Source organism: Scyliorhinus canicula, chromosome 9, assembly GCF_902713615.1.
Source record: "Scyliorhinus canicula chromosome 9, sScyCan1.1, whole genome shotgun sequence".
In the NCBI taxonomy this organism is placed as follows: Eukaryota; Metazoa; Chordata; class Chondrichthyes; order Carcharhiniformes; family Scyliorhinidae; genus Scyliorhinus; species Scyliorhinus canicula.
The window spans coordinates 61,933,179-62,005,267 of record NC_052154.1 but is presented as its reverse complement, the minus strand read 5'-3'; the positions used below and the strand labels follow the sequence as shown (position 1 = coordinate 62,005,267).

Below are 72,089 nucleotides of genomic sequence, written 5' to 3'. Positions count from 1 at the left end.
TAATAGTCTCTTCTCCATGCCTGCCAAGGGGCCGTCCCTGTGATAATGGCCAGCCCACAGGAGCCCTCCCCCTCCCCCATGATTGTCACAGTCTGGCTGCCTGACCCCAACGTGCTGAAAGAAACTTAACCCACCCTGGAGGCAATTTCTGTCTTGTCCTGTAGTCTCAGCAGTGGCCATCGCTCATGATGACCATCTGGTTGGACTGGCTGCTCTGGGATGATGACTGTTATCTTCAATTGGGCGGCCTTCTCGGTGGCAACCTCATACTTGGCCACCACCAGAAAAACATTGCCCTAGGGTCCCACTAGCAGGGAGCTGGGTTCCATATACATCCTGGCAGTGGGACCACTTAGGATTTGGCAAAATTCAGCCCATGGTCTTTAGACCTCCCAACTATCCAAAGCAGTTTCCCTTATTCAATTCTTCTCTATTAAAGGTCTGAAAGAGATTTGGTATAATCTGAGGGAGTCCAGGGAGTAAATGAGGATGGAATGTTTGACACTTCCTCTATCCATTACTATTTTCACTTTCGACCAGGAGGGATCCAAGTCAATTCCTACCCACGATGATTCTAGTCTTCCCATTCAGATTATAGGAAGGATATCCCAGGAATCACAAGACGGAAGCAGGAACACACCAAAGCTATGTTCATATTACATTTCAGTACTGAACAAATCTGGACCATAGTCAGTGGTGTTAGTGAAAAGGGAGAAGTGAGTATAAAATGGTGATCTGTGCTTTATAATTAGTCAACTTTTTCTTTCAAAACAGTGAAAGGGGATAATGATAGCATTAGTTATTGACTTACTGCTTAATAGTGACCTCATGTAATGTAACATATTATGTAACCATATCACAAACGTACCATTTAGTTTTTTCCAAATACAGTCAGGAATAGGCAGGGGCAAGAGGATATTTGCAAATACTTTAGTATATCTGATTCATCATTTCCTTACATTGCTGAGTGCAGTAATCTCTGGTGTTCATGTCTGTTGTGATACAAGTGAATGTATTCTAAACAGGGCCATGTTTCACAACAGTACAAGCTTCAGCTCTGGTCCTAAATTGCTTCGCGTTGTTATTTGTGTCCGAGTCTGATCAATGAATCAGTGAATCCCAGACATGGTGCAATAGATATCCGTCAACATTCCTTGGGCTGAAGTGCCAAGCAATTGACTCCAGAAACCATTACCTTTACTTTTTGATGAATAACAGATCGCTGAGGTCATACCCCGTGGGAGAGGTGCACTATTTCAGGTGATCTGCCAAATATGTACCTGTGCTCACAGCAACGAAATGGGTGGGAAGAACCGGGCAGTCTAGTTTAATTAATATAGAGTTATTCACTAAAGCCAGTCACTGAGAAATCCTGTTGAGGTAACCGGTCAGGTTAAACAAGCTCTGTGTAGCCTGAGGTTCTTTACACGCCCAACATGCTGAATAAGCAACAATGAGAGTGGCTATTTCCCCAAGCTCCACAAAGTCAAAATATATCACATATTAAATGATACAGAAGAGCAAGCAATATATACTTTAAAGTATGTCAGGAAGAATGTAAATGTATGTTGATGGCAAAAATGATATTAGGCCTCACGGTAGCATGGTGGTTAGCATCAATGCTTCACAGCTCCAGGGTCCCAGGTTCGATTCCCGGCTGGGTCACTGTCTGTGTGGAGTCTGCACGTCCTCCCCGTGTGTGCGTGGGTTTCCTCCGGGTGCTCCGGTTTCCTCCCACAGTCCAAAGATGTGCAGGTTAGGTGGATTGGCCATGCTAAATTGCCCGTAGTGTAAGGTTAATGGGGGGATTGTTGGGTTACGGGTATACGGGTTACGTGGGTTTAAGTAGGGTGATCATTGCTCGGCACAACATCGAGGGCCGAAGGGCCTGTTCTGTGCTGTTCTATGTTCTATAAAACACTATTTTAAAATAGATAAATATTTGGTTATCTGTTGTTTGGACTAGGGTAATGCTTAATTAAAAATAATTATCTGGATGGTGAAATAGATGGTGTAGTGTATTGAAAATTTCACTGTGTATGTTGTCCTCTTGGGGATTCTGTATGCACATGTACCAGCAGAGGGAATCTGGAAATAAAAATGAAATCAGGTTTGAACAGCATATGTAGCTCTGTGTCTGAAAGCTTTGCACTGAATATCTTACAGTTTCTTCCCAAGAACTTCACAATGGCAACAGACAGGAAATGCAAACAGAATTTTAAAACAAACAGGAAACGTTGCTTTCAGATTATGAAACCTTTGGAGTTATTTTTCTACTTTCTGCAGCTAGCATTATCAGTTGGAGATTTAGGGACATATCAAAGTTGTGATCGACACAAACAAGAGGCAACACAGTGCAGGATTAGCACCAGGAAAGCCCGTACAGCGTATATACACACACACTGACCTCACCAAAACAACCATCCAGTCACTACAAATTAATCTCAGACCATTATAGGATAGTTCTCCTTTTGAAAGGAAGGTAATCTTTGATCCTTGGCCATGCACTATTACTTTGTTGCTGATCCATATGGCATTGTCTATGTCCAATACTACCTTTGATACACATTCGGAGAGGACATCTATCTTCCCACATTGACAAAAGTGGCCAGGATGTTGCAAAGGTGCGATGGGTAGTTTGGGAATTAGAGATGGCAAATGGATATACTTCTCCACTATGGAGGTGAGGAACTGGAAACTATTCTCGAGACACCTATGCCTGAGAAAAATGACTGTGATTCAGAAACCAAAAGTGGGCCAACAACCTAATTCATGACCTAGAAAAATAAAATGGGCCATAACTTCCGAGTTCCCCAGTGTCATAGTGGGCAGGTATGGAAGATGTATCCCAAAGTTGCATCGGAGAAGCCTCTTTGGAGGCCCTCAGGGAAGGTTTGCACAGCAACTGCCCTAAGTGCAAGCTTCCCCTGAGCAATTGCTCTGCACGTAAAGGCGATTTCAATCACAAACTTCAGATGGTTCCAACTGGGTTACAGCAATAGTTACCCAGACTCTCATTATCACACCCATGGGACACCCCCACTCCCCCCACTCTCCCACCCCCTTCCTATCATGGACACACCCCATTCCCCCAATACCCACTCCATGGCAACTCCCTCCACCTCCCTGACTCCCCCCCCCCCCAGGGCGCTCACCCAACCCCCAACTACCCACGCCATGGGATAGTGGGATAGCCCCATCTGCACATGACTCCACCCCCTCCCCCCCCACCCAAGGCCCAGAAGCCCATCTCTCAATCCCTCCCCCACTCAGGCTTGACTGGTTTCATCCCTGCCCAAAATCCAACACCCAGCCCACCCACCCCGCCACACCCCTGCAAGTTCCATCCAACGTGACCGAAGACCCAAACCCCTCTCCTCCGAGGCCATACAGCCCCCATCCATCCCCAGGTAGTTGAGGCTTGCAAAGGCTTTCTCCTGAGGCGTTCTTCATGCCCATTGTTGGTGCTTCTTCAGCAATGTGCGCAGCAGGACGACGATGGTTGCTAGGCCAGGAAGAAATTTCCTGTGGTAGCTTATGAGACTTAAGAACGACTGCAACTCTGTCACATTTCCCTGAGTGGGGGCTTGCTTTATCGCCCGCACCTTCTCCTCAACTGGGTCTCAATCAACTCGATACCCCAAGTACGTTACTTTCTTGGAAATTGCATTTCCCCTCTTGAGGCGGATGCCCATCTCGGAAAATCAGCCGAAGATTTCCTCCAGCTTGCTTGGGTGCTCCCTTTCCGTGGCTCTGGTGACCAGGATGTCACCCAAATAGACCACCATTCGTGGTAGCCCTCTCAGAATGTTCTCCATAACACTCTGAAAAATTGCACAAGCCGATGATACTCCAATATTCATACAGGCCCCAGTGGGTATTAATGGTTATGTAACATCCAGCTTCAACTGGAGATAGGCGTGACTCATTTCAACTGGAGATAGGCGTGACTCATATCCAGCTTGGAAAAGGAATCCCAGCTAACCGCGTATAGATTTTTTATCTGCAGCATTGGGTACCTGTCCAGGTGGGAGGCCATGCTTACGGTCAATTTCTAATCACCGCACGGATGAAAGGGGGAATTCAATGGCCGTCTTTAGGTCCAGCAGCCGCTCGGCCAGCAATTTCCACTGAGTTGCCATATTATTTACTCTGCATACAAGACGTCCCCAAAGCAATTTGGATGGGGAGGGCCCATAGTCGAAAACCTCTGCCAGTTTGCACAATTGTGCCAAAACCTTGGTAAAGGACTCCCCATCCTTCTCTTGGCCATATTAAATCGGTACATCTGTACAAATGACCAACGGCTTGGGGTCACAGTGGTTGTCACGAGCACCACCAGCTCTTCAACCTTCTGGGAGTCTGGGGCGGTGGGGTATGTTAGGCTCTTTATGACGCTGAAGGTGGGGGCCTCACATGCAGTCAAAAGAATTACCGTCTGGAGATCATCCCCAAAGATGGCTCAGCATACTGAGTCCAAGTCCTTTACAGCATCGGGTCTGCCAAAGAATGGCATTTTCAAAATGGTGCAAGCCCGATTCCTTCATGAAATGAGGTGGACGTGCAGCAAATGGCTAGCAGCACTGACTCTTATCCCATCCTCGTCGCCAAATTAATAATCAAGGAGGACTCCGGAAAGGAGAGTCAGACAATGTTTTTTGCCAAAAGGGAAGTATTTACATGCAACAGTCCGAGTCCCAGGCAGGACTTTTCTGAAGCTTGGCTTCTACATGGATTGGCTTTTATGGCAATGCAGTAGCAAGCCCGCTGATGGGCCTCCAAGGGGAGATTAATCGGGTTGCACCCATGGTTCTCGTGGGAGTTATAACAGTGTATAGGACATCCATGTCTCTTTGTACATCACCATTTCCCAATCTATCACCATCCAAATAACACTCTACCATTCGATCTTTCCTACCGAAATGGATAACTTCACACTTATTCACATTATGGGTGGGATCTACCAGTCGTGTTGCACCCGAAAAACAGCGCGGCACAGTGCAACATGACCAGTATATTCTGGGAGAACCTACTTCCAGGATCTCCTGGCTCGCCACACCTCGTCAGATTTAACGCAATCTTACATTATGTCGTGATGTTAATCCCGCCCTTTGTGGGTGGGATCACTTTCTGGAAAATCAGTATATGAGATGAGACAGCTAGTCTGACTCTAATATGCATTCCCGAAATCTACCCAAGGCATGGGATCTAACCCCTTTGTCTTGGAGACCTCGGGCAAGCAGCATTCAGTACTGGTCTCCGTAAATGGGGGCCTGACAGAATGGTTGAGGGTCTCCCAGGGGATTGGAGGCCCCCAGCTGTTTCCTATACTGATGCTTTCTACCACTCTGAGGGCATTCAGGTGCCATATATGAAACAATTGTCTTCTCACTTGCTAAGAAAGAAAAAAACGAGGTAATTGACATATATTGCACATGATTGAGGTCACTAGCAACCTAATGTGACTTTGGTGATGTTGAACATATCTAACCAGAAATCAAAATACAAATAATCAAAAATTGGCTCTCTAGCCAACTGAGCCAGAAAGCACTCAAGAAAGACAGAAAGCAGACAGAACTGTTGGAGTGAGCAAACATTGTATCACTTTCCTCTCAATTACAGAGCAAATGCAGGGCAAAATATGAAATTTAAAGCTAAACCACCGAAAACCAGGAGATAAAATGCTTGTGAATCATGACGGTCATGTTGGAAAGCAAACAACCCCTCTAAGAAATCCAGCTATTCATTCTGACCAGCAGAAAAGGATCAATGATCACTGCTAACCTCAGTTCACAAGTTATCACACAAAACATGCCATTCTACCAATTATTGAAACCACTTTCCAGAAACATTGAATCCGATTCTGAAATTGACGCTGCAGATGAAGAACATGTGATAAATGAAACTGTACCTGATGAAACTACCCCTGAGAGAGACTACTCACCATATTTAAGTGATTATGTTGTGAAGTGAACAATTTTCAACTGGTGAAAAAATCTTTCCCCTCGTTGTATAGGGCTGAATGGATTTTAAATGTAACTGTCCTTCCTGTGTGTTCCTGCTTGTTCCTGTTCATTCCCTTATTGCCCGTTTCTTTTATTTTTCCTGTTAGATTTTTGATCCATGGATGATTTATGGACATGTGTCTTTCAGGCAGCCTGCCACTTTAATTCAAACAGAAGGATCCAGAAGGCTGTTCTGATTTAAATTGGTCATTGAAGATGGACCGGCACCAGGGACAGAGATTGGGGGCCTCACGGTAGCATGGTGGTTAGCATCAATGCTTCACAGCTCCAGGGTCCCAGGTTCGATTCCCGGCTGGGTCACTGAATGTGTGGAGTCTGCACGTCCTCCCCGTGTGCGCGTGGGTTTCCTCCGGGTGCTCCGGTTTCCTCCCACAGTCCAAAGATGTGCGGGTTAGGTGGATTGGCCATGCTAAATTGCCCGTAGTGTAAGGTTAATGGGGGGATTGTTGGGTTACGGGTATACGGGTTACGTGGGTTTAAGTGGGGTGATCATTGTTCGGCACAACATCGAGGGCCGAAGGGCCTGTTCTGTGCTGTACTGTTCTATGTTCTATGGTCAGCATCAGTGATGACTCAGTTTGATGGATTTGACTGGTATCCAATGAATTGGCCCAAAAGGCTGTGCTCGTCCTGGTAACAGATGGTGATTGGATATGATCCCACTAGAATGCTTCAGAGCTTCAAGGGTTGAGTTTTTAGTTCACATTTGATTCTGCAGCCTAGCTGGGGGATCTAATTACCTTTCTCCAAAGATGATCTAACTAATCCTCCTCAGAAGGCTACTGTCGGGGCTGACCCTCTCTCCAGCAAGTCTAGAGGTTGTTATCTTGAGATTGAAAAGGCCTGAAGTCAACCCACAAGCTGAAGGCAAGGTTTGATGTGAAATAAAGTGACAGAGATCGGCCTGAATGTGAACATCGAGTTGAAGGCCAAGTTTGATGAGAAATAACCCTCTCTCTGGAAAGCCTGCTGCCGTGTTTTCTAAACAAGGACCCCGAATGAATGATTCAGCAAGGAAGACCAGCTGAAAACTAGAGACTTTGATCAACCAGTATACTGTGAGGAAAATGTGCTAAAGAACCACCATTTGAAGCAAAGGCTCTTACCTTTTGACCTTCATCTTTATTATTTTCACCCCTTTCCCCCTCTGTGTTTGTCTATCTTTTGTGTATGGTTAGAGGAAAGGGCAGTTCAGGGGAGTAGTAGGTTGTTGTTACCCAGTTGCATGTTTCATGATAGTTCTTGGTATAAATAAACAGTAATTGTGTTTCAACTTACGTAGGCTCACCAGAGTACAATCTGAGCTACTCACCAGAGTAGATTCTGAGCTACATTTTCTAAGGTAAGAGTTTTGTTTTGTCTTTTTTTTTCTGTTCAAACTTACTCGTGGGTAGCAAGCCAGACAGTCTCCTTGACCAGCAGGTCAGTGATTGGCTGGTGACTGGTAAGTAGTTTTCCTTTCATTTTTCTTTTTTTCTCTTGGCATTGTAGTTGTTGTTGAAAGTTAACTTAAGGGTTTAGACATGGCAGGAGATCCCATACCCATATCATGCTCCTCGTGTGTGATGTGGAAGGTCAGGGACACGTCCACTGTCGCTGGCTCCTTCACGTGCAAGAGCAGTGTCCAGCTGCAGCTCCTGTTAGACCGCTTGATGGCGCTGGAGCTGCGGATGGGCTCACTTTGGAGCATCCACGATGCTGAGGGATAGCACATTTAGCGAGTTGGTCACACCACAGATAAAGAGTACTGAGGTAGATAGGGAATGGGTGACCACCTGAGAGAGGAAGAGTAGGAAGGCAGTGCAGGGGTCCCCTGCGGTCATCTCTATCTAAAACAGGTATACCGTTTTGGATACTGTTGAGGGTTCATGGCACGTGGCTGACTCTGCTGAGGAGGGCAGGAAAAAGAGTGGGAAAGCTACAGTGATAGGGGATTTGATTGTGAAGGGAGTAGACAGGCGTTTCTGCAGGCGCCTCTCGGGTGTAAGGGTCTTCGATGTCTCCGAGCAGCTGCAGGGCATTCTAAAGGGGGAGGGTGAACAGCCAGCTGTTGTGGTGCATATAGGCACCAATTAAATAGGTAAGAAAACGGATGAGGTCCTACATGCTGAATTTAGGGAGTTAGGAGATAAACTAAAAAGTAGGACCGCAAAGGTAGTAATTTCAGGATTGCTACCAGTGCCACCTGCTAGTCAGAGTAGGAATGACCGGATAGATGGGATGAATGCGTGGCTTGAGAGATGGTGCACGAGGGAGGGATTCAGATTTTTGGGACATTGGAACCGGTTCTTGGAGAGGTGGGACCATTACAAACCAGATGGTCTACACCTGGGTAGGACTGGAACCAATGTCCTGAGGGGGGTGGGGGAGGGGTTGTTTGCTAGGCTGTTGGGGGGGGGGGTTTAAACTAATGTGGCAGGGGGTGGGAACCAATACAGAAAGTCAGAGGGGACCGAAACAAAAGCTAGTACGGAGAAAAGTGGAAGGCAGAGAAACAGATTGAACTGCCTAGTATGGCAGGGGGGTGGGAACCACAGCAGTGGGTCAGCGGGAGAAATAACTGAGGGAGAGCTACAGACAAAGGCAAGTAAGATTAAGAGGAAGAGCAGGCAGGGAGTGGTTGGTCAATGCAGAGGGCTGGTGGGCTGAAGTGCATTAGTTTCAATGCGAGGAGTATTTCAGGTAAGACAGATGAACTTAGAACTTGGATTAGTATGTGGAATAATGATGTTGCTATTACAGAAACTTGGTTGAAAGAGGGACAGGATTGCCATTCAGGGATTTAGATGCTTCAGGCAGGATAGAGGGGGATGCAAAAGGGGTGGGGGAGTTGCATTTTTGGTTAAGGAGAAAATCACAGCTGAGGGAGGACACCTTGGCGGGTTCAGTCAGCGAGGCAATATGGGTCGAGCTCAGGAATAGGAAAGGTGCTGGCACAATGTTAGGGGTTTACTACGGATCTCCTAACAGTCAGTGGGAGATTGAGGAGCAGATATGCAAGACAGATCTTGGAAAGATGCATAAGCAATAGGGCTGTTGTGGTGGATGATTTAAACTTTCCCTATATTGACTGGGACACACTTACTGCTAGAGGCATGGATGGAGCAGAATTTGTAAGGAGCATCCAGGAGGGTTTCTTAAAACAATATGTAAATAGCTCAACTCGGGAAGGGGCCATATTAGACCTGGTGCTGGGAAATGAGCCCGGCCAGGCGATCGAAGTTTCAGCAGGAGATCATTTTGGGAACAGTGATTATAATTCTGTAAGTTTTAAGCTGCTTATGGAAAAGGACAAGAGTGTTACACGGGGTGAAGGTGTTAGACTGGGGGAAGGCTAATTACAACAGCATTAGGCAGGATCTGGAGAGTGTTGACTGGGCGAGCCTGTTTGAGGGAAAATTAACTTCCGGCATGTGGGAGGCTTTCAAATGTCAGTTGATTAGAATTCAGGACCGACATGTACTCGTGAGGACAAAAGGTAAGGGTGGCAAGTATAGGGAGCCCTGGATAACGAGGGATATTATGGACCTTGTCAAAAAGAAAAAGGAAACATTTGTCAGGTATAAAAGGCTTAGGACAGATGAAGCCCATGAAGAATATAAAGCAAGTAGGAAGGAACTTAAGGTAGGAGTTAGGAAGGATATAATAATAATAATAATGATGCTAATAATAATCGCTTATTGTCACAAGTAGGCTTCAATGAAGTTACTGTGAAAAGCCCCTAAAAGGGGTCATGAAATGTCATTGGCAAACAGGATTAAGGAAAATCCTAAGGCATTTTATAAATATGTAAAGAGCAAGAGGGTAGCCAGAGAAAGGGTTGGTCCATTGAAAGATATTGGAGGGAACCTATGTATGGAACCAGAGGAAATGGGAGAGATACTAAATGAATTATTTGCCTCAGTATTCACCAAAGAGAAGGACTCGTGAGGAGTTTAGGGTAGAGTTTGTAGATAGTCTGAGTCATGTTGATATTAAGAAAGAGGAGGTGTTGGACATCTTAAAAAGCATTAAAGTAGATAAGTCCCCAGGGCATGATGGGATCTACCCCAGAATACTGCGGGAGGCAAGGGAGGAAATTGCTGGCGTCTTGACACTAATCTTTGCATCCTCATTGGCTACAGGTGAAGTTCCAGAGGACTGGAGAGTAGCCAATGTTGTTCCATTGTTTAAGAAGGGCAGCAGGGATAATCCAGGAAATTATAGGCCGATGAGGTTTACGTCAGTGGTGGGAAATTATTGGAAAAGATTCTTAGAGATAGGATTAACTCACATTTGGAAACAAATGTGAGTTATTAGTGATTGACAGAATGGTTTTGTGAAGTGGAGGTCGTGCCTTACTAATTTGATCGAGTTTTTCAAGGAAGTGACAAAGATAATAGATGAGGGAAAGGTAGTAGATGTTGTATACATGGACTTCAGTAAAGCCTTTGACAAGGTACCTCATGGTAGACTGGTACAAAGGTGAAGTCACATGGGATCAGAGGAGAGCTGGCAAGTTGAATACAGAACAGGGTTGGGCACAGAAGACAGAGGGTGGCAGTAAAAGGGTGCTTTTCTGAATAGAAAGCTGTGACTAGCAGCATTCCACAGGGATCAGTTCTGGGGCCTTTCTTGTTTGTGGTATATATAAATGATTTGGAAGAAAATGTAGCTGGTCTAATTAGTAAGTTCGCAGACAACACAAAAATTGGCAGAGTTGCGGACAGTGAAGAGGATTGTCAGAGGATACGCAGCATATAAACTGGTTGGAGTCTTGGGCAGAGAAATAGCAGATGGAGTTTAATCCGGACATGTGTGAGGCAATGCACTTTGGAAGATCCAATGCATGTAGGAATTACACAATAAACAGTAGAACTCTTGCTAGTACTGCCAGGCAGAGAGATCTGGGCACGCATGACCACCGATCACTGAAAGTGGAAACGCATGTGGATAAGGTGGTCAAGAAGGCATACGGCATGCTGGACTTCATCGGTCAGGTCATTGAATACAAAAATTGGCAAGACATGTTGCAGCTTACAGGACCTTAGTTAGGCCTCATTTGGAATATTGTGTATGATTCTGGTCGCCACAGTACCAGAAGGATGTGGATGCTTTGGAGAGGGTTTACTAGACGTGTTTACTAGGATGTTGCCTGTTATGAGGGGCATTAGCTATGAGGAGAGGTTAGATAAACTCAGTCTGTTCTCACTGGAACAATAGAGGTTGAGAGGCGACCTGATGGAGGTCTACAAGATTATGAGTGACATGGACAGAGTGGATAATCAGATCCTCTTTCCTAGGGTAGGAGAGTCAAGTACTAGGGGACATAGGTTTAAAGTGAGTGGGGAAAAGTTTAGAACTGATGTGCGACGCAATCTTTTTACAGAGCACGGGAAATATATGGAACGAGCTGCCTGGGGAGATGGTGGGAGCAGGTACGATAGCGGCATTTAAGGGGCATCTAGACAAATATATGAATAGGGTGCGTATGGAAGGATACATACTCCATAAGTGCAGACAGTTTAAGTTTCGGCTGTGCTGTATTGTTCTTTGTAAACCTGGTGACTGTAGCTATTGGGCAGCCAAGGGCCAAAGAATTATTATAAGAATAATTGGCCAATTCACTTGTGTTGTGACTCCGAGGAAATGAAATTGACCGCTCACTTGCCCAGGGTAGCATAACATTAAATTTGTGTATGTAACCATGTTATGGTGAAGTTCAATGTTCAAATTACGCTTAAGTTTATTAATTAGACTTTTGGAAACAAACCATTAAAACATGTTATGCCTCTAATTTACTAAGTAGGAGGAAGATGTAGTGTATTGAAAATTGTATTGTGCATGCTGTCCATTTAAAGCTACACACACAGACATGTACAAGGCAAGGAAATACATGATAAATGTAGCCCCCTGGAAGAGTCAAGAATCAAGAGGGACCTTGATGTGCATGTACACCAGTCCCTTAAGGTAGCTGTGCAGATGGATACAGTGGTTAAGAAGGCATATGGTATACTTGCCTTTATTAGCTGAGGTATAGAGTTTAAGAGCAGGGAGGTTACAACATATTGGTTAGGCCACAGCTACAGTTTTGTGTGCAGTTCTTGATTCCCCATGATAGGAGGGATGTGATAGCACTGAAAAGGGTGCAAAGGAGGTTTACCAGGATGTTGCCTGAGCTGGAGAGCGTTTGTTATAAAAAGAGACTGGATAGGCTTGGATTGTTTTCTTGGTGTCATGATATGTTTGCACTGGAGTGCTGAACTTGGTGCATTTGAGTGCTATAGTGAGAGTTTGGTGACTGAGGGAGTTAGGTGAGGAGGGAGCAAGGTGCTCCTTTCATTTCATTTCCGCAAAGAGCGAGAAGGGAGCCAGGAGTTTACAGAGAGTGCAGCTGACTGGGAGCAGAGTCGGAGGGCGGAGGTCCAGTTGGTCCACAGGGCAGCTATATTCTGTAAAGTCAGAGGAGATGGAAGCTAGGGCAGTTGCATGCTCCTCCTGTAGGATGTAGGTGGTGAGGGATACCACCCGTGTCCCCGCTGACTATACCTGCGGGAATTGCACCCAGCTCCAGCTCCTCAGAGACCGTGTTAGGGAACTGGAGCTGGAGCTGGATGAACTTCGGATCATCCGGGAGGCAGAGGGGGTTATCAAGAAGAGTTACAGGGAGGTAGCCACACCCAAGGTACTGGACAAGAGTAGCTGAGTTACAGTCAGGGGAAAGAAAACAAACAGGCAGACAGTGCAGGGATCCCTCGTGGCCGTTCCCCTTCAAAACAAGTATACCATTTTGGATGCTGTTGGGGGGGATGACCTACCGGGGAAAGGCCCTAGCGGCCAGGTCTCTGGCACTGAGTCTGGCTCTGGGGCTCAGAAGGGAAGGGGGGAGAATAGAAAAGCAATAGTAAAAGGAGATTCAATGATTAGGGGAATAGATAGGAGATTCTGTGGTCGCGAGTGAGATGCCCGGAAGGTATGTTGCCTCCCGGGTGCGTGGGCCAGGGATGTCTCGGATCGTGTCTTCAGAATCCTGAATGGGGAGGGTGAGCAGCCAGAAGTCGTGGTGCACATTGGTACCAACAACGTAGGTAGGAAAAGGGGTGAGGAGGTAATAAACAAGTTTAGGGAGTTAGGCTGGAAGTTAAAGGCCAGGACAGACAGAGTTGTCATCTCTGGTTTGTTGCCAGTGCCACGTGATAGCGAGGCTAGGAATAGGGAGAGAGTGCAGTTGAACACGTGGCTGCAGGAATGGTGTAGAAGGGAGGGCTTCAGGTATTTGGATAATTGGAGCGCATTCTGGGAAAGGTGGGACCTGTACAAGCAGGACGGGTTGCATCTGAACCAGAAGGGCATAAATATCCTGGGAGGGAGATTTTCTAGCACCCTTCGAGAGGGTTTAAACTAATTTGGCAGGGGAATGGGAACCGGATTTGTAGTCCAGCAACTAAGGAAGCCGATATTCAGGACGCCAAAGTGTGTAGTGATGCAGTGGGGAAGGTAACACTGACAAAGGAGAGTACCTGCAGGCAAGGAGATGGGTTGAAGTGTGTATATTCAACGCAGGAAGCATCAGGAATAAGGTGGGTGAACTTAAGGCATGGATCGGTACTTGGGAGTACGATGTGGTGGCCATCACGGAAACGTAGAAGAGGGGCAGAAATGGTTGTTGGAGGTCCCTGGTTATAGATGTTTCAACAAGATCAGGGAGGATGGTAAAAGAGGTGGGGGGTGGCATTATTAATTAGAGATAGTATAACAGCTGCAGAAAGGCAGTTCGAGGACGATCTGCCTACTGAGGTAGTATGGGTTGAAGTCAGAAATTGGAAAGGAGCAGTCACATTGTTGGGAGTTTTCTATAGGCCCCCCAATAGCAGCAGAGATGTGGAGGAACAGATTGGGAAACAGATTTTGGAAAGGTGCAGAAGTCACAGGATAGTAGTCATGGGTGACTTCAACTTCCGAAACATTGAGTGGAAACACTTTAGATCAAATAGTTTGGATGGGGTGGTGTTTGTGCAGTGTGTCCAGGAAGCTTTTCTAACACAGTATGTAGTGTGGTGGTATGATTAACATAGCTGCCTGCCATTGCTGCAGAACACCGGCTTACCATTGGCCCTGGTCGGTCATGTGCCTCTCGACCGATTGGTTGAGACCAGTCCTGTGACGGCTCCCCGATTGGTCGAGAGGCAGAGTTAACCCCGACTCCAGGGCGAGGTATAAATACCCATTACGCCCGGCGGTCGTCCATTTACTGTAGTCGACCGCAGGGCTAACATCTAGCTTATTAAAGCCGAACATTTGTACAGCAACTCGTCTCGCGTTCAATTGATGGTTCATCATGTAGATTGTCCGACCAGAGGGGAGGCCATATTGAATTTGGTACTTGGTAATGAACCGGGGCAGGTGATAGATGTGTTAGTGGGAGAGCATTTTGGAGATAGTGACCACAATTCTGTGACTTTCACTTTAGTAATGGAGAGGGATAGGTGCGTGAAACAGGGCAAGGTTTACAATTGGGGGAAGGTAAATACAATGCTGTCAGACAGGAATTGAAGTGCATAAGTTGGGAACATAGGCTGTCAGGGAAGGACACAAGTGAAATGTGGAACTTGTTCAAGGAACAGGTACTGCGTGTCTTTGATATGTATGTCCCTGTCAGGCAGGGAAGAGATGGTCAAGTGAGGGAACCATGGTTGACAAGAGAGGTTGAATGTCTTGTTAAGAGGAAGAAGTAAACTTATGTAAGGCTGAGGAAACAAGGTTCAGACAGGGTGCTGAGGGATACAAGATAGCCAGGAGGGAACTGAAGAAAGGGATTAGGAGAGCTAAGAGAGGGCATGAAAAATCTTTGACGGGTAGGATCAAGGAAAACTCCAAGGCCTTTTACACATATGTGAGAAATATGAGAATGACTAGAGCGAGGGTAGGTCCGATCAAAGACAGTAGCGGGAGATTCTGTATTGTGTCTGAAGAGATAGGAGAGGTCTTGAACAAGTACTTTTCTTCAGTATTTACAAACGAGAGGGCCATGTTGTTGGAGAGGACAGTGTGAAACAGACTGGTAAGCTCGAGGAGATACTTGTTAGTAAGGAAGATGGTTTGGGCGTTTTGAAAAACTTGAGGATAGACAAGTCCCCCGGGCCTGAAGGGATATAGCCAAGGATTCTATGGGAAGCAAGAAATGAAATTGCAGAGCCATTGGCAATGATCTTTTTGTCCTCACTGTCAACAGGGGTGGTACCAGGGGATTGGAGAGTGGTGAATGTCGTGCCTCTGTTCAAAAAAGGGAATAGGGATAACCCTGGGAATTACAGGTCAGTTAGTCTTACTTCGGTGGTAGGCAAAGTAATGGAAAGGGTACTGAGGGATGGTATTTCTGAGCATCTGGAAAGACACTGCTTGATTAAGGATAGTCAGCACGGATTTGTGAGGGGAGGTCTTGCATTACAAGTCTTTTTGACTTCTTTGAGGAGGTGACCAAGCATGTGGATGAAGGTAAAGCAGTGGATGTAGTGTACATGGATTTTAGTAAGGCATTTGATAAGGTTCCCCATGGTAGGCTTATGCAGAAAGTAAGGAGGCATGGGATAGTGGGAAATTTGGCCAGTCGGATAACGAACTGGCTAACCAATAGAAGTCAGAGAGTGGTGGTGGATGGCAAATATTCAACCTGGAGCCCAGTTACCAGTAGCATACCGCAGGGATCAGTTCTGCGTCCTCTGCTGTTTGTGATTTTCATTAATGACTTGGATGAGGGAGTTGAAGGGTGGGTCAGTAAATTTGCAGATGATACGAAGATTGGTGGAGTTGTGGATAGTGAGGAGGGCTGTTGTCGGCTGCAAAGAGGCATAGATACGATGCAGAGCTGGGCTGAGAAGTGGCAGATGGAGTTTAACCCTGACACGTGTGAGGTTGTCCATTTTCGAAGAACAAATATGAATGCGGATATAGGGTTAACGGTAGGGTTCTTGGCAATGTAGAGGAGCAGAGAGATCTTGGGGTCTATATTCATAGATCTTTGAAAGTTGCCACTCAAGTGGATAGAGCTGTGACGAAGGTGTGCTAACATTCATTAGCAGAGGGATTGAATTTAAGAGCCGTGAGGTGATGATGCAGCTGTACAAAACCTTCTTAAGGCCACATTTGGAGTACTGTGTGCAGTTCTCGTCATCTCATTTTAGGAAGGATGTGGAAGCTTTGGAAAAGCTTTGGAAAAGATTTACCAGGATGTTGCCTGGAATGGAGAGTATGTCTTACGAGGAAAGGTTGAGGGTGCTAGGCCTTTTCTCATTAGAACGGAGAAAGATGAGGGGCGACTTGATAGAGGTTTTTCAGATGATCAGGGGAATAGATAGAGTAGACAGTCAGAGACTCTTCCCCCGAGTGGAACAAACCATTGCAAGGGGACATAAATTTAAGCTAAATGGTTGAAGATATAGGGGGGATGTCACAGGTCGGTTCTTTACCCAGAGAGTAGTGGGGGCATGGAATGCACTGCCTGTGGAAGTAGTTGAGTCAGAAACATTAGGGACCTTCAAGCGGCTATTGGATAGTTACATGAATTATGGTAGAATAATGTAGTGTAGATTAATTTGTTCTTAAGGGCAGCACTGTAGCATTGTGGATAGCATAATTGCTTCACAGCTCCAGGGTCCCAGGTTCGATTCCGGCTTGGGTCACTGTCTGTGTGGAGTCTGCAGATCCTCCCCATGTGTGCGTGGGTTTCCTCCGGGTGCTCCGGTTTCCTCCCACAGTCCAAAGATGTGCAGGTTGGTTGGATTAGCCATGATAAATTGCCCTTAGTGTCCAAAATTCTATGATAATCTATGATTAACCTAGGACCAAAGTTCGGCACCACATCGTGGGCCGAAGGGCCTGTTCTGTGCTGTATTTCTCTATGTGCAAACATGCAACCAATAAACACTTAGAATAGGACAAAACCAATGGGCAGTCAGGACACTCAGAGGTGGCATCACCACAACGGGGCATAACATATACACTATAAAAGGGATGAGGTACTCACACCCTGCCTCTTTCCACAGACAGACATCGAGAGAGTTAGACAGGGTTGATCAGCAGCATCACACCCCAGCACGTGGCTTAGAGCAAACTGGTACAGTTAGACTGAGTTACTACAGTTAGATTAGCAGAGAGTCAAACTCATTTGAGAACTGTGTTAATAGTTCAATAAACACATTGAACTCATTTCAGAGTCTGGAGCATCCTTTAGTTAAGGCTGCATCAAGTAGCAGCCTGAGTTATCCAAAGTAGCAGAACACAACATTAAGATGTATAAAATTATGAAGGGCAAAGATAGAGTAGATGAGAAGATATGTTTCTCATGGTGGAGGCATCAATGACAAGGGGGTATAGATTTAAGGTAAGGAGCAGGAGGATTAGAGGGGACATGAGGAAAAACATTTTCACCCAGATGGTGGTGGGAATCTGGAACTCAGAAGGTGGTGGAGGCAGAGACCCTCATAACATTTAAGAATTATTTAGATGTGTACGTGTGATCGCAAGACTATGGGCCAAGTGCTGGAAAATGGGATTAGAATAGTTAAGTAGTTGTTTTTGATTAGAGAATCATAAAAGCATAGAATTCCTACAGTGCAGAAGAAGGCAATTCGGCCGATCGAGTCTGCACCGACGCTCCAAAGGGGCACCCCACCCAGCCCCATGCACCCGTCCTCCCCCCATCTCACCCCACCTATCCTTTTGGACACTAAGGGGCACTTTATCATGGCCAATCCACCTAGCCTACACATCTTTGGACTTTGGGAGGAAACCATAGCACCCGGACTAAACCCACGCAGACACGGGGAGAATGTGCAGACTCCACACAGACAGACACCCAAGGCAGGAAATGAACCTGAGCCGCTGGTGCTGTGAGGCAGCAGTACTAACGTCTGCGCCGCCTTGCCGACCAGCACAGAGGCGATGGGCCGAAGGGGATTTTCTGTGTTGTATGACTCTCTGACTCTATGACATACTAGTAGAGAGAGCCTAGAAAGAAAGAACATAGAACAAAGAACAAATAAACGTACAGCACAGGAACCAGCCCTTTGGCCCTCCAAGCCTGCACCGACTATGCTGCCTGTCTAAACTAAAATCTTCTACACTTCCAGAGTCCGTATCCCTCCATTCCCCTCCTAGAAATAAGAATCCATGTTTACAATTTACATGTTTACAGCCATACAATTCTGATCACTGGGTATCTTACTGTTTCTTCCCAAGAACTTCACGGGTAGAAGGCTTTTTCTCTTCCATTGACTCTTCCTGTTGTCTGTGTGTTTTTTCCTGCATTTCCATGTGCCACCTCAATTCACACTGACAGGTGGAGAGTGATGAAATGCTGTCTTTGTTTTAGCTGTAGCAACTTAGTTGTATGGTCATTTTCCTCTTCTCCTGAAGTAAATAGAAAGCAAATTCTGGCAGAATGAAAAACAGGGGTCCGTCTGATAATTTCAATTTCCCACTGACTGAGTTTAGTTAAAATTACTCACCAAGTGCCAGGCTAATCAATCACGGAGACAATCATACCCAACCCCAGGAGCCATCAGCCAACATCGGAGTGCATGTACATGGAACCACACATAACAAACTTAGTCATAGCTGCATAATTATTTGACGCCCCTCGTGGAGGGGGAGGTATTGGTACAGTCAATTCAAAGCATGCTGGGAGTGAGAAGAGGCCATGGTTTATTTCACTGCCCTTAAAGCCGTGCTAATTATTTTTGTTTAAAAAATCGCCTGGGTCAGAATGGGCCATTTATAAACCAGCTGTCAATCTGCTGTTCGCGATCCTGCAGCAACAGCTTGGCATGTTTTTGTTTTTGTTTTTTTTTTATAAATTTAGATTACCCAATTATTTTTTCCAATTAAGGGGCAATTTAGCGTGGCCAATCCACCTACTCTGCACATTTTTGGGTTGTGGGGGCGAAACCCACGCAGACACGGGGAGAATGTGCAAACTCCACACGGACAGTGACCCAGAGCCGGGATCGAACCTGGGACCTCAGCGCCGTGAGGCGGTTGTGCTAACCACTAGGCCACCGTGCTGCCCCAGCTTGGCATGTTTAAAGGAGAGCACCCACCATTCAGCAATGAAGAGTGCCATTTTTGACTAGGCCTGTCTACCATGACTTCTTTGGAGCAGCTGTAATCCTGATCAGGTGCTGACATGGCTCTTCTTCCTCATTTAGGTAGACTTAACATGTGTTGCACACTCCGAGCACAGGTTCTTAAATGCTCGAAACATTGCCAGCCTGGCAGTGTCATGTGCTGAGCAAGGCTCAAATTTCAGTCAATAATACAATCCACTGGCAGCTGGAACACAATCATCATGGCAGGCATTGAGGTACTCTCGTCCATCGAGTCAGCGTCATTTCACAAATAAATTTCTGTCCTGGTCCAAGTTTCTGTTCATATTTCTTTTCATGTTAGGTGGATTGGCCATGCTAAATTGCCCCTCGGTGGGGTTATGTGGATAGGGTGGGGGATTGGGCCGAGGTAGAGTGCCCCCTCCGCGGGTTGGTGCAGACTCGATGGACCGAATGGCCTACTTCTGCTCTGTATGGATTCCTATGATTCCATGTTTCATAGGAACATGGGAACAGGAATTGATCATTCAGCCTCTCTGGTTTGTTCTACCATTCAATCCACCTTAATTTCATCGACCCATTTTGGTTTCATAGCCCTCAATACCCTTGCCGATTGAAAATTAATCCATCTCAGTTTTGACATTTGTAATTGACTCTAGGCTTCAACAGGAGCAGCAAGGTAGCACAGTGTTTAGCACAGTTGCTTCACAGCTCCACGGTCCCAGGTTCGACTCCCGGCTTGGGTCACTGTCTGTGCGGAGTCTGCACGTTCTCTCCGTGTCTGCGTGGGTTTCCTCCGGGTGCCCCGGTTTCCTCCCACAGTCCAAAGACGTGCAGGTTAGGTGGATTGGCCACGATAAATTGCCCTCAGTGTCCAAAAAGGTGAGGAGGGGTTACTGGGTTACAGGGATAGAGTGGAGGTGTGGGCTTAAGTAGGGTGCTGTTTCCAAGGGCCGGTGCAGACTCGATGAGCCAAATGACCTCCTTCTGCACTGCAAATTCTATGATCTATGAACAGCTTTTTGGGGAGACAGTTCCACATTTGCCCTGCCTTTCATATGAAGAAGTGCTTTCTAACATCATCCCTGGTAGCACAATGGTTAGCACTGTTGCTTCACAGCGCCAGGTCCCAGGTTCGACTCCCGACTTGGGTCACTGTCTGTGCGGAGTCTGCACATTCTCCTCGTGTCTGCCTGGGTTTCCTCCGGGTGCTCCGGTTTCCTCCCATAGTCCAAAGACATGCTTGCTGGGTGAATTAGACATTCTGAATTCTCCCTCTGTGTACCTGAACAAGCTGCGGAGTGTGGCGACCAGGGGCTTTTCACAGTAACGTCATTGCAGTCTAAGCCTACTTGTGACAATAATAAAGATTATTCTTATCAAATTTTCAGGTTATGCTAATGTGTTCGAATGCGAGAGTTGTAATTACAAGGTTATAAGGTTTCTCCTCGGTGATGCGATTGAGAACAATTGTAACCTGGGAATGCTGGTAACTTGTTCTCAATCGCAATTTTACTATGTATGAACCTAGGAGAAACCTTTGGCAGAAACGTGAAGAAAGGGAGGAATGCATAACAGGCAGAGCTACTCAGTACCTGGTGTAACATGATACAAAGTTATGAGTTGTTTCAAACCATATAGTGAACTTTCTGTAATTATCTCCGTGCCTTTGTACTACAGAGAAAGAACACACTTACAACAGTATCTGTATGAAAAAAACCTCAAAAAGGAATATTGTTTGGCAAACACAAGCCAAAAAGAAAAGGTACAATGGTTCCTAATGTAACACTTAGGTGCTTTTTCATAAGCCAGTAGTAATCAGCAAGAACTGAGGTGATAAGTAACATAACACTGGAAATGTATCTGTCTGGTCTTAATAGAAACAAATGTCAACATTTGATCAAATGTCTGTTAATCATAATACTGAATTTCATATTCAGACAATAGTGGACATTATGGCTAGAAACCCGTGCACAGTATGTATCCAAATTTCTGCTGTGCATCCAGGCAGGTACAGCACAGGTTAAATTCAGAACAAAGCTCCCTCTGCACTGGCTCATTAAAAACTTCCAGGGCAGGCACAGCACAAGGGAGATTCACAGCAAAGCTCCCTCTACACTATCCCGTTAACACTCCCAGGGCAGGCACAGCACAGGGGAGATTCACAGCAAATCTCCCTCTACACTGTCCCGTTAAACACTTCCAGGACAGGTACTGAACAGGTTAGATTCACAACAAAGCTCCCTCTACACTGTCCCATTAAACACTTCCAGGACAGGTACTGAACAGGTTAGATTCACAACAAAGCTCCCTCTACACTGTCCCATTAAACACTTCCAGGACAGGTACTGAACAGATTAGATTCACAACAAAGCTCCCTCTACACTGTCCCATTAAACACTTCCAGGGCAGGTACTGAACAGATTAGATTCACAACAAAGCTCACTCTACACTGTCCCATTAAGTACTCTAGGATGAAGATTATCAGACCCTGGAGATGTGTCCGCCTTCAATCCCATTAATTTCCTCAAAACCATTTCTTTACTGAAACTAATTTCCTTCAGCTCCTCACAAAAATTTGTGCTTCTCAGAATCCCGGCACATTATTCATGTCTTCCTTTGTGAAGACAGAAGCAAAGAACAAATTTAGTTCCCCAGCCATTCCTTTGTTCCCTGTTGTGAATTCCCCGGTTTCTGACTGTAAGGGGGCTACATTAGTTTTTATTAATCTTTTTCTCTTTGCATACCTATAGAAACGTTTACAGTCAGTTTTTATGTTCCCCGCTAGTTTACTTTCAAATTGTATTTTCCCTTTCTTAATCAATCCCTTGGTATGCCTTTGCTGAATTTTAAACTGTTCCCAATCCTCAGGTCTATTGCTTTTTCTTGTGAACTTGTATGCCTCTTCGTTAAATCCAATATTATCTCTAATTTTCTTTGTAAATCATGGTTTGGCCATGCCATGCTTTTGTACTCTATGTCCCCTAGAATCCTGTGCACTTCATTAACTGTCTCTCAACCTGCCCTGCCATCTTCAATGATTTGTGCACATATATCCCCAGGTCCCACTGCTCCGACACACCCTTTAGTATTGTACCTTTTATTTTAAATTGCCTCTCCTCATTTGTCCATCCAAAATGAGTCATTTCACATTTCTCTGAATTAAATTTAATCTGCCACTTGTCCACCCATTCCACTAACCTTTCTCTGACCTGTTGAAGATTAACACTATCGTTCTTATGGTTCGCAATATTTCCAAGCTTCGTGTCATCCATAAATTTTGAAATTGTGCACTGTACACCTGAGTCTAGGTCATTAATATATATCAAGAAGAGCAAGGGTCTGAATACCAATCCCTGGAAAATCCCACCATAAAACTTCCTCGAGTCCAAAAAACAAATGTCACTTAACCAATTTTGAATCCATGTTGTTAATGCCCCTTTCTTTCTAAGACATTGAATTTTGTTCCCAAGTATATTGTGCATGTCTTTATCAAATTCCTTTTGGAATCCGATGTACACCATATAAACGCAATTACCCTCATCTACCGTCTGTTACTTCATCGAAAAACAACTCAAATAAATTAGTAAACTGGGGTGCACGGTAGCACAGTGGTTAGCACTGCTGCTTCACAGCGCCAAGGTCCCAGGAACGATTCCTGGCTTGGGTCACTGTCTGAGCAGAGTCTGCACTTTCTCCCTATGTCTGCATGGGTTTCCTCCGGGTGCTCCGATTTCCTTCCACAAGTCTTGAAAGATGAGTTGTTAGGTAATTTGGACAATCTGAATTCTCCCTCAGTGTACCCGAACAGGAGCTGGAGTGTGGCGACTTGTTTAAATTATAAATTGCCCATTGAAACAGTCTTTAGTCATTGCCGCTTTTAGTTCTTTTTTACAGTGAAAGTCTTAAAATTTGAAATCTTGTCATGTGATCTTTTCCTTCCAGTGGAAGGTCAAATGTCTTCTAAAAAACAATCAGCCTCTACAAGATTCGGAATATTGTGCTAAATAAATCCCTTCTGGCATGAATTTTGTCATGAATTATCATTTCTAAAATCTTTCCCTCAACTGACTGAAGTTAAACTGATTGCCCTGGAGTTGCTGAGTTTATCCTTCCACACTTATTTGAATAAAGTGGTAACATTTGCAATTCTCTAGTCTTCTGGCACCAAATTTCTATCGAAGGAGGATTGGAAATATCCGGCCAGTAAATCTACAATTTCCAGCTGGGCTTCTCTCTATATAAACCAGCCTGTTTATTTAACCAGTTACAGAAGAAAGATAGAAAGACCCTCAATCTTGGGATGTTCCAAAATTCTTTACCACCAATCAACCTTTGAAGTGAAGTTAATTCTGTAATATAGGAAATGCGGCAACCAAGCTGTAGGCAGTGAGGTTCCACGAATAGTGATGTGATAATGACCAAGTAATTTGTTTGAATCATGTTGGTTGAAGGATAAATGTTGACGAGGATTCTGGTGAGAATTTCCCAGCTCTTTTTAAAATAATGCCATGGGTTATTTGAGAGGTAGTAAGGGCTAAAGTACAATGGACGGGATTCTCCATTTCTGAAACTAAGTGTTGATGCCAACGCAGAATCCATGGACTTTTGCGACAGAAAAACCGGTGCCACACTTGGACCAATTCCGCTACCGTTAAGGGGCTAGCACCGGTGCCGCATGGAACACAATTGATTCCAATGAAAAACGGTGTGGGATTCACCGGGTCCATGATTGACACTCAGTCGGCTGACAAATTGCAGCCGCACATACACATTACAAACCCACACACACTCATCCCAGCCAACAAGATGGCACTGGTTGTGCTGCAATGCGCCCATACAGCTGATGGGTCAGCTGGGGCCAGAGAGGGACACCTATACAACCCGTAGCACTAGGTTCAAAGTGGGCTGCCTTGCCAGTTCCGACAATGGTGTCCCGTGGCCGTCCATCCCAACCCCAGGTGGATGCAAATGGGTCATTTTGACAGTCTGGGAACTGGATTCTTCCAGCCTTTGTGATTCTCTGGTCCTCCTGAACGGGATTCCCATGGGCGAGAATTGGTGATGGTATTGACCAGCGTGGCCCTGGTGAGTTGGACCTCACAGTGGGCCAAGGGGTAACTCTTTAAAGGAGTTGCCCCGAAGGTTCATTGGAGGGCCACCCTCTTCCCCACAATGCAAATCGTTCCCACCCATCCCCACCAGGTACGCCCACCAGAGTTGGGGGATTTCTGGTGGGGTCTATGCAATGGAGGGGTCTCTGGTGGGGGGTCTCACTTATTGTGAAGGGGGTCACAGAATGGGGCCTCTCTTTTGGGGGGGTCTATGTCATGCAGGGTTTCTGGTGGGTCTCTCTGAAAATAGGGTCTCTGGCAGTGGGCTCTCTTATGGGGAAGTCTCTGGCGGGTGTTAGGTGGATGGGGTCAGGTCACCCTCATAATGTGGGAGGCGAGCAGTGACCAAACAAATCCTGTGGTGGGGAAGGAGCGGAATTGTGTTGTGGCTGAAGGGGGGGCCAGCTGCCTGACCTCACTATTGGACTGGCCATAGGAACAGGAGTAGGCTATTTAGCTCTTCAAATTTGTTCCACCATTCAGTTAGATTATGGCTGATCTGTACCTTAACTCCATCAGTTTAGTTTTATTCCATAGCCCTTAATAGTTTTGCCAAACGGACATCCATTAATCCCAATTTTTAAACTTTCAGTTAATCTAGCACTGTAATTTCTTTGTCAAAGGGAGTTCAAAATTTCAGCTCCCACCCCGACACCCTCAACCAGGCATGATCAATAATAACCGTTCAATTTTCAACTAGAAATACCTTCTTTCTCCTGTCTCTCTGTGACTGTGTCTCCTTAGTACAGGAGGAAGATAAGTGTACCTGCGAAAGTGGGTTCCAATACTGAATGTCAAATTTTAAAGTTTTAACGTACAAGTGGGGAGGCACAGTGGCACAGGTGGCAGCATGGTGACACAGTGGTTAGCACTATTGCATCACAGCTCCAGGATCCCGGGTTCAATTCCGGCCTCGGGTGACTGTGTGGAGTTTGCACTTCCTCCCCATGTCTGCGTGGGTTTCCTCCGAATGCTTCAGTTTCCTCCCACCATCTGAAGATGTGCACGTTCGGTGGATTGGCTATGCTAATTTGCCCCTTAGTGTCCCAAAAGGTCAAATGGGGTTACTCGGTTACGGGGAAATAGGGTGGAGGCGTGGGCTTAAGTTTTAATAGGGTGCTCTTTCCAAGGGCTGGTGTCGACTCGATGGGCCAAATGGCCTCCTTCTGCACTGTAAATTCTATGATTCTCTGAAGTGTGAATATTGGTTCGCTGAATACATTTAATTAAGTTTATCAATTGCTGAAGAGATTGATGTTCTGTCAAACCTTGTTAAAGGTTATGGAATAAAACTAGGCTGATGGAGATAAGATGCAGGTCAGCCATGATCGAACTGAATGGTGTAACAAACTCGATGGATCTGAGATTCTGACTCACATTGTTGAGGTGAGGAGTTGGACTTCTTTAATGTCACTTCTGTATTGCCGCAGTTTTAGCTGAGATTCCAGGTGATCGGTGGCTATGAGCTAACTCTTGCCATCTCCATTAACCTGGCCGAAGACTCATTGCGAATCTAATGCTGAGATACAAAAGCTGCATTTGGCATTATAAATGACTGGAGCCAGCAACATATAAAAGTAACTTACCTCTGTAAATTTCAATCTACACCCCAGTTAAGTACAGGAAATAAAAGGTGCTGTGGCCAAAATTGCACATGAAGCCTAACATAACAACTAACCTTGTTGTACTGTTGTCATAGTGCTGTGTAACGTACAAGAGGGAGATCTTACAAGAAATGGCAATTTACTTTTCGTGTCGCATTGTTGCCATGGTTACAGAATGAGCAACGTTATTCACAACATTTTCTCTGAGAACATAGGCTTCTCCTGTCAGGCTTCCCGGCTGACCTGTGTCATTTCTATTTACTGCTGACTTTTACATTGGAGACGAAGAAAAACCAAACCAGCTATTGATGGTTGTTGACAGAAAGAACAAAGTGGGATGTCCCACTTTGCTGCTCATGCAATTCTTTTTTGCTGGTTCATTTTTCTTCCCATAACGACTGCCGTTTTTCTTTGAGCAGTTATCAGTACATCCATCTTTCAGTTCCAGTTAATCCTCATGAAATCTGCCTCAGAGCTAATCTTTCTTCACAAAAAACTGGTGTGGGGACTCGGTGAATGTTTTGTAATATGGCGGCTTTAAGTTCATATAATAGTTTACCTGCTAAACAGCATACTTGGATCGTAGCTAGGTGAATAGGGGCAGATTCACAGCAAAGCACTGCGTTATGAATCACGTTTCTACAACTGCGCTGTTGACCTTGGAGAGGGGAGTCACTTGCAGCAACAACTTAATGCCTTTAATTACATCTTAAATTCTCCTTTCCCTCCAAATAATGGAAATTAGAAACCTGAGCAAACCTTGACAAATGGGAGCTTCCCAGTAGGAGCACTGACTGGTTAATGCTTGTCTGTCGACATCATGGGCTCATCCTGTATTGTTGCCCGAGGGAAGAGGTGCCCCACCTGTTACCACGTAAATATGCCAAGTATGCTTCAATCATTACATGCAAGGATCTTTGGCTCTATTCAAGGAATAATAATAGATGTAATCTTAAACTAATCTGAGTCTCAATAGTTTTTCATTTTCTTCACCTCAAAACGATAAAAGGAAGGTAAATCAAATATTAAATATTCAGCGTAGATCTGCCCTGTCCATCTTTGCTGTGTTATGACTAACACTGGCTGGTTATCTGGCTGCACACAACCCAAAGATAGATTCCAGAAAGCAAGAAGGGTCGGGGGTCAGGGGAAAGGAACCTGACAAAGTTGGGCACCTTTTTCTTTTGATGTCACAGGGCATGTCACATTCCGAAAGGACAAAACCCAGCTGTGTTTGTTTTCAAAGCGGCTTCATCTTCATCACCACCTTTTTCCAAGGAGGTGGCCATGCACGAGAACTCAAACTGTGACCCTTTCTTTTTTTTAAAAATAAAATAAAATCAAGTCGTCCTTCCTGAAGCCAAGACAGGTGAATATTTGAATTGAAATGACTTGAAGTAAACTTTCAGGTTTGGGGTGGGGTTGCGAATTTAACTGTCACCTGGCCATTCATGCTGGAAAATCACAAGTGCACTCAATTAACAGGATTAATTTTAATCAAAATCAACGCCACTCGTCAATTTTGGAATTTCCATGTTGTGTAAAGTTGCAAAATCATCCTGAATCACTGCATGGAGCAGCCAATATTTTCAAAAGGTGATTTGCAGCCCATCAATTGTTTACAAACCCCAAAAAATATGATACAATCTTTTTGCAAACTCTCGGCAGAGCATTGGCAATTTTTACTTCCAAAATCAGTGAATTAAGGTGGACAAGAATATTGCGGTGAGTAACCTTGCAGACCAGAGAGAGTCAAATTCAATTGACGTGCTGTTTTTAGTTTTGTTTTCTTGCAAAAATATACTTTATTCGTAAAATATCTGCAAGAGCATTACAAACATTTCAAAATGACCAACATACAAAGTGCAATATAATATTCAGATTTTCTAGTTGTTCGAGGTAGCCTCTCATGATCGCTATTCGGTGACCCCTGTTGGCATGTCCGAGTGTATGGACTTTGAAGGAGTATATGTTCATACTTGGCTGGGATGTTCTCTACAAGTGAAAATGAAAATTGTCAACAGATTAAACGGTGATAAATGTACCAAAAGAAAAGAAATAGAAATCGCTGGAAGTCTGCAAACTTTCTAAAGGAATTCTGATAAGAGGTATTAACGATGAGTGGAAGGAAAATCAAATCTATTATTTGCTGCAAAGTATACAGTATAAATTCTAGCCAATAGGAGTATGGAACTCACACGGAGGGTTGGATTTGGACCTTTAAAAATGGCAAGCAGGAGCCAGATGTGGAAGTCCTGTTCCCATTTCTGAATGATCCTATTTTTGCGCATCGGGAAAAGCGAGCTGGGCATGACTCAACTGCACCATTTCAACTTGGTGTCAAGTTCAAACAGATCCAAGGGTAGCACGGTGGCGCAGTGGGTTAGTTCTGCTGCCTCACGGTGCCGAGATCCCAGGTTCGATCCTGGCTCTGGGTCACTGTCCATGTGGAGTTTGTACATTCTCCCTGTGTTTGCGTAGGTTTTGTTGGTCGTTCTGGGTGAGTGTGCTTAACACTCAATTTGGCTCTGTTTCTTTACTTAACTCTGGAGTCGCCAGGTATCGTTAAGATACCGCCTCAAGTTCAAGGTGAAGTTCAAAGCAATAAAACCATACACCAATTAGTAAGTTCAAATAACTGAGTTTATTATAATACAATTATAATAACTACCCATGCACACGCTAAAAGGATTAAGCTATTCCTACCGCTAAATAAACTAATACTTATCTCGAAGGAACTGCCGGGTCAGGGAACAAGGCCTCTTGCTCTGCTCTGGTCTGCAGACTTCAGGTTGGTATAAGTTAAAAGGGGTCAGGAGTGTCTATCTCTGGTAGCGATCGTTGTGAGACACTTACTTGCTGGCGGCTGCTGTCCGAACCCTCTCCTCTCTCTCCTTCAGGGTCTTCTTGGCAAAAGCTGGTCGAGGTGCTGGTCCACGGAGGAGTGCTGGTCAAGGAGAGAGGAGGGATGGACGAGAAGACTGAACCATGTGTGGGACCTGTCTTTTATAGGTCCCAGGGATCCGCGCCCTTTTGGGCGGACTCCCTTACCTGCTTGGAATCGATTGGGTCTCTTCCCAATCGATATGTTTGAATCCCCCCAATACTGAGGCTGTTCCTTAGCTACTGGGCGGGCTCTCAGGCTCTTTGTTTTCGAACCCTGTTGGTGCCTGGGTGTCTGGTATCCTTTACAGTGTGGCAGTTACTTCCCCATTTGTGTCCATTGTATCGGAATCATTCCATTAACATGCTAATTATCCCGGTGATTGCCTCATTAGTATGTGGAATGTTCATTTCGGTGCTGTCTGCTTTCTTAGCAGACAGAATCCACACCTGCTAGGTGCAGCCTGCTGGCGCTGCAAACATTGTCCATTTTATCCTATATGCTTTGCGTTCCTCCATTTTGTATTCAGGGAAATGGCCAACTTCGGTGGCTACAGTTTCACCCCCACAACCCAAAGATGTGGATTGGCCATGCTAAATTGCCCCTTAATTGGAAAAAATGAATTGGGTACTCTAAATTTATAAAATAATTTTTTTTAAATGTTCTAACAGATCTCTGGGCGGAGTGGTGGTTCAATCCTGGCCCTGGGTCACTGTCCATGTGGAATTTGCACATTCTCCCGTGTCTGCGTGGGTCTCACCCCCAGGTGGTTGAATTTTAAAACTGAACAAAATATCTGGAATTAAAAGTCTAATGATGACCTTGAAAACATTGTTGATTGTGGCAAAAACCCATCTGGTTCACTCATGGCTTTCAGGGAAAGAAGTGCCATTTTTACCTGGACTGGCCTACATGTGACTCCAGACCCACAGTAATGTGGATGACTCTTAAATGACCTCTGAAATGGCCGAGCAAGCCACTCAGTTGCATACAACTGCTACAAAAACACGAAAAAGGAATGAAACCAGACGGACCACCCAGCATCAACTCAGGCACCAGAAACGACAACGGCAAACCCAGCCATGTTGACCTTGCAAAGCATCATTCCTACCTATGTCCTGTCTCACCGGCAAGACGGACCCAGCAGAGTTGGTGACACAATGATATACAGTCGGGTGTTCTCAACATCGACTCTGGACCCCATGAAGTCTCATGGCTTCAGGTTAAACGTGGGCAAGGAAACCTCCTGCTGATTACCATCTACCACCCACCATCACCTGATGAATCGGTACTCATCCATGTTGAAAACCACTTGGAGGAAGCACTGAGGGTGGCAAGGGCGCAGAATATGCTCTGGGTGGGGGACTTAAATATCCATCACAAGAGTGGCCTGTTAGTATCACCACAGACCAAGCTGGCTGGGTCCTGAAGGACATAGCTCCTCGACTGGGACTACAGCAGGTGGTGAAGGAAGCATCAAACGGATAAAACATATTTGACCTCATCCTCACCAACCTGCCTGCTGCAGCTGCATCTGTTCATGACAGCACTGGTAGAAGTGACCACCGCACAATCCTTGTGGAGACAAAGTCTTGTCTTCACATTGAGGATACCCTCCATCGTGTTGTGTGGCACTACCACCATGCTAAATGGGATAGACTTCCAACAGATCTAGAAAATCAAGACTGTGCATCCATGAGGCGATGTGGATCATCAGGAGCAGCAGAATTGTATTCAACCACAATCTGCAACCTCATGGCTTGGTATATTCCCCACTCTACCATTACCATCAAGCCAGGGGATCAACCCTGGTTCAATGAAGAGTGCAGGAGAGCATGCCAGGAGGAACATCAGGCATACCTAAAATTGACGTGTCAACCTGGTGGAGCTACTTGCTAAACAGCATAAGCAGCAATTAATAGACAGAGCCAAGCGATTCCACAACGAATGCATCAGATCTAAGCTCTGTAGTCCTACCATATCTAGCTATGAATGGTGATGGACAATTAAACAACTCACTGGAGGAGGAGGCTCCACAAATATCCCCATCCTCAATGATGGAGGGGCCCAGGACATATGTGCAAAAGACCAGGCTGAAGCATTTGCAACAATCCTCAGCCACAAGTGCCGTGTGGGTGATCCATCTCTGTCTCCTCCAGGGTCCCCAGCATCACAGATGCCAGTCTTCAGCCATATAATTCACTCCACGTGATATCAAGAAACGGCCGAAGGCACTGGGAACTGCAAAGACTATAGGCCCTGACAATATCCCAGCAATAGCACTGAAGACTTGTATTCCACAACTTGCCACACCCCTAGCCAAGCTATTCCAGTACAGCTACAACATTGGCATCCACCTGGCAATGTGGAAAATTGCCCAGGTGTGTCCTGTATACAAGTAACACGATAAATCCAACACAGCCAATTACTGCCTTATCAGCCTTTTCTCCATCATCAGCAAAGTGATGGGAGGAATCATCAACAGTGCTATCAAGCGGCACTTCCTCAGCAATAACCTGCTCATAAACACTCAGTTTAGGTTCCGCCAGGGTCACTCAGCTCCTGACCTCATTACAGCCTTGGTTCAAACATGGACAAAAGAGCTGAATGCCAGAGGTGAGGAGAGATTGACTTGACATCTAGGCAGCATTTGACAGAGAGTGGCATCAAGGAGCCCTAGCTAAACTGGAGTCAATGAGAATCAGGGGGCAAACACTCCACTGGTTGGAGTCATACCTGGCACAAAGGAAGATGGTTGTGGTGGTTGGAGGTTAAGCATCTCAGCTTCAGGTTATCTCTGCAGGAGTTCCTCAGGGTAGTATCTGAGACCTAACCATCTTCAGCTGCTTCATCAATGCCTTCCCTTCCATCATGAGGTCAGAAGTGGAATGTTTGTGGATGACTGCACAATGTTCAGCACCATTTGCAACTCCTCAGATAATGTAGCAGTCCATGTCCAAATGCAGCAAGATCAGCCTGGAGGCTGGTTTAGCTCAGTGGGCTAGGCAGCTGGTTTGTGATGCAGACCAAGGCCAGCAGCGCGGGTTCAATTCCCGTACCAGCTTATCCGAACAGGCACCGGAATGTGGTGACTAGTGTTGCTCGTTTTGCTAAGTGTGCTTTACACTTAATTGGCTCTGTTTTATAACCTTGCTCTAGAGTCGCCAGGTATCTTTATGATACCACCACGAGGTTCAAGTTCAAGTGCTGATCAATAACTCAATACACCAGTTAGTAAGGTTCAAATCAAAACACATTTATTGTATACACAGTCAATCACTACTCATGCATAAAATACTGCAGAACTAGACTATTTCTACCACTAAAGGCCAATACTTAGCTTTGGAAAAGGAACCCACTGGGTCAGGGAACAATGGCCTCTCGTTCGATCCTGAGTCTGCAGGCTTCCAGCTGGTACGGACTAAGGGTTAGGAGCGCCTATCTCGTAGCGTGCGTTGACTGGACACTTACTTTTTGGTGCAGCTGCTAGGCAGGTCTCTGTCAAGGGTTGTTTCGAGCTGCTGAGAGACCCTGCCAAGAAGACCGAATTGAACTTGGGGACTCTAATTTATAGGCCCCAGGGGCTTCGCGCCCTTTTGGGTGGACCCTGTACCTGGTTCCAATTGATTGGACCATGTTCCAATCGATTGGTTTGATTTCCCCAATACTGGGGCTGTTCCCTGATCGCTGGGCGGTTCCTAAGTGTCCGTTGGCTTCTTTTGTTTTGGCTCCTGCTGGCGCCGAGGAGTCTGGCTTTGCCTCGACTATCTTAACTGTTGCTAATGTTCCCGGGGATTGCTCATCAATATGCAGATGGTCGTCAGTTTCAGTGCTGTCTGCTTTTCTGCGAGTCTAATGTACAGGAAGCTTGGCATTCTGTGTGCTTCCCTGTACCTGTCCATTTTTCCCTGCGTTCTTAGCGAATCTCCATTTTAAGTCGGGAAGTGGCCAACCCAGGTGGCTACACTAGGGGCTTTTCATAGTAACTTCATACTTGTGACAATAAAAGGTTATTATTATTATTATTATTACAATATCCAGGCTTGGGCTGACAAGTGGCAAGTTACATTTGTGCCACGCAAGTACCAGGCAATGACCACCTCCTGCAAGAGAGGAGCTAACCACCACCCCTTGACATTCAATGGTGTTACCATCGCTGAATCCCCCACATTCAACATCCTGGGGGTTACCATTGATCAGAAACTGAATTGGACTATCCATATTAATACTGTGGGTACCAGGGCAGGTCAACAGCTAGGAATCCTGCGATGCGTAACTCATTCTGACCTCATAAATCTTGTCCACCATCTACAAGGCACAAGTGAGGAATATAATAGATTACTCCCCACTTTCCTGAATAAGTGCAGCTCTAATAACATTCAAGAAGCTCGACACCATCAGCGACAAAGCAGCCCGCTTCATTGCTCCCCCATTCACAAACATTCAAACCCTTCACCACCGAGGTGCAGTGGCAGCCGTGTGTACTATCTACAAGATGCATTGCAGGAACTTTAAGGTTCCTTGTACAACACCTTCCAAACCCACAACCACTACCATCTAGAAGAGCAGCAGATACCTGGGAACCCCACCACATGCAAGTTCCCCTCCAAGTCACTCATCGCCCCAACTTGGAATTATATCACCGTTCCTTCACTGTTGCTGGGTCAAATTCCTGGAACTCCCTCCCTAACAGCTTTGTGTGCAGTGTTTTAAGAGGCAACTCACCACCACCTTTTGAAGGGCAACTAGGGATGGGCAATAAATGTTGGCCTACATCCCGTAAATTAATTTTAAAAATGAATACAAATCTGTTCATTTTTTTCTTAAAGCATTAACTACTTGAGGGGATTCAAAAGTTTTGAATGAGATTTCATGAATGAGAGTGTTTTTTACCTATAGAAAAGGCTGAAATAGGGATTTAGATTTGAATTTAGTCTCAACATGGCTTTTGAGGTCTTCCCACGTTGGATACTGGAGTTTACATGGAGTGTGTAAAGGGCAAAGGTTAGGGGAGGCAGGGGCTGGTATGAGTTGGCATGGGTCTATAGGAGCCCATGTCTGTGGCTGTGGGCTAGGGCTTGCTTGAAGTGGCAATAAATTGGCATGGGGTGACATAAGACATCATGGGTTGGATGGGAGGCATGGGTTTGCATGAGTTGGCATGGGAGCAGTGATGTAGCATAGGAACTTGGCAGAGGGAGAATTATGTGGTGTGAAGGATAAGGACTAAAGGGCCTGAAATTTAAGGAAACAACTGAACAAATTCCCATCGAACTGAGCAGGCCTTTCAGACTGCCTGCTCTGGCACAAGGCAGTTTTTGTTGCTACCTCCAACTTGCTTCTGGAGGGCCACATGCTATCCTGCATTTCCCCATCCCAGGCAAACACCAGTCTGACAGAACATTTAACTCCTAAGACAGGTGCAGCAAGCCAAGTAATTTCCACTTTGGGTTAAATCTGTAATTCCCTGGTTTCTACCCCTCATTTTTTTCTTTGTAAATGTACTTCAGGATATCGGGGCTTTAGAGAGGGGCAGAAGAGATTTACCAGGATGTTGCCTGGTATGGAGTGCATTAGCTATGAGGAGAGGTTGAATAAACTCGGTTTGTTCTCACTGGAACGACAGAGGTTGAGGGGCAACCTGATAGAGGTCTACAAAATTATGAGGGTCAAAGACAGAGTGAATAGTCAGTGACTTTTTCCCAGGGTAGAGGGGTCAATTACTGGGGGGCATAGGTTTAAGGTGCGAGGGGCAAGGTTTAGAGATGTACGAGGCAAGTTTTTTACACAGAGGGTAGTGGGTGCCTGGAACTCGCTGCCGGAGGAGGTGGTGGAAGCAGGGACGATAGTGACGTTTAAGAGTCATCTTGACAAATATAGGAATAGGATGGGAATAGAGGGATAAGGACCCCGGAATTGCAGAAGATGTTAGTTTTGACGCGCAGCATGGTCGGCACGGGCTTGGAGGGCCGAAGGGCCTGTTCCTGCGCTGTACTTTTCTTTGTTCTTTGTTCTTTGTTCATATGGGCATAGATATGGGGAGGGATTCTCCGTTTCTGAGACTAAGTGTTGACACATGTTCATCGAGTGGAACCCCTTTCGGTTTGTGTAGAGCGGCCTGTCATCTGCAGGTGCGCGTAGGGGGCCATGCATCCCGTTGATCACCCCCTGGACCTGGGCATGTCAGCAATGGCAGCGAATCCCGTTGCTCGGGCATCCTGGTAGGCTCGTTCCACATTGAAGTGGATTTATTATGCCACTTGGGCATATAGTACCTCCATGACGGCACAGATGCACCTGTGCACTGAGGTCTGTGAGATCCCGGACAGGTCCCCACTTGGCGCCTGTGGCATAAATGTTCAGGGTGACCGTCACCTTGAGCGAGTGTCCTCCCCCATACCCCTGCTGTGCCAGGTGTGGCATGATCTGGCAGATATGTTGCACTGTCTCCCTGCTCAGCTGGAGTCTTCGATGGCATGCCCGATCCAGCAGGTCCTCGAAGAACAGGCGGTGCCAGTACACACAAGGCCTCATGCAGCGCCTCCTTGGCACCTCCTCCTCGGCCTGTTGGACAGCTGGCTCTCCATCCTGGGAGGTTGCCTTCTGTTCCTGTGGGGCACACTCCACTACTGCACACTTCGCTGCTGCACCTTCCTCCTCCTCCAGTTGGTACAGCCGCAGGGTATCCCCCAAAGCTGCGGCGACTAGAAGGAAGGCCACCATTGCTGGTTAAATTCCAATATCCATTGTCTGCAGGGGGGTGAAAGGTCGACATGTTAACATGGTACGTACCCACGTGCCCAACCAAGTCCAATAGGCTACACGGTGGTCCCGGTTGGCACTGCGGGCTCTGCCCCAGCATGTCTTCTCCATCTCCGCACCCCTGGCCCCGTTGAGGCCTGGTACAATGGGGGTCTGCGACCCTGGCACCCGTCCATCCCTGATACCAGAGATACCATTGGCTGCCACTGCACTTGCCAGGAGTATGCTCCGCGACCCCTGTTCCAGCACCCCTGTAGGAGCTACCATGGGCATTGCCCTAGGTGGTGCCCTGCCAGAGGGTGGCGGCCAAGTGGGGGTGGTATGGCGCCGGGTCTGGTGCAGGGGTGGGTGTACCCATACGGCCGGTGTCACTCTGCAGAACCAGGAGCTAAAGTGGATGGTCAGTGGGGTGGGCAGCAAGATGGCTGCCTTGCAGGCTGTGGCAACGGCGGTCTGTGCCTGGACACCACCCTCGTTCTGAACAACACCACCAATTTAGTACCATACGTAAATAGACTTATGATATTCAAATTAAGGTGCTCCTAAGTTGCTGGCAGACTTGCTGTAGATTCCACATTCTCATGCCAAAGAATTGAATGGGGAGTGATCAATGCCATGAATGTTGGCACTGGGATGCCACGGAATTCAAGGACTCCTCAGGTAATGTGTTTACATTCTTTGTGTGAACCTGTGTAAAATCAATTAAAAATCACTTGTGTACCTTGCCTCAAAGCAGCCAGCAATCAGTTCACATTTTGTGTTTTCGAACAGCCCTAAGATGAATAATGTTCTCAAGTATCTGTGTGCCCACTGCTTCCATTTTCTACTCTGTATAAGGTTCATGTGATACACTGTTATTCTCTGACACTTAACTTTGCATTTCCATATGGACTGCAGCTTTCCTGTTGCCAACTGACTTCAGAATGTTGGACAGTGAGATCGGTTTAAATTGGTGCTGGCCATGGCCCAAATAGCTGAGATAGAACAGAAAGAAAACTCGTCCTCCTTCACAGACTGGCACTGCCAAGCGCCTCCTACTGGATGGCTGGGGGCAGCACTGACAGCAAAGCAAGAGTAGGTCACCCACTCTTTTGGTTAATGTATAAGTGTGACTCACTGAGGGCTGTATGGACAGAGATTAAAGCCATCAAACAAATTGGGATAGCCTCTTAAAGCTTAATTGTAATTTTAAAACCCTCTTTATCTGCTTGCAGCAACTTGAATGTATCAGGCAACGCATCACAATGAAGTACTTGGATTTTAATTTACGTGGCCTTTTGGGAGGTGGGTGGAGAGGGGAAGGTAGAGGTGGGGTTATCATCACAGTGCAGGAAAGCTGAATGCCATGCACCCCCCCCCCCCCATACTGTGAGTTTTCCATTAGGAACCTTTCCTGACTGATAGGTTTGACCTCCCATTGGACAGGGAGCAATGCAGAGGAGGCTGCAGAATTAGGTAGGTCAGCACCTGGGGGGGATGGATGGTAATAGTCTCTGCAGCACATCTCCAAGGCAGGGTTGACACCAGAGGGGGTCAGGGGGTGGGGAAGATGATTCTGTGTCCCAGGGTGGGTACCAATCCAGGGGTCAGTGGTCCCAGGTGGGGGTTCGGAGGCCAAGAAGAAGAGATTGGAGGACTTGGGTGGGGATTACAGCCTTTGGATGAAGAGTGAGGCCAGGAGGGGTGGATATCAGCCTGATCTGGTGGGGCGGGGAAATCAGAAGTCCCTGAGGGATGCCATAGGTCTAGGAAGGGGAGACCATCGACCACTAATGTGGGCGTTGGAAACCATAAGACCATAGAAAATAGGACCTGAAGTACGCCATTCAGTCCTTCAAGCCTGGCTCCACCATTTGATAAGATCATGGCTGATCAAGCCTTGTGGGGGATTTTATTATGTTGGTTTATTATATGATCGGGGGTGCAGGGGATCAGAGGGCTGTGGGGTTAGAAGGAAGTCATAGGATGGGGGCGGGAGGTCTGAGACCTCAGGGAAGGTTTGCAGGAGATTGGAAGTATTGGGCATGTATCTGGTGATGAGGGAGGCCCAGACAGGCACGCCGGATCGAGGAAGCCAGCGGAAAGACACTTACTTCCTCGATCCAACTGTCTTCACCTCAGTTGAACTGCTGAGGTTGCTGAGGTTCGGAAACCCAGCTGTCCACAGTTAGATTGAAAATGTTACATAACAATGAGGCTCGTAGACTTTTTATAATATTTAAATTTTGAGCTCCCTTCCTTGAAGGTGGTTGGACTTCACCCCCGGCCATCTCTCTTACAATCAGAAGTGGGTGGGTTGGAGGTAGGTTTCTGTCTGGACTGTGATTTTTTTTTAACCCATTAGCACTGCCCCCAAACAAAGTCACCAATTTTGTGGTTAAAATTCACTCCATTTATCTGAATATGTTGCTCTAAATTCATACTTTAGTAAAATCAATGAGACATTTTTAAGCAAACAATAGGATTCATTAGGCCCAAAGTAAAGTCATGTTGAGAGAATGGATCTACAGCACACCTTTGAGGTTTTAGTTTGAGCACTTCCCAAAATCATCTCAGACACAAAGGCCTGAGTTTTAATTCCCAAGGCAAGTAGTGGGAGAAGGTGTCGCCAATGGTGGGATCTTCATTGCCAGGGGGCAGGGGCCCTGAGAGTGGGATAGCCAACCAGGTAAGTAGTTTGGAAGCAGCCACAGAGGCTGCCGAGTGCCAAGATGGGCTGATTAAAAGGTCCATCTCAGAGCTGTGGGATTTGTCCCAGTTTTTCTTTTTAAAAGACCCTCCAGCCCTCAGCCTCACATACTTCCCAGGTACCATCCACACCACATCAAGCCCCCATGCCAGGTGAATGCCCCCAACTACCTTCATGACCCCTCATGTACCCCATGCCAAGCTGTACCTCTCCACTCACCTCCATGGCTCCTCAAACATTTTGCCCGTGCCAGGATCAAGCCTGGGGGTGCCCTGTCCTTATTAGGTGGGGTGTGGGGGGCTCAATGACCCCATTATAGTTGGGGCATGGGGAGATTCGGGAGTTGCTTTGAGGGGTCTCGAGATCGGGGCAATGCTGACATCTCCCTCTGAATGTCCCGGCTGCTCCCTATCATCTCCATCAGCTTCAGGTAACCCACTTCCAGAGGCTCAGCCTCAGGCTGGGACCCAGCTGGGTCCTGGGATCCAGCAGACCTCCGACTGCTGTCTCGTCTGGGAATTCCTGCCTCCATTTGATGTACATCAGCAGCAGTGTGGTGCTCACCAGGTTGTGGCCCCGAAGCCTGGCCACTAACATGTCCCACCGAGGTGTGTGTATCTGCGATGGTGGCGGGTGGGGCTGACAGCTGTGCCGCGACTATAACAGTTGCATCCTCGGAGCTATCCTCCGAGGAATTCTCCTCGGAGGCAGGAGAGGCGGCCACCCGGGATGGGCCATCGGCTGGAGGACCTGCGGGGGAATAGACATGTGGTCAGTGGGAGGGATGAGTCAGTCAGTAAGGCAATCACTGCTCAAGTTTGACAGGTCCTCCGGGTGGATCCCAGTGATTCCTCACCTCTGTGGCGTCCGCCAGCCTCTGCGTTGGTGACCCCCCCCCCCCACCCCCACCCGTCCTAGGCCACACCTCCAAGACGCACTCCTCGAAGGAGATGAGGATTCTCAATCCGGCACACCACAGCTAGTCTGGGCCTACTCCCGCCGATTGTGGGAGCTTTTCCTGAGGAGACACAGAGAGGCACCGTTAGCCACACGTGCAGTTCAGTGGTGGGAGAGATTGTGTGAAGGTGGCGGGGTTGGGGGGGGGGGGGAAGGGGGAGAGAGGGCTGGGGCTCACTTGGAGCGTTGGGTAGTGGATGCTCCCTTGGGGTGGGGCGGGGGGCTGTATGGGGGCATTGGTGTCTACCCACTCGTGCTGCCCGGTGTAGGTCGTTGACCTTCTTCCTGCATTGCTGCCCAGTTCTCTTGGTCAGACTGTTGGAACTAACAGCTGCCGCCACATCCCGGGCAGTACTGGCTGGCCTTGTGGCTCACCCTCTGGGACCTCCGGGGGAACAGGACATCCCTCCTCCACTGCATCCAGGAGCCTCCCTAGGTCAGCGTCTCCAAATCTTGGGGCCGGCCTCCTCGGCGCCATTGTTGTGAGTTGGCTGGGGTTGGCCAAGCAAGTGCAGTTTAAATGCCTCTCGACTTTGTTAGCGGGGAGCTGGCGAGCGTGGTCACGGCGAATTGGCTGGCGAGCCATTATTTGCGGCGAGAAGCCCATGAGGTCTAGTTAAGTGGACCAATTAATGTTAAATTGCTTTGCGGTTTCGCTGGGCCGAGCGCCAGGAAATTTGCGGCAATTCCCGCTTGCTACAACACTTGGAAATTTTCCCTGAAGGTTGCGCCCAAAATTTCTAAAAGGCTCTGTGGTGATATGCATCACTGTAAATACACAAGTGGTTAATGTAAATACACGTAGACTAGATAGACACTAGAGGGAGCACCAGAGAAACCACACACAGACATTCAACCAACAGGCCAATAAGATAGGACACGACCAATGGGCATTCACGATACACACAAAGGTGACACTACCACAGGGGGGCATTACACCAACCCATATATAAGGACACAGCACATATGATCTTCCTCTTTCCAGCGGAGACACTCAGTGAGTACACAGGGTGGATTTGAAATACATCACACCCACCACGTGGATTGTAGCAGACTGGTTCATCAGTTTGAGTAGCTATAGCAGGATTAACAGGAGAGTCGAATCCAAGTAGGAGAATCGTTAACAGTTCAATAAATGTGTTAAAGCTGTCTCCAAGTCTGAACCTTCCTTTGTCAGAGTGCACATCAAGGAAGCAGCTTATTCTACGTCAAGGACATAACAAAACATGGCACCACGGAGTCACCTGTTAAATCCATATAGTTACAACTCAGCAAACAGTGACAACCAGCAACGGCACCCAGGAAAGATGATGTTCGAGATTCCGGTTCCACAGCAGCTCAGATACCAAGGCAATCTCAGTGAAAACTGCCGTTGGTTCAGGCAGAGATTTGAGATCTACCTGGTATCGTCCGACTTAGATGGCATGGCGGATGCAGAGAAAATAAAGCTTCTACAAACCATTGCGGGTCCAAGAGCACCTGAAATCTTCCAGACCTTCAAATACTCAAAGGGGCAAAACAAGAGCGACTTCCAGGCAGTCCTGGACAAATTCCAAGAATTCTGCGAGGCAGGTACAAGAACAAACAGTAAAAGAGGCGCCAATCCTGACCACGAGGCGAAGGTAAGCTGTCCATTGCAGAAAACGGCAGTTTTGATTTGCGGCCAAATTGGAAAAGGAGCCGCACATGCGCAGTTGTGCGAAGAGCGCACCGAACGGGAAGGTCCGTTTGCGCATGTGCGAGAAGCCGCACATGCGCAATTGCGAAAAAGACCCCAAGTAAAGGAACAGCGATCTGTGCATGCGCAATCGCTTGCTGTTTCACGGCACCCTGCATTTTACCCATCACGCATTTAAGGATGATCGTACCCACAAAGATGCAGGCGAGATAGTCAAGAGCATAACGGTTCTGCATGGCAAACAACCTGAGTTGAGATAATTCCCTGGTTATTGCCCCGAGGGCCCCTAAGGTCTCGTTTCCCAGGATGGTAAGGCCGCAAATAAAATACTTCCTATCGTTGACCGCCAAGGAACCCCCCATACCCCCCAGTGTCTAGGCGCTCAGAATTCCCCATCCGGCTGAGTGGCCCCGGTTGGGTGCTGGAACCTGAGGTTTTTTCCAACCTTCGCAGAATTCGGCTGAGACTGACCGACGCGCCAATTTATGGTGCAGTATCCACTCAGTGGGGCAGGGGACTGTGGTGGGGACTAGAGTCCCGATAGCAATTTGGCGGGGAAATGGGAGTGACTAAACATTGGTCGCTGTGCCATTAATGAAAAAGTAGTATCCTTGCTCCGTGTACCGGCTGGCATCACAATCAGTATATTGATTGAGCAGGGAACCCCCAGTAGCCCATTTCATCCAGCTTCGGAACGCCCATTCGGGCCTCATAGCAATGCGGAACGCCCTAGACTCAAAAGTGATATGAGAGACATTCGCCCAGCTACAAAGGAGCTGGATGCCTAGCGTCAACGGGACACAAGTGGCATTGTAACAGGCACATTGACCTGATGTCAGGGTTATGCAACACTTTGGATCAGTACAAGTGGAGGACAGACATGTTATATTCATTTTCATCTCTACCAGCAACAGCCGTACCTCTCACTGCTGAAACAATTCTCATATGACCGGGAATCTCTATTGGGAGTGAAGGGGCTAGGTATATATGCCCTCCACCGTTGAAGCTTATCCTAGTGAGAGTGGGAATTATCCCGAGGAAGGGGAAGGCGAATAGCCGGTGGGCCGAACCTGGATCGTAAGGAAGAGTAACTTGCGCGGGCGGTGGCTCGGAACTCTGACAATGAACCACAGTTTGGGGAGTGCCCCAAAGGGGTGAAACAGAAAATAACCTAGACACCGATGTGGGGTTTGGGTAGCAGACAACCCTCCCCTGGCCATACAAGCGGTGGTAAATCTAGAAGAGATTCATACCGTCCAGGTTTCCCTCATTCCGGATCCTAAATAAATTAAGTACATCTCCTGATAACCTACGTCTGGTTGTACCTCCCCTCTTACACAGCCCTTCCTCTGTCTAGTCCCTCTTTCTCTCTCACAACCTCTTCCTACCCCCTCCTCACAGTCTGATTTTACCTGTAAGGCATCAAGGTTAACACATCCAAAATCAAATTTACATATGCTCCAAAAACAAGGCAATGTCCATGCAGTCTTCCCTTCCCATCATTGGGACCGGTGCAATTGCGTCATAAGTCCTGCATGGTCCGTTAACCGGATGACCTTCCATGAGTCGATACCACGTCCTCGTATATGGGGGCAGCGAAGAACGTCATTTTTGCAGAGGTGGAATGTCCGGGTACTTCGGTTGGGGTTACAGATGTAGATGATATTCCCCTGTTCCATTACCGCCGCCGATGTCACTCTAAGCGAGGCGATGCCGAAGATCACACAGGCGGCGTGTAGCCACCCCATCATGCTTCACACCTGTAAAATAGCACTGGGGAAGGGAGGCAGGTTAGTGACCGACCTTTTACAGTGGTGGAGGTGGACCCAAACACTCCACCCCTCCACTTTAACTGCAGTGGGGGTGGTAAGGAGAACTTGGAAAGGCCCCTCCCATCGTGGCTCTAACCCTTTCCGAGTCCAATTTTTGACCATGACATAACGACCAGGCTGCACTGAGAGCGAGCTATGTGATAGGGACGGTGACGAGTGAGCTGCACGGACCTGGCGAGGGTGTTAGTGAGGGCTAGAACATAGTTAGTCCTTTCTTTAGTCAGATGGTGAACCTGGACCAATCTGGGAACAGGCAGGTTCCAGGGTGTTCTAATGGGCCTGCCGGAAAAGACTCGGCAGGAGAGAGCCAGGCCGATCCTGCAGGTGTGACCTACAGCTGAATGAGGACACCGGAGAGCAACTTAAGCCCCGTGTCCGCTCTTAATTTAGCCAATTTAGTTTTGAGGGTTTGATTATGTCTCTCAACCAACCCAGCTGACTGCGGTCTGTCCACACAGTCTAACTGCTGGCATATCCCCAACTGGGAGCAGAACTCCTTGTTAATCTGTCCAATAAAATGAGGCCCGTTAACAGAACTTAACTGAGTCGGTATTCCGTACATAAACACCTCATCACATTTTTACAGCCTTTGGCTCTCCGTCCTCTTCCGTCTGGTGTCATGGTCACCAGTGACGAGATGTCATCTTTGGTGAATAATGATGGGCCAAGCCTATCGGCATCATCCGAGCCATAGCCAGCGTACAACACATACTAAGGCATCCAATGATTGTGCAGTCTACAATTATAATAACAAGTATTATCAATCCATGCATCAGGTAAAACCCCATGACCAAGCTATGAGAGATAACCCCGAACTGAATCTGACTAGATAGATAGCCATCCTCAATACTACCGTGTTGCCCTTAGGATTTATATCCTTCTTATAGTTATACTGACTAGCAACTATCCCTCAGCCTTGTCATTCGTGTTTACATGTCATGATTTGTAAACTGTGCAGGAAAATCAATGGTAAATGCATCCATCTCGCAGACCAGTGTCAATAGACCCTTTGTGAGGTGCTTTCCTCAAGTCCAATCACCGTGAACCATAGCTGCCGCCGCTCAGGAAGGTAACACAATAGCCATTCCGGTTGTTCCACTACCTTCAAGGCATCTGACTACCTCGGGGCAGTAGCACCATAAAAGCGTCCTCATGTCCCTTAGAAGCAGCCCACAACTCAGTCCATCAGCGATCAAAAGGTCCTTATCCCTCACTGGGATTTTTTTTTGTAGGAAGTGCTTTCCGTTTCCCATAGGAATGGTAATTGCTGATATTTTGTATCATGCACTGATTATCTTGCTTTATTAATTGCAGGAGCGTCAACCAATCCTGTTTCTATTTCTGACTTCCTGACTCTGACGTCGAACATTGTACTGAATCATGTAGCCCGCCAGCCCTGGCTTACTTGAGACAATAGCTCCGTTTTCTTCAACCCCCTGTTGTCTGTTATCATTTTCCTTACCGCATGGAGTGTATACTTGCCATTATTTGTTTTTTCTTAAACACCACTCACGCACTTAGTACAGGTAACTTCTTGTGGTTACAACCCAATTGAATTTATACATAACATTCCCAAACAACTTACAGGACATTTAGTCTGTAACAACTGTTATACTCTCCAATGCTATATTGGTTACAAATTTCCCCTCGCGGCAGCAAGCTGCCAATATTCTAGACCAGAGCCTCTCAAAGTGTGGTACGTGTACGTACCGGTACGTGGAGTGTTTCCAGAAAAGAAAGAGACAGTAATCCTGGATTGGCTTGTTTCGCTCACCGGTCCCTGGCACATTGGAAAAACTGCCGGTACGCCACATCAGATAGTTTGAGATGCACTGTTCCAGACTACTGTCATTTAAAATACGGGGGTTCCTCGTCAGTCACTGCTGTCTGCCGAGACCCTTAATAACTCCTCCGCGTAATACGTCCCTCCTGGAGACCACAGATCACCCATCAGCTAACGTCCCGTTAGAGATGTCTGACCGGAGGTTTCAGTATTCAGTAATAATTTGATATTTTGATTTGTTGCTAACCCGTAAGGTCTTTCTTCCGGGCTCTATCATTCAATTCCCTCAAACATGTAGCCAATTGTATCATTAGTTTTTTCCCATACTGTCTGAAACATTCTTCTGCAGAGTGTTGTTCAGGTTCTTCATCGGTATGATCGTTGCTTCATCTGAAACTAAAACGAACAGGTCAAAGGCGGAGAGGGCCCTATTTCTTAATTTGTATCTTCCTATCCGTGCTTGGATATTCCAGAAGTGCCATCTAGCATAGCCCACGTACTGCCTCACAAATCGATACCATAAGTCTGTCACTTGTCTACAAGATTGCACAGCCTTTTAAAGTCACATTGTTGTCGGCCAAATTATCCTTGCAGTAATTGCACGTTGTCATTAATCTATCCCACTTACACTGACACTTATGTAGCATGGTGGTTAACACAAATGCTTCACAGCTCCAGGATCCCAGGCTCGACTCCCGGCTGGGTCACTGTCTGTGCGGAGTCAGCACGTCCCCCCCCGGTGTGCGTGGGTTTCCTCCCACAGTCCAAAGATGTGCGGGGTTACGTGGATTGGCCAAGCTAAATTGCCCGTAGTGTCCCAACAGCAAGGCTAAGGGGGGGGGGGGGGGGGGGGGGGGGGAGAGCCGTTGGGCCACGGGTATAGGGTGGATACGTGGGTCTGAGTGGGGCGATCATTGCTCGGCACAACATCGAGGGCCGAAGGGCCTGCCCTGTGCTGCACTGCTCCATGCTCTTGGATTCAAAATCCCCCCTGTGGTCACAAACCTCAATCATTAAAGTTGCCTGATATTCCACAAAACAATCATGAATGCCCCAAATCTCCCTGGGGGCTGCAGCATCCCATCGCTGTCTTTGCAAATGCATTATCCATTCTCCTGATAACTCAGTATCTGACCGTCTCCTGGGTTTCATATGACTACTACCAGTCCAAACAACCGGGCTACAGAATGCCCCACAATCCAGACTTGTGGTTTCCTGATACTCACTGTGAACCATTTTAAACTGAGGGCCATTAATCACCGCCCTTGTTCTATCATTCCATACATTTAAATCTTTACTGATTACATTCCTACGCTCATTGCCCGTAGGCTGCCGATCGAGTATCATAATTCCTCTGTATTTGATCAATGTGACCAGATTTTTAAATTTTGACATAACTTCTTTTTGAACCTTTTTATTTAAATTCTGACATAACGTCTTTTTGAACCTTTTTATTTTCCTTATCCTTGATGTACATCATACAATTAAGGCCTGTTAAGCCTCCTCCTTCTGTTATTGCACCCCTGAGTGAGATGCGAAGAATCTCAAACTCCTCCTCTTTTGCTCACCCAGTGATCCAATCTGGTCAAAACCTTCCCTTGATACATTCCTGATAGTGCTACTGCATTTACTTTAATTACTTTATTTTGATGACGACCGGATTTGTATGAAAGTAAGATCCAAACATGACATTTGAACTTTATCAGCTGACTGTATGTGTACTCAGAATCTGAACTAATCTTGTCTTCACATCTTACAGCTTCACGGATGATGTTCCCTGAAGTCTTAGTTGGTAGCTTCACCCAAACTTCCTCTAAATTAGCAATTAGTTTTAATATCTTAATTTTTCTGCATCAATTTTTTTATTAAATATTTCCCTGCAATCAGATTCTCATTTCCTGATACTGCAATTAATTCTCTTAATCTAACTTCTGGTCCAATATCTTTATTCTCCAAATCTCCTTCTTCAATGTCTATAACATGCTAAACATCATTATTTCTGCAAGTGACTTTTCGTGCTCATCGGGCACTAGGACCCTGCGGAGCCATGCAGTACAGCTTACACAAAGCTGTCTGCTTGGAAATCTCTTTGTGTCCATTTAGTGCTGAGCACATTGCCCACCGGCCATTTATAACTTCTAATTGATGTGAAACTATTTTATTTATTTATTTATTTATTATTATTTTTTTTCAGCCAAGACTATGCCGAGTTGCAACTAATCATTTACAAATCCCAATTTATACAGTTTGATTTCACTTTTTGTTTTCTTCCTGAGAATTATGTTTAATTAACTCCCACATCATAATTACTAAGGTTCTGAAGAACTTTCAAATACTTACTCCGTTTTAACTCTCACTTTAATACCTCCTAAAACACAACATTTCACAAAACTAGGAACAGAGGTTATCACATTCTTATAAAACAGACTCATTCATTCATTGGAGATCTCCATTCAGACAAAGGAATTCACATCCGTATACGTTCATTCATCAACACAAAAGTCATTTATAACCCAATTCTGTTTCATTCAAACAACCCATATCTTCGCGAAGCTACAGTTGAACGGCATTGAACTGTCCGCAAACATTCCATCAGCGATCCTTCCTTCACTGAACTGTTTCACGACATCACATCAACCCGGTACGGACCTTAACCAATTTTTCATCAAATTAGAATTGAACGGAATTGAAGTGTGCGCCAACATTCCATCAGCGGTCTTTTACTGAACTGTTGCGCGATATCACATCAATCCGTTAAAGACCTTAACCGAATTAAAGTATAATTTAATAGAGCCAATTTTTAATTTGCTACTCACATGCAACTGAGTAACCAGGCAACATCCCATCAGACACCAACTGAACTATTCGCCTCATGCAACTGAGTAACCAGGCAACATCCCATCAGACACCAACTGAACTGTTCGCCTCATTCCAAAACTTAACCATACCTGCAATGACTGAAATAAAATCTTTGAATCCATCAGACTGACCTTTGATTTCGTCGAGGCAATCGAACCTAATCAAATGCGAGTGATTAGACTGTTAGCAGAATACGAGACAGAGGAAAATCGATATAAAAATACCGTGGGGCCCATAATTCCTCTCTCCCCGTCTGAGAGCAATCCAATTCTGATTTCGCAGATGAAAGGCAAGATAGTCGAGAAATCCAGATTTCGGCACCAAATGTAGATTCCTGGTTAATTTGCTGTCAGTCTAGATTCAATAAAATCTGAGATGGATTTGCAGGTATCATATCATTTAATAATAACTAACTTGCAAGGCTGACTCAATCCATAGGACCTCAGGACACACACACTGTCTTCTGAGAGCCCAGAATAAAGAGAGAGAGTATACAAAGAAACTTCTGCTGATATATTCAAAATCACAGCAAGATTCACATATAAGCTTCCCATTGGTCATTCTATACACCTCCTGACCTGGCCCTATATCCTAATTGGTCACTTTGCATTGTAACCCCAGCATCCTTTTCACCTTGCTCACCATGCGGTCACCCTCCCCCGATGGTTTCAAACAGGCTTTGGCTAAATCTCTTTGTCCTTTGTCTGTGAGCTCACGACCATCAGACCGGCCCTACTAACATCGGACCGGCCCTACTATCTATCCTATCTTAACTAATAAGTCTAATTTTATCACATTCATTTATTCATTTCCTCACTGCCACACAGAGACTGGTCCACGCACCGCGAAGAGTCTACGACTCCACACAGAGAGTGGTCCACGCAACACGAAGGGTCCCAGCCTCCACACAGAAAGCGATGACGGTCTTCACAGCGAGACAACTGCACGTCTCCACACAGAAAGTGACTCCAGTGACACAAGCCTCCGCAGCGGGCTCGTGGACAGACTCCATGATAGAAGAAATGAAAGACTCCAGAGCGCAGTCCTTGCACGAACAAGAAGTGGCAGCGAGACAACTGCACGTCTCCACACAGAAAGTGACTCCACTGACACAAGCCTCCACAGCGAGCTCGTGGACAGACTCCACGATAGAAGCAATGCACGACTCCAGAGCGCAGTCCTTGCATGAACAAGAAGTGACTCGAGTGACACAAGCCTCCACAGCGAACCCGTGGACAGCCTCCATGATGGAAGCAGCGCAAGACTCCAAAGCGCAGTCCTTGCATGAACAAGACCATGAGGGTCTAGCAACCTCCTCTGAGCAACCAGCAGCAGACGATGCAAGTCAGCCACGCTCAAGTGAACAACAGAAAGACTATGACAGTCTACCACGTTCAAGTGCACAGCAAGCAGACTATGACAGTCTACCACGCTCAAGTGCACAGCAAGCAGACTATGACAGTCTACCACGCTCAAGTGCACAGCAAGCAGACTATGACAGTCTACCACGCTCAAGTGCAAAGCAAGAAGACACTGAGGCTCTACCCACTGCATGTGTGACAAGTGATGACAGCATCCCACTTCCGATACAAGATGTGCAATGTGACAGACCTTAGCTAATGTGTACAGAGGCACCCGACAATCACAGTGAGACTACTGGTGACTCCGGTGACACCACATTACTTCAAACCTCATTCACTCGAGCCTCTCCACAAGCAAATGCATTCCTGAACCTTTTGACTCCGGACGTGGAGCATCAAGAAACCTCAGAAGATTCAAGTGAACCTGAAATGACTCCGGACGGAGAGCGTCAATAAGCCAAAACTGACTCAGGTGAAACAGACCAGACTCCGGACGGGGAGCATCAATAAGCCAAAACTGACTCAGGTGAAACAGACCAGACTCCGGACGGGGAGTGTCAAGAAGCCAAAACTGACTCAGGTGAAACAGACCAGACTCCAGATGGGGTGAAACCACAAGCCAAAGCTGAGTCAAGTAAGCTGGACATGACTCCAAACGGAGCGCCGCAAACTCAGTGACGGCACGCTCAAGGAAACAGCAGATGCCACAAAGCATGCTGAAATGAGTAACTGTGTGAAGGACTCGTATTATCCACAAAGTGTGGTCCTTGAGCGCAGCACAGAACCAACCAGCACAACAACAACATCAAAGGCAATAACAAGAAGCATACCAGTGGCAACAACGTCGACAACAAGCACGACAAAAACAACACCAATGAAACAACGACTGGTACGACATGGTACAACTCTGCCCATGAGGGATACTGTTACTGCTCAGCTCAGTACAATGACATACCAGGGCAGGACAATGCATTTTTGCAATTCACGTTTGCTACACTACCAACAGGCAACCCAACTTTCAGGACAGATGTCATCAAGAATTGCTACCACAAGCATCGGAAGAAAAAAAGACTCCAAATCAGACAACAAAGTGATATGACCACTTCTTGGTTCTTTACGCACTGGGACACTGACGCCGTTTACAGAGCAATGCCACCATCAACATCACCACCTCACCAACCAAACAAGAAAGACACTCGACCATAATAATTACAGAATTTTGGACTCATGTATATGATTTAGACTTATTGTTTAACAATCACAGTCATCATAACTTGTACATGGCATCACTTATCTACCTGTTTATGTTCAATTTTCTTTTACACTGTACAGAAAATATGCAACACGATAAAAGGGGGGATGTGGTGATATGCATCACTGTAAATACACAAGGGGTTAATGTACATACACATAGACTAGATAGACACTAGAGGGAGCACCAGAGACATGACACACAGACATTCAACCAATAAGCCAGTAAGATAGGACACGACCAATGGGCATTCACGATACACACAGACGTGACACTACCACAGGGGGGCATTACACCAACCCATATAAAAGGACACAGCACACATGATCTTCCTCTTTCCAGCGGAGACACTCAGTGAGTACAGACACAGGGTTGATTTGAATCACATCACACCCGCCACGTGGATTGTAGCAGACTGGTTCGTCAGTCTGAGTAGCTATAGAAGGATTAACAGTAGAGTCGAATCCAAGTAGGAGAATTGTTAACAGTTTAATAAATGTGTTAAAGCTATCTCCAAGTCTGAACCTTCCTTTGTCAGAGTGCACATCAAGGAAGCATCTTATGCTACGTCAAGAGCATAACAAAACAGGTCCTCTCTTGCAGACAATGGTTCATTATTCCCCTGAGGGGTCATCAACCACAAATCTGTAACGTTCGGGCCCGACTCCATGGAAATTGCAGAGAAGCAGGAGGTGCCCATCTCCAGAATGGAGCTGGCCAGGTGAGGGGTGCCAGCTGCGGCCTTCTCACAGAAACCAGCCCACACCCAGACGGCCTGGGAATGAGGTCAGGAATCCCAGAATCAGGCCTGTCTGCCATATTCAGCCTGAGTTCACATATTCTTCCTTCTCTGCTATTCACTTTCTTACTAAAATAACTATGGCACTTTATATCCCAGTTTCTTTTCATCATGAGCCCAGAGCACAGTTCTGACAGTAATTGGAGTTGTATTGGGAATCTCACAGAGAGTCCCCGGGCAAGGAACAGGTGTGCCACACTGCTGTATTACAGGTTTACCTCCTGAGCCCAAAGCCTATTGTTGGGTAACATAGAGGGGACTCACTTTGAGGCTGGATGTACTTGATGCTGATATCGAGGCTCTGATGCAGTCAGTGAGGTGGGTAGGTTGGAAGGGGTTGCGTTAGATAACAGCTCGACTACATTGTTGCTGCAGCAAATGTTGGCAATCATGCAGTAAATGAATCTGACCTGGGAAACGTGAGAAATTGGTTTAACATGGGAGAGAGGTGGCCTGTGAGATATTTGGATGCTGAACTGGAGGCTTTGGTGGATGAGGTGTATGGTATTGTTTGGTGTTTGAATGTGTGTATCTGATGACTCTTCTTTGTGAAGCTAGTTAAGCTTGGGTGTAGTGAATGAGAAAGAGAAAGAAAACTTAACGAAGCAGCTGGAAACATTAAGTAGCTGTGGTAGTCACCACTGTTGTATATATATTTCATATGAGGTGTATTACGGTAAGGCTCCTGTATTACAGGTACGGGGGTAGATCCCTGCCAGCTGGCTCCGCCCAGTAGGCAGAGTATAAGTGTGTGGGCTCTCCGAGCTGCAGCCATTTTGGCAGCAGCTGCGGGAGGCTACACATCTCTGCGTACTAAAGCCTCGATTACTCTCTACTCTCGTCTTGTCGTAATTGATAGTGCAACAATTTATTATGCAGAGATTTTACAACAATGGATCTCCGCATCGAGCCTGATCGCCTGCAGCTGCACCCTCAAGCAGACAACACCAAGTCGGCCTTCGCCCATTGGCTAGCTTGCTTCGAGGCATACATAGGATCTGCGACTGAATCACCCTCAGAGGCACAGAAACTCCAGATCCTGTACACACGGCTAAGCTCCGATATCTTTCCCCTCATCCGGGATGTGCCTACCTACCCTGAGGCCATGGCGCTACTGAAGGAGAACTACACTCAGCAGATCAACAAAATCTATGCCAGGCACCTCCTGTCCAATCGGCATCAACTCCCCGGTGAGCCTGTGGAAGATTTCTGGTGTGCCCTCCATGCCCTGGCGAGGGACTGTGATTACCAAGCCGTTTCAGCCGTTGAACATTCTGAACTTCTAATTAGAGACACTTTTGTTACGGGCATAGGGTCCGCTTACATCCGCCAGCGCCTCTTAGAAGGGGTTACCCTCGACCTCGCGGCGACCAAGCACTCGCGATCTCACTCACAGTCGCCTCCCGTAATGTACGCCCTTGACCGCACGGCCTCCCCCCGGGCATCATGGACCCTGCCAGCGAACACCCCATCGTGGACCCCACCAGTGACCACCCCCAGCCAACCCCAAGCCTGTGCCGCGCGTCAGCCAGCCAATCCCGGGGGACCCAAATGCTACTTCTGTGGACAGACAAAACACCCCCGGCAGCGCTCCCGGCACGGAGCGCGCTCTGCAAGGCCTGCGGGAAGAAAGGACATTTCGCTGCTGTGTGCCAGGCCCGCCCGATCAACGCTATTGTCCCTGCACCCCACCACGTGCGACCCCTGGGCGCCACCATCTTCCTCGCTCAGACCTCGTGCGGCCCGTGGGCGCCGCCATCGTGCTCGCCTCAGACTTTGTGCGGCCCGTGGGCGCCACTATCTTGCTTGCCTCAGGACATGTGCAGCCCATGGGCACCACCAACTTTACCGTCGCCCGCCACGTGCGTCCATGGGCGCCACCATCTTCCCCGCCCCAGGACCCCTGCTCGTCGGGCACCTCATTGGGATGCTCATTGCCTGCAACGCCGCCGGCCAGCCAGGGGCCTTCCAACACCAGCCGCATCTCGCCTCCATCACGATCGACCAGTCCCGACCGCACAACCTCGAGACCGCGTCGACGACAGTGAAGGTCGATGGGCACGAGACATTATGCCTTCTGGGCAGCATGGTAGCATAAATGCTTCACAGCTCCAGGGTCCCAGGTTCGATTCCCGGCTGGGTCACTGTCTGTGCGGAGTCTGCACGTCCTCCCCGTGTGTGCATGGGTTTCCTCCGGGTGCTCCGGTTTCCTCCCACAGTCCAAAGATGTGCGGGTTAGGTGGATTGGCCATGCTAAATTGCCCGTAGTGTCCTAAAAAGTAAGGTTAAGGGGGGGGGTTGTTGGGTTATGGGTATAGGGTGGATACGTGGGTTTGAGTAGGGTGATCATTGCTCGGCACAACATCGAGGGCCGGAGGGCCTGTTCTGTGCTGTACTGTTCTATGGGCTCCGGGAGCACTGAGAGCCTCATCCACCCCGATACGGTAAGGCGCTGCTCCCTCCCGGTACACCCCATTAACCAGAGAATCTCCCTGACCTCTGGATCCCACTCCGTGGCGATCCGGAGGTACTGCACCGCCACCCTCATCATCCAGGGCGTAGAGTTCAGCGGCTTCCTTCTCTACATCCTACCCAACCGCTGCGCTGCCTTGCTACTCGGTCTGGACTTCCAGTGCAACCTCCAAAGCCTAACCTTGGAATTTGGCGGGCCCCTACCACCAATTACTGTATGCAGTCTCACGGCCCTTAAGGTCGACCCACCTTCTCTGTTTGCAAACCTCACCCCGGATTGCAAACTCATGGAACTCCCCCCTTTCCCACTGCCCCAAGGCTCTCAAACGAAGCCTGGGGTTCTTCTCGTACTACGCCCAGTGGGTCCCAAACTATGCGGACAAGGCCCGCCCACTCATTCACTGTTTTCCCACTGACAGCCGAGGCTCACCAGGACTTCAACCATATCAAGGCCGACATCGCCAAGGCTGCGATGCACGCGGTCGACGAGACGCTCCCCTTCCAAGTCAAGAGCGATGCATTAGACGTCGCTTTTTCCACCACCCTCAACCAGGCAGGCAGGCCCGTGGCATTCTTTTCACACACCCTCCATGCCTCCGAAATTCAGCACTCCTCCGTTGAGAAGGAGGCCCAAGCCATCGTTGAAGCTGTGTGACATTGGAGGCATTACTTGGCCAGCAGGAGATACACTCTCCTCACTAACCAACGGTCGGTTGCCTTCATGTTCAACAACACACAGCGGGGCAAGATCAAAAATGATAAGATCTTGAGGTGGAGGATCAAGCTCTCCACCTACAATTATGAGATTTTGTATCGCCCCGGTAAGCTCAACGAGCCTCCCCGATGCCCTATCCCGAGGTACATGTGCCAGCGCACAAGTGGACCGACTCCGCACCCTGCACGACAATCTCTGTCACCCAGGGGTCACCTTGTTTTTTCACTTCATAAAGGCCCGCAATTTGCACTGCTCCATCGCGGAGGTCAGGGCTATCACCAGAGACTGCCAGGTCTGGGCGGAATGTAAACCACACTTCTACCGGCCAGACCGAGCGCACCTGGTGAAGGCCTCCCGCCCCTTTGAACGCCTCAGTGTGGATTTCAAAGGGCCCCTCCCCTCTACCGACCGAAACACGTACTTTCTTAACGTGGTCGACGAATACTCCAGATTCCGCTTTGTTGTCCAATGCCCGATGTGGCGTCTGCTACCGTCATCAAAGCCCTCAACACCATCTTTGCTCTGTTCGGTTTCCCCGCCTATGTGCACATTGACCGGGGATCCTCATTCATAAGTGATGAGCTGCGTCAGTTCCTGTTCAGCAAGGGCATTGCCTCGAGCAGGACGACAAGCTACAACCCCTGGGGAAATGGGCAGATGGAGCGGGAGAATGGGACGGTCTGGAAGGCCGTCCAGCTGGGAACGGCATCCTACGGTCCAGGAATCTCCCGGCCTCCAGCTGGCAGGAGGTCCTCCCCGACGCCCTTCACTCCATTCGGTCGCTCCTTTGCACTGCGACTAACGAACCCCCCCATGAACGTCTCTTTGCCTTCCCCAGGAAGTCCACCTCCGGGGTTTCGCTCCAACGTGGCTGGCATCTCCAGGACCCGTTCTATTCCGCAAGCACGTGCAGCTCCACAAGGCAGATCTGTTCATCGAGAGGGTACAGCTACTCCATGCAAAGTCGCAGTGTTCCTACGTGGCGTACCCCGAAGGCCGCCAAGACACAGTCTCCCTCAGGGACCTGGCGCCATCTCGGTCCCCACACACACACCCACTGATCACCACCCAGTGATCACCACCCACGCCCACTAATCACCACCCAGTGATCACCACCCACACCCACTGATCACCACCCAGTGATCACCACCCACACCCCGTGATCACCACCCAGTGATCACCACTCAGTGATCACCACCCACACCCCGTGATCACCACCCAGTGATCACCACCCATACCCACTGATCACCACCTAGTGATCACCACCCGGTGATCACCACCCACACCCACTGATCACCACCCACTGATCACCACCCACTGATCACCACCCAGTGATCACCACCCACTCCCACTGATCACCACCCACTGATCACCACCCACTGATCACCACCCACTGATCACCACCCACACCCACTGATCACCACCCAGTGATCACCACCCACTCCCACTGATCACCACCCAGTGATCATCACCCAGTGATCACCACCCACACCCACTGATCACCACCCACTGATCACCACCCACTGATCACCACCCACTGATCACCACCCACTGATCACCACCCACTGATCACTACCCACACCCATTGATCACCACCCAGTGATCACCACCCACACCCACTGATCACCACCCAGTGATCACCATCCACACCCAATGGTCACCACTCAGTGATCACCACCCAGTGATCACCACTCACTGATCACCACCCACACCCAGTGATCACCACCCAGTGATCACCACCCAGTGATCACCACTCACTGATCACCACCCACACCCAGTGATCACCACCCAGTGATCACCACTCACTGATCACCACCCACACCCAGTGATCACCACCCAGTGATCACCACGAAGTGATCACCACCCAGTGATCACCATGAAGTGATCACCACCCACACCCACTGATCACCACCCAGTGATCACCACCCACACCCATTGATCACCACCCAAAATATCCATGTGTCTGGTTCTACCTGTTCTGATTCCACAGCGGTGTTAGCAGGCAGTGTTCTGACAGCTGTACCCTCACAGTGTATTCATACAACATAGAACATTACATCACTGTACAGGCCCTTCGAAGGGCCCTCGATGTTGCGCCGACCTGTGTAACCACTCTAAAGCCCAGCTACACTATTCCCTTATCATCCATATGTTTATCAAGTGTTCCAGAAATGTCCCAGACATTAATACAACCTATTTGGAGCATTGGAGAGGGAATGATCCTTTGCAAAACAAAGGCACTGCAAATGCCACACAGAAAGGTATTCAGTTTTATCCAGAGCTACCGCTCACACCCTTGACCACAGAAGATATACGTGCAGACCAAACAATTAAATGACAGGAGAACAAACAAATTACGTTTGAGTTTGAATGAATCACCTAAAGTAATGGTTCTGTATCATAATGTCGTGACTGGGGTGTTTCTCAATATATTTATCTGAAAATAATTGCTTTGATTCAACAGAATATTCAAACTAGTTTTTCCTCTCATTGGATTTACCAGTATCAGTAATAGAACAAAGAACAAAGAAAAGTACAGCACAGGAACAGGCCCTTCGGCCCTCCAAGCCCATGCCGACCATGCTGCCCAACTAAACTACAATCTTCTACACTTCCTGGGTCCGTATCGCTCTATTCCCATCCTGTTCATATATTTGTCAAGATGCCCCTTAAACGTCACTAACGTCCCTGCTTCCACCACCTCCTCCGGCAGCGAGTTCCAGGCACCCACTACCCTCTGTGTAAAAAACTTGCCTCATGCATCTACTCTAAACTTTGTCCCTCGCACCTTAAACCTATGCCCCCTAGTAATTGACCCCTCTACCCTGGGGAAAAGCCTCTGACTATCCACTCTGTCTATGCGCCTCATAATTTTGTAGACCTCTATCAGGTCGCCCCTCATCCTCCATCGTTCCAGTGAGAACAAACCGAGTTTATTCAACCGCTCCTCATAGCTAATGCCTGCCATACGAGGCAACATCCTGGTAAATCTCTTCTGCACCCTCTCTAAATCCTCCACATCCTTCTGGTAGTGTGGCGACCAGAATTGAACACTATACTCCACGTGTGGCCTAACTAAGGTTCTGTACAGCTGCAACATGACTTGTCAATTCTTCTACTCAATGCCCCGGCCAATGAAGGCAAGAATGCCGTATGCCTTCTTGACTACCTTCCCCACCTGTGTTGCCCCTTTCAGTGACCTGTGGACCTGTACACCTAGATCTCTCTGACTTTCAATACTCTTGAGAGTTCTACCATTCACTGTATATTCCCAACCTACATTAGACCTTCCAAAATGCATTACCTCACATTTATCCGGATTAAACTCCATCTGAAATGAAAATCGCTTATTATCACAAGTAGGCTTCAAATTAAGTTTCTGTGAAAAGCCCCAGTCGCCACATTACAGCACCTGTTCAGGGAGGCTGGTATGGGAATTGAACCGTGCTGCTGGCTTGTCTTGGTCTGCTTTCAAAACCAGCGATTTAGTCCTGTGCTAAGTGAGATTTCAGGGTTTCACTGCAATATGGCTTACCAATGTGTACCTGTTAAGCATAAAGACAAAATACTGTGTGTGCTGGAATTCTGAAACGAAACGAAACATTATGGAAGCATTCAACAGGTGAAATGCCAATTTCCAACCTTATCACCTGACTAATGGAATTTCCTGTTCTTGTCCATAGGCGGGAGAAGATATGAGGTTCAAACACTCGGTAAAAGGATCCTCAGTTATGTCCAGGTAAAGCACAAATCAGCTACTGGGGAAATTTGGGTTTTTGAGAGTAAAAAGGGTTTATAAATGCTTACTGGTTTTGAACTTTTGAGGCATTGCATTTGTAATAGCTCGCACGGGGCTACAGGGTGAGAATGATTATCTTCCCCATGGCCCTTGCAGAGTACGAGCTCCCCACTAGGGGTGGGGGATCCGTGTTAACCTCTGTATATAAAGTTGGCCAGAAAGGCACAGACCATAGAGGAACCCAATAAATAAAACTATGTTTCTTTATTTTACTCGATTTGGACTCCCCGCATCCTCATTAAACTGGCGATGAGGAGTAAAAAGATTTGGTGTCGACTCTGCAACCTACTTGGCTGAGCCATCTCCCTGATTTTCTGGACCCGGGTTTGGATTTACTTGACTCCCCATGCCTCTGTTCGGGTAGTTAGAATCATTTCACGCCGGTGTTGAAGACGGGAACCAGTTTGTAGAAAGGATGCGTTACTTCTACTGGGCTAAAAACATCACAGAGAACGAGTGTCAGACCTGCGGGGTGCACACTTTCAGGGTGATCCGGAGTCTCACATACCCGGCAGCGCCAGATACGCAATCATTCAGCCAACCCGTGGCACTTGTGGCACAGCTCTTTAACCCGACCCTGTTAGTAATCGTTCAAAGATATCAGTTTAATACGACAGAGAGGTCCCCTGGTTAGTCCGTCACCGAGTTCGTATCGCGGCTATGGAGGATAGCCAAGGTTTGTGAGTAAGGAACTGCTTTAAACAATATGCGCCGCAATCATTTGGTCAGCGGTATAAATAATATGGAAACATAGAAAAAAGATGTAGGTGAAATCTCCCTGACCCTCCAGCAGGCGCTGCAGATTTCCTTGTCCTGGGAAAGTGTGGAATGCGACATCCAAGAGAAACAAGAAATGGAGGTAAAGGTTTTGAGGCATCACCCCTCACGTGGTACCCCCATGGCCCGGACTGAACACCACAGCAACTCAGGCCTCTAGGCGAAGAGTCGGCCTCCGTCACCGGACTCGGCTGAAGGCGCTACCGGCCTGCGTGTGACGTGTGGGCACCGGTTCAGGTGTACTCGCAGGTAGCAGTGCTCCATGTACCCTGGTCAAGGTAGGCATCTGGATGACCCAGAAGAGGCCGAGATTGAGGGTGAGATGCAGCTGAATTGTTTGGCATCGCCCCATATGGTCCCTATTCGCTGTTCGATTCAGGTGAATAGCCATATGTTCCAAATGGAGTTGGATACGGGAGCTGCCGTTTCTGTGGTGACATAGAGCCCCTTTAATCTGATAAAATGAGATATGCATACTTTGGTTGACACAGCAGCTTGTTTGGCCACTTGTACAGGGGGGTGGGGGGAACAACTGAATATTGTGGGTTCCACCCTTGCTCAGGTAGTTTATGGACCCAATCAGTTTGCCTTCTACTCATTGTTGTGCAAGGAAGTGGCCTGAGCCTGTTGGGCCACGACTAGTGAAACCAGCTGCAGTTGGATTGGCAATATGTCCTCCAAGTGGGATCTGGTGGTCTGTGTGACATACTGAGCAAGTTCCTGGAGGCTTTCCAACCTGGCTTGGATACCATTAAAGGGGCTGTAGCCAAGATCCAGGTGGACGCAAAGGCCCAACCCGATATTTCTGTGACCGCCCAGTCCCTCTGCTTTATTGGAGAAAATCGAGACCAATCGTCGTTTGGAGAGTTTGAGCATCATTAGGCCTGTGCACTTCGCCGATTGGGAAGCGGTGGTGGACCCCGGAATTATGCTTTGCTCTTTTCTTGGACTAGTAAATTACTATGGGCAATTTATTCCATATCTGACAACCATCATGGCCCCCTTCACGTGCTCCTCAAGAAGCACCATCCATGTGAATGGAGCAAGGCCCAGGATGAGGTGTTTAAGAAGGTGAAACGGCGATTGTCCTCTTCCGGGGTATTGACACATTTCAACCCTTCAAAACTATTGCATGTCATGTGCGATGCCTTGCCATTTGGGATTCGGGCAGTCCTGTCTCATCAGAAGAGTGATGGCCGTGAACGTCCGATCGCCTTTGCCTCCTGGATGGTGGCTGCGATTGAGATAAAATATGCCCAAATAGAAAAGGAAGACCTGCCAGTCGTATTTGGCGTAAAATGGTTTCATCAGTACGACTATGGCCACTATTTCTTTATCGTCCTGGATCACAAGCCGTTGCTGGGTCTCTTCCTTGAAGATAAGGTGATCTCGCCATTGAGCCATTGAGCCTGCAAAGATTCAGCCCTGGGCTTTTTTATCGGCTGCTTACGAATACTCTTTCCAGCACTGCCCAGGGATCCAGATTGCGCATGCTGATGCGCTGAGCTGTCTTTCCCTCCCCTGCAGACCGAATCCACAAACCCCCCAGCAGCGGACGAGTCATGGCCCTGAATTTTATGGACTTCTTGTCCGTAACTGCATTGTGCATTCATGACTGGACGCAGACCAACCCCGACTTTGCTGAGGTGCAGCATCTGGTGCTATACAGTGGCCCGCATTGACAGCTACCAGGGGACTGGAAAGCTTTTGCCTCCATGTTTTCAGAGCTGACTGTAGATGATGGCATCCTCCTGTGGTGCACGGGGGTTGTTGCTCCAACGAAGGATCAGGCAGCTGTGTTGAAGGATCTTCACAACGGGCACCCTGAAGTGTCCAAACCGAAGATGCTGGCGAGAAGCAAAGTCTGGTTGCTGGGTTTGGACATGGATATCAAGGAGTATTGTGTGCAGTTTTGGTCTCCTTCTCTGAGGAAGGATGTTCTTGCTCTCGAGGGAGTGCAGAGAAGTTTTACCAGACTGATTCCAGGGATGGCGGGACTGTCATATGAGGAGAGATTGATTAGGTTTGGATTGTTCTCGCTGGAGTTCAGAAGAATGAGGAGGGATCTCATAGAGATTTATAAAATTCTTACAGGACTAGACAGGGTAGATGCAGGGAAGATGTTACCAATGATGGGTGTGTCCAGAACCAGGGGTCACGGTCTGAGGATTTAGGGTAAACCATTTCAGACAGAGATAAGGAGACATTTCTTCACCCAAAGAGTGGTGAGCCTGTGGAATTCATTACCACAGGAAGTAGTTGATGCTAAAACCTTGAAAATATTCAAGAGGCTATATATGGATATAGCACTTGGGGCGAATGGGATCAAAGGCTATGGGGAGAAAGCAGGATTAGACTATTGAGTTGGATGATCAGCCATGACCGTGATGAATGGCGGAGCAGGCTCCAAGGGCCAAAAGGCCTCCTCCTGCTCCTATCTTCTATGTATCTATGTGTTGCCCCAACAATGCTACATCTCTCAAAAACGGCAGAAGCTTTCTCCCGCAGCACCCCTGCACGCTTTGGAGTGGCCAGAATGTCCCAGGGCTCCAGTGCACGGCGCTTTCGCCAGTCCATTCCTGGGTTCGATGCCCCATGTCCTGGTGGATGCCCAAACTGGCTGGAGGTTCACAGGATGGTGACGAGGGCACCCTCCTGGGCGACCATCCAGCAATTGTGCACTTCTTTCTCCACCCACAAAATCCCTGAGGTACTCGAGTGAAGAGTTTTCCACTTTTGTGAAAATCAAGGGGATTTGCCATGTCCGCACTGCCCCACACCATCCGGCATCGAATGGTTTGGCAGAGAGGCCACTGCAAATGGTTAAACCGGAGCTCAAGAAACAGATTTCGGGCTTGATGGACACCAGGCTGGCAAGAGTTTTGTTTTCCTATCACAATGTCACAAGCAGTAACTAGGGTGGCCCCTATTGAGATGTGAATGGGCTGTAGGTTTCATACACGACTGAGTTTGATTGTCCCGGACATTGGAGCGAAAGTGTGCCGTAACCAAGACATACAAGGGCGTTGCCCAGTTCAGCGTCAATCTCTTCAACGTTTGTAACTTCAGCGGTGTGCTCACTGGCTCTCTCGAATTATCGTCCACCAAACCAGAACAGTCTGTTACCAAGTTCGAGTCCGGAGCAACTGATGTTACGGCATTTGCATCACATTCACTCGCGGAGGTTCGTCCCTCGTGAGGTTCCTCGAAGGAAACCTGTCCAGGATCCTCCGCCTCCATTGCCGAACCAGTCTGCTGGGACGTCTCCAGTCTCTCTCCCCGCCAACATGCCTGACATTGTATGTTCTGACTCTGAAATGAAGACGCAGACATCAGAGGTCTCAGACACCGATCAGCCGTCTCCTGTCGATGGTTTGCAATGGCGTTCTTGCCGCAGACAACATTCGCTAGAAAGGTATCCGCCGATCTGGCGCATCAGCTCAATGACGATTTGCCAGGGCCGAAAAGATTCCGAGGTTCTCTGCCTGCTCCTCCTTCTCATCTCATCGGTTGTCAAGAGAATCTTCGGACTTTGGGGATGAAATGTAATACAGTAGCTTGCATGCGGCCTACCCGGTGGGAATGATTAACTTCCCCATGGTCTTTGTGGAGTACGAACTCCCCTAAGGCATCGATTAGAACAGGAACCCAGTAGGGGCCTAGTGGGTAGTGTATATACCATGCTGTAAATAATACTACGTTTCTTTATTTTACTTGGTGTGGACTCCCTGTGTCCTTATTGAGCATCCGTTCTTTATGGGGGCCCTTCTTGGTATCGAAAACAGGCAGGACCAGGGGGAAGGTGCAAATGGACAGGAATATGCTCCCAACAGAGTTGCTGGGCCCAGAACAATGTATCCGGAGTTCCCAAAGGAAGGTTACTTAAAAAGGTCCTGATTCTTCAGGGAGGCAATGACAAGGTGCCTTAACCCTCGGGGACGTCACTGCATCAGGACTATGAGATTCCCCGTGACCTCCATTGATTATTAGCATCCCCGGTAACAAGGGGGCGGGGCTTCTCTTTGAAGTGGGTACTGTATAAAAACCCCGACCTGGGTGCAGGCTGGGGAGGGAGACCCTTCAGGGTGGGGAGATCTTGCATATCGTAAATAAAATCTTTGTTTTCTACCTGCTTGGTCAATGCGTGCTACTTTAGCGGATTCTACGCAAAGGTATGTCACATCCTCTGAGAAGTAACGTTTGGCCAGTAATACATTATACAAGTGTGTGCCCAGTTTCCTGCCAGCTACTATGATGTTGTGCTGTTACATTAAGTGACTATTGAAACATGCACCTTCCCTTTTAATTGTTGTTGATAACACACACGTGGTAATGGGTAGTGATTGCCCCTCCTGCCTGCCAATCAACCGGTGGGCAGCGCCAGTGCTGTGCCTCGGCTAGCCAGATGGAGCCGAGCCCATAACTATCTCAGTGAGCGTCCCTAATAAAGTTTATGTTTGTTTGCAACAATCTGGCTCCTGCCTCAAGCTATCACAAGGCAGCAGTAGCGTATCCCCTTCCTTCTAATTATCGAGCCGCCCTCTGGGGGAATGTGTTTGAAGCTGGCAGCTCAACTCACTCATTAAGAATTGGGACAACCCCAGAATTTAGACAGGTCCCCGTCAGCAATCCTCACTCTCACCTCACCCACCTCTTCCTAGTGGACCCACATTGATCCCACCCTGTAAAAACTGCTGAGAAGTCAGCCCGTCGACCACAGCTTCTACTTTTAGAAAGCAGTTCACATTTATTTTATGCCTGAAACTTTCATTTTGTCGGAGCCAATTCATTCGCAATTCCCACACTTACTGCACCATTATTGACTCATCATGGCAGGTTGGTGACTCTCAATTGACGATGAATCTGGTCAAAAAGTCAAAAGAAAACAACATGACTCCAATTACCTAAAGGTGGGTCGGTCTGCTGACCGTATAATTGGGCGGAGTAGGAGGATTCACAGTGTGTGGGGAGTGAGGACAGGAGGTGCTAAATTCAGCGCGTCTGAGAAAGAATCACAATGACTGGAACACAGCTAATTGCTGTGAGTCAAATGGAGCAATTGCCCCACCCACCCATATCAACAACACATTCACACGGCCTCAGCACATGTATGAACTGCACAGTTGAACATGTACAGGTGTTATAAAGCATCACGTTTGCCACTGCAACTGTAGAAATGGAAGGTGGCTTAAATTCTTTACTTTGAAAAGTTGTACAAATAGATCTGCTTTGCATCACACCAATTGGCAGATTTTGCCAACTGCATTGACAGGGGTGTAGCCTGAGAAATAAAGCATTTATGCTGTAATCACAGCATCCATTCAACACGATATGTCACTGAGTCATTCAACTACAAGTCTGATGCTATCTTAACCATTGAGTCTCTATTTAATTTATCGGATAGTAAAGCCCATTTTATTTGTTGGAGAGAGATTGCACAGAATGCTTCACACAGAAGGTCCAACGGTACAAGCCTGGACACCCAGCATCAGAGATCAGCTCCAACCAGTTGCTCAAATTCCCACTGTGACTGGGATTCACGTTTACCTGCATGAGTTTCGCAAACAGTTACCTGAATCTGCAGCCTTGTATGGAAGTGCTCCACAATGGAGGAATGAATGTAAGACCCAGACCCGTCTAGTAGAAGCATCCCTCTGCTGGTTGGTCAGAAAATTTGTTGAGAGTAGCCGTGGGCAGAACTAGACTTCTCTCCTAACTGAGAGAGAAGCAAGTGGAAAGGTCTGTGATCTAAAAGCAGCAATTCATCAACAGAAAACATACCTTCTATAGAAAACGTTTTCAGGGCAGCGCAGTAGTTAGCACTGCAGCTTCACGGCACCGAGGACCTGGGTTCAATCCCGGCCCTGGGTCACTGTCCGTGTGGAGTTTGCATATTCTCCCCGTGTCTGCATGGATCTCATCCCTACAACCCAAAGGGATGTGTGGGTAGGTGGATTGGCCACGTGAAATTGCCCCATATATGGAAAAAAATAATTTGGTACTCTAAATTTATTTTAAAAATGAAAACGTTTTGATCTTGGTCTAAATAACACCAGGCTTCTAATTGTGAGGAGCTCCAAAAATATATAACGGATGTGCAATGAAGATGCCTTAACGTTCTTAAAACAGCTGAGAATCAACTTAACCATGAACGATTTTCGGAAGTTTATAAATCCAGTTAAACAAAATGGTTCATTTACCAACCAGGGGCGGCATTCTCCCCTACCCGACGGAGCGGGGGGTCCCGGCGGAGCTGAGTGGCGCCAACCACTCCGGCGTCGGGCCTCCCCAAAGGTGCGGAATTTTCCGCACCTTTGGGGGCTAGGCCCCCACCGGAGCGGTTGGCACCACGCCGACTGGCACCAAAACCGGCACCAGCGGCTTTTGACGCCCGCCGTCCGGCGCCGGGGCTGGCCGAAAGGCCTTCGCCGGTTTGCGCATGCGTGCTGGGGGATTCTCTTCTGCCTCCGCCATGGTGGAGGCCGTGGCGGCGGCGGAAGAGAAAGAGTGCCCCGACAGCACTGGCCCGCCCGCCGATCGGTGGGCCCCGATCGCGGGCCTGGCCACCGTGGGGGCACCCCCCGGGGTCCAATCGCCCCGCGCCCCCCCCCAGGACCCCGGAGGCCCGCTCGTGCCACCGATGCCGCCGCCACCAGAGGTGGTTCATACCTCGGCGGTGGGAGAGGCCTCCCAGCGGCGGGACTTCGGCCCATCGCAGGCCGGAGATCGGCGTGGAGTGATTCCCGCCCCCGCCAATTCCCGGGTGGCGGAGAATTTCTGCCACGGCGGGGGTGGGATTTTCGGTGGTCCCGGGTGATTCTCCGACCCTGCGTGGGGTCGGAGAATTTCGCCCCAGAGCACAGTTCCTAATGGTAGCTTTTATATTGTCTTATTCATTTAGGTGCAGCAGTCAATATAATAATGCCTTAGCATGGAGAATATTTGAAAACCAAAGTCCTCAAGGTATAGTTGGAATCATTAAGACACATAGATTCATAGAATTTACAGTGCAGAAGGAGGCCATTCGGCCTATCGAGTCTGCACCGGCTCTTGGAAAGAGCATCCTACCCAACCGCAAACCTCCACCCTATCCCCATAACCCAGTAACCCCACCCAATACTAAGGGCAATTTTGGATACTAAGGGCAATTTAGCATGGCCAATCCACCAAACCTGCGCATCTTTGGATTGTGGGAGGAAACCAGAGCACCCGGAGGAAACCCACGCAGACACGGGGAGAACATGCAGACTCCGCCCAGACAGTGACCCAAGCTGGGAATCGAACCTGGGCCCCTGGAGCTGTGAAGCAATAGTGCTAATCACTATGCTACCGTGCTGCCCACAAATGAAATAAAGCTGAAATAAATAAATAACCGCAGTAAGTCTCACTAGAAATCCATTAGAAATAGGAGCAGGATTAGGCCATTTGGTCCCTTGTGTCTAATTTGCATTTAATAATGATTTTCTACATTAACTCCAATCCCCATTCTATCCTGCCCCCCCCCCCCATGCTCATGTTCTGCCCCTCATACCCCAATCCTCCTCCCCCATATCCCTAGATTTCCTTATACCCCTAAAATCTACCATTCTTATTGTTTTGAATATACTCAACAATTGAGGGTTCAGAGCCCTCAGGAGTAGAGAATTCGAAAGAATCTCAATCATCTGAGTGAAGAATGTCTCTTTATGTCAGCCTCCTGTGCCAAGTCCAGTACTGGACTCCTCCGCGTGTTGTACCAAGATCCACACACGTGCTCAACTGCAAGCAGCCATGTCGAAGAATTTAGGTACACCTCTCCGACAGAGAGGGCAGCAGAGAGGGCTCTACAATACCCCGCTCAGTGAAGTTGAATGCAAAAATTCTGACAGGCTTTCCAATGTACAAAGGAATTCACTGTAGATACCCAGCACATTCTTCTGTAGTCTGCTCCATTGACTTTCTCATTCGGGGGCAGAACTCGTGCACAACCTCACCCTCCAACCAGCTGGCATCTGTGCCGCTTTTGTTCCCTGCCCTGGCTTGCACTGGTGTTCTTGGCTCACCATGTGCAGATCTCACCTCCAGAGAACTCTCTGAATGACATTGTGTCAGGGTCTGAGCTCATGACTGTGAGAATGAGTGATGGTGTTGGTTCAACATCTCTGCCTTTCTGCTCTTCCACCTCTTTACTTTCCACCGTGATCTGGAAAGTGAAAGACACAAGGATAAGTTTGTGCTGAGGGGAGGAGGGGGAAAGCAAAGAGGTGCATGTTTACACCATCTACAGCTTGGGATTCGAAAGAGATGGCGGGATGTGAGGGAAGTGGGTTGTGAGAAGGAAGATATTGTCTTGGGAATGTCACTTAAAGAAATGTTTGCCTTCTCAAGTGGCTGCAGTGATGTCATTGCGTGGGTGGAGCTGGGCTCTGGCTCTGCTTTTTACCTTCGTTTTGAGCTGGAAGCTGTTTTTGGCTCTGAGTTTTACTTTCGGTTTTCAGTTGGGGAGCTGCATCCAAACCAAGAAGGGTATATTTTTGGTCCCTCTCTCTCTGCATGCTAAAGAATGTCTCCAGATCACTTGATAATTTCAAAGTAATACCTGTTTCTGTAAGGAATGCAAACCTACTGTTTTTGTAGGGAAAAAAGGATATTTAGCTAATGGATGTTGTTAGGAAAATTACTGAGGGTTACCTATTGAGTATTGTATCTTTGGCAGGGTATCTGTGTTGGTAGTTGATAAGATGGTTACTGTGTGTTTATAAAATGTTAACTGGATTCATAGAATAAACATTGTTTTGTTTAAAAATACTTAAGATCTTTGTTGCCTAACACCTGGAAATTGGGCCCTTGTGCTCCTCATAACCAAAATCTATTAAACGTTATGGGTCAGGTGAACTCAATGGTGTTCTCTAAACCCTAACCCATGACAAATTGGGGGCTCGTGGGATAAAAGTCTATCAAGGCACCGAGGTTGGTGCCTGCCACGACCGGGGCGCTGGGATCTCTGGCTGAATTGTGGTTTGCCTTACCTCTGGGCCCTACAACACATGACCCACAATGTCCTGGCTCTCCCTTTATGGACGCTGGGAGGTATCTCGTCAGGACGATTCAGTCTTTGAATAACAGGCTGGACTTCAAAACCATTCAGTCCAGGGCAGGGTATCGGTCTTGGGGGGACAGGGGCCGCTCGCTGGGTGGGTTTGCCTCCAAGGGCGTTTACTTGCATCACCTGGATCTCCAGCACTACTCGCTCAGTGCTTTCTTGGGAAAGTGAAATCTGCACGGCCTGTTGCAAGTTTAAAGATATTTTGGCTGGCAATTTGGCAACACAAGGAGGCCACATTATTCACACCAAAGACGAAACAATTGTGTAGCATTTCTGAAAGGGAAGTGCTGTGTTCACAAAATTTGGTTATCTCGCGCGATCTGGACAAAAACCCAGCTACAGACTCTCCTGAGGTCCTTTCTGCCGTATTGACACCGTGTCTCTGTACAATTCCGGATGGTGTAGGTGTGAAGTGTTGTCCCACCAGTGTCACCAACTATTCAAAAGTGTTAGTGCCCGAAGCTGCAAGATATGTGAGGCTTCGTATAGCACTATTGGGATACCACAGGCGGTTAACAAAATTACCATCGGGCCCTCATTCTCAGTGATATTGTTTGCTCGAAAAAAGTAACGCATGTGTTCTGTGTTCTGTGTCCAATCTTCTAAGCTTGCATCGAACATGTCTAATCGTCCAAATAAAGGCATTTTTTAAAAAAGGTCCACTGGCGGGTGAAAGCAGAACTAGGGGGCATAGCCTCAAAATAAGGGGAAGTAGATTTAGGACTGTGTTTAGGAGGAACTTCTTCACCCAAAGGGTGTGAATCTATGGAATTCCTTGCCCAGTGAAGCAGTTGAGGCTCCTTCATTAAATGTTTTTAAGGTAAAGATAGATAGTTTTTTGAAGAAAAAAGGGATTAAGAGTTATGGTGTTTGGGCCGGAAAGTGGAGCTGAGTCCACAAAAGATCAGCCATTATCTCATTGAATGGCGGAGTAGGCTCGAGGGGCCAGATAGCCTACTCCTGCTCCTAGTTCTTATGTTCTTATGTTCTATGTCTTGTGCGGGTTATAACACTGATGCATTATCAATTACCACAAAGGCGAGAGTAGTGGAATAATCAAGGCTTTATTGAGCAAAGATGTTGTGCCTCCTGTAGCTGGGACCAGAATGGCTGCAGCACCGACGAGCACACACATTTATACACCGCCTACTGGGCGGAGCCAGCAGGCAGGGATTTACCCATGTACATCTATTATACGGACAGTGCCATAATACATGTAATACAACTAGTGGTGACTACCACAAACACTTTTTATAGAGAAATACAGCACAGAACAGGCCCTTCGGCCCACGATGTTGCGCCGAACTTTTGTCCTAGGTTAATAATAGAATTTTGGACAATTTTTCATGGCCAATCCACCCAACCTGCACATCTTTGGACTGTGGGAGGAAACCGGAGTACCCGGAGGAAACCCACGCAGTCACGGGGAGGATGTGCAGACTCCACACAGACAGTGACCCAACTCTAGTACATCTTGGGAGGTGGTCAATTTGTGGAAATAGTGCGGTAGAATCTGAGTCATTGAATGGTTTCAAGAAGGAGATAGATATATTTCTGATTTTAAAAACGGGTTAAAGGGATATGGGTTACAAGTAGGGAGGTGGATTTGAGACCAGGAAGAGATCAGCCATGATCTGATTGAATGGTAGAGCAGGCTTGAGGGGTTGAATTGCCTACTTCTGCTCCTAATTCATATGTTCTTACTTCATCTGTCTATTCATTCCACCAGCCTGTCTATACCCTCTTGAAGTCTATCACTTAACACCTCACAATGCTCAATACTTCCAAGATTTGTGCAGTCTTCAAAGGTTGAAATTGTGACCTGTACACCCAAGTTTAAGTTATTAATAAATATCAAGAAATGCAGTGGCCTAAGTGCTGACACCTGGAAAGTGCCACTGGTTCCATTTCCCCAGTCCAAAAACTGCCATGTACCACTACTCTCTGCTTCCTGTCACTCAGTTACCTTTGCATTCATACTACCACTATCCCCTCTATTCCATGAGCTTCAGCTTTGCAGACATGTCAGTTGTGCAGCACTGTATTAAAGGTTTGTGTGAAGTCCATATACACCACATCAACCACATTACCCACATCAACCCTCCCTCTTGGTTAACTCATCAAAAAAACACAATCAAGTTAATTAGCATGATTTGCCTTGAACAACTCCACGCTGAATCTTCTTAATCAATCCATGTATGTTTAAATGACTGTTACTTTGTTTACGATTACGTTAGAAAAACAAAGGTAGTTTTAAAGGATTTATATTTTTATTGGTAAACATTAGAAATAATGTGGCTGTTGCTTAGCAACTGGAGGTCTTTGAAAGGTAAAAAGCTTTTACGTTTTAGTTTAGGTAATTAAAAAAAAAAAATTTTAAATAAATTTAGAGTACCCAATTATTTTTTCCAATTAAGGGACAATTTAGAGTGGCCAATCTACCTATCCTGCACATCTTTGGGTTGTGGGGGTGAAACCCACGCAGACATGGGGAGAATGTGCAAACTCCACACAGACAGTTACCCAGGGCCAGGATTCAAACCCGGGTCCTCAGCGCCGTAGGCAGCAATGCTGACCACTGTGCCACCGTGTTGCCCTCAGTTTAGGTAATTTAAGAGCAGTTGGAGTTAGGTCATGGAGGAATAAACAGTTCTTAACTCAGCCAGGAGAAGCTGGACAGGGCAAGTGAGTTACAAAATTGCAGACTTCCTAAGGAACAAGACACAGTCCAGATAACCAGGGAATTGGGACTGAAAGACTGTTTAAGAAGTCTGGAGTTTAGTGAACAAGGACCAAGGAATTGTTCAGATGAATTCAGGGAAGAGTAAACAAAATGTTCTGAGCTAAAGAGACTAGACTTAAAGTGGAACAGCAGACGTCAGAGGTAGATGAAATGTTTGATGTCATTTTAATACCATCTAGGGATCGAAAGTGAAAGCAATTATGAGCAGTTTACATAGCAGTTAAGACAAATAAATTCTAAACAGATTGGTATGAAATCCTGAAGTGAAAGCTTTGATTGACCGTGCCATTTTTAAAAGCTGGACTGGATTCTGGAATGCATATTGCCAAGGGAAAGCACAATTATGAGAGAAAAATCTAAAGCACGTTTTTGGTAGTGGAATGCGAAAATGCTCATGCGACAATCAACTTGGGTAATTCTGAGGACAAAACAAGAAACTAACTGCGGTTCAGAGTGGAGTGTGTATTTGACCACAGTCACCTTGTGTGCTTAACAGGAACTTTTGTGTTAATGAGACCATTATAACTTAAGATGTACTTCATAATCCATTTTAATCTTTAAATCTGGGTGTATTTGTAAAGCTAAACTAAACTAGTATTATGTAATAATTCAACTTTTCATGTTTAATAAATATTTTTTCTTGTTATTAAATCTAATTAGCAGGTCCTGTGATACTGTTCCCTCACATTTTATAAAGAAAAGTAAACGTTATGTTGGTCTTTTGAGCCAGGGTTCAGTCTTGGATCTTTCTGTCCAGTTATAACATCAATTGGGATTGTAACAATTATCACTTCTAAAGCTTTCCCCCACTAAGGCTAAACTGGCTGAGTTTATAGATCAGAAAATGAGAATAGTAATAGTCGTCTTGGTATACCTGCTGTTCAGAGTTAGCGGTAACTTGGATGCAAGTGGCACTGGGAGAGGGGGGGACAAACAATGGTGATGATCAAGAGAAAATGTAGCCATTCGACACACTGTTTACAGACTTGGATAGTAAGCATACATCTGCCCCATGCTGAGTGTGCCCCCATTGAAAACGACGATAAAATGTTTCAAATCATGAGTGGCTTTGAAGATGAAAATTGTAGCAAGGCTGCAAAACCAGTTAGCAACAATTGCCTGCAGCAACAATTGAATATCCAAAATGAAATTAACCCATCCAACTAATCCTCCCAGACCACCCCCACCCCCGACTACCTTCCCACCTGACAACCCCTCGGCCCTCTGACTAACGCCCCTGAGGCTTTATGTCTTCTATTTGTAATTTGCATATATAATACATATATATTACATACTTAATGCACACATATTACATATATGGCACAAAAATCTTTCATATATTTTTTAAATATATGGTATATTACACGGAGATAGATAGGTTCTTGTTTAATAAGGGGATCAGGGGTTATGGGGAAACGGCAGGAGAATGGGGATGAGAAAATATCAGCCATGATTGAATGGCGGAGCAGACTCGATGGGCTGAATGGCCTAATTCTGCTCCTATGTTTTATGGTCTTATGGTCTTATGGTATCATCTTCGAGGTTCTTCCTGATGACATTCATATATTTGTGGCCAAATGTTCTCAATTTACTAGCCACTTTATCGTCTTTACTTTTAAACAATGTGACGAGCTTGATGAATTCAAAGACGTGATTGCTGAATGAGGGCAGCCAAGATGTGTCACAGGCAGTCAGTCCACTTGTGCTTTTTGTACACGTGTAAAGTGGCAGACTTTGCAAAAAGCCTCTGATTACTTAACTTGAAATCAGCAGTGACCATATTAACCTTGACCAGTCAGCGCATTGTGTGCCCATG

At 47.2% G+C, this 72,089-nt stretch overlaps 1 long non-coding RNA gene across 1 annotated transcript; it reads right to left on the bottom strand.

Annotated features, from left to right (window-relative positions):
• Nucleotides 1-27,599: 27,599 nt before the first annotated feature.
• LOC119970974 lies at nt 27,600-55,983 on the bottom strand. The gene is made up of 2 exons (XR_005461707.1): nt 55,843-55,983; nt 27,600-27,821 (listed from the first exon to the last, which is right to left on the bottom strand). It is a non-coding gene; the product is annotated as an uncharacterized LOC119970974 (long non-coding RNA).
• Nucleotides 55,984-72,089: the final 16,106 nt, after the last annotated feature.